This window comes from Phyllobates terribilis, unplaced genomic scaffold (assembly GCF_046119375.1).
Source record: "Phyllobates terribilis strain yellow unplaced genomic scaffold, ASM4611937v1 Scaffold_1__5_contigs__length_1240528914, whole genome shotgun sequence".
NCBI lineage: Eukaryota > Metazoa > Chordata > Amphibia > Anura > Dendrobatidae > Phyllobates > Phyllobates terribilis.
In genome coordinates, this window is record NW_027362761.1 from 69,521,182 (window position 1) to 69,593,270 (window position 72,089).

Sequence of the window (72,089 nt, forward strand, 5' to 3'; positions counted from 1 at the left end):
GGCTGGCATGCAGACAAGCAGGTACTGGCAGGTAGGAACACAGGCAGGATAGGGACCAGTACAGACTGGGACACAGGAACGGAGCCGCAGGTGCGGTAGACAAGCAGAGCAGAGCAAAACACGCAGATGCGGTAGACAAGCAGAGCAGAGCAAAACCCGCAGAGCAAAACCCGCAGGTGCGGTAGACAAGCAGAGCAGAGCAAAACCCACAGAGCAAAACCCGCAGGTGCGGTAGACAAGCAGAGCAGAGCAAAACCCGCAGGTGCGGTAGACAAGAAGAGCAGAGCAAAACCCGCAGGTGCGGTAGACAAGCAGAGCAGAGCAAAGCCCGCAGGTGAAGTAGACAAGCAGAGCAGAGCAAAGCCCGCAGGTGCGGTGGACAAGCAGAGCAGAGCAAAACCCGCAGGTGCAGTAGACAAGCAGAGCAGAGCAAAACCCGCAGGTGTGGTAGACAAGCAGAGCAGAGCAAAACCCGCAGATGCGATAGACAAGCAGAGAAGAGCAAAGCCCGCAGGTGCGGTAAACAAGCAGAGCAGAGCAAAACCCGCAGGTGTGGTAGACAAGCAGAGCAGAGCAAAATCCGCAGGTGCGGTAAACAAGCAGAGCAGAGCAAAACCCGCAGGTGCGGTGAACAAGCTGAGCAGAGCGAAACCACAGGTGCGGTGAACAAGCTGAGCAGAGCGAAACCGCAGGTGCGGTGAACGAGCTGAGCAGAGCGAAACCGCAGGTGCGGTGGACAAGCAGAGCGGAGCGAAACCGCAGGTGCGGTGAAAAAGCAGAACCAGATACACACAAGGTACTTACAATGAAGTAGCGAGTGTACACAAAACTCACAAACAGAAGTTCAGAGACAACGAGTTGGAGTTAGGTGCAGGTTCAGACACTGCAGGAAAAGGGAAGGTTCAGACATAGAGACAAACAGGTAACGGGCTAGGACACAGTTCAGACAGGAACTGAAACAGGAACAAGATACAGGAACAAGCCTGGGAACTCAGCCCCCAGGGTGGCGGAGACAGACTAGAAGTCACAAATACAGGTAACAGGCATGGGTATACAGCCCCCAGGGGCGGAACAGACAAGATACAGGACAGAACCTGCAACTCAGTTGCAAGGAACACACTGAAGAAAAATGTTTCTCAGGCACCGCCTACTGGGTGGAGGGGGTTAAAGTATCCAGTGACTCACATCAATAGGCTGGGGAGGCATTAGGAGTGCGCACACAGTAACTATAAGTATCAGGCAGTAGCCGCAACGCCACCCTAAGCAATCAGACAAGAGACACAGCAGGTACTAGAGCAAAGTGTGCAGCCTGGATTGATAGGTAAGATGGCGGTCTTGCATGGTGGGAGGTGGTAAGCCATGCCAGCAAGCCGCCAGGGATGTTACAGTACCCCCCTCCTTTACGCCCCCTCTTCTTCAAGCTTGCAAGGATTTTCTGCAGAGAATTTGGAGGCCGATCCTTCTCTTCAAGAAGATTACCTCTTCTGTCCACTAGAGGGAACGAAACTGGTCTCACCATCTTGGTGACTAGGATGCTTCCTCCAATCGAGCCATCCTCAGCAACAGATGAAGTGAGTGAAGTACCAGGAACAAGACACAGGAAAGTATCTCTCCATTTGTTAATATCGGATAGCACCCCAAAAGATTCACGGGACAACTGGAGATCCTCCACCGGGTTGAAGGGGTGCAGAGACTCGAGGGTAACCACCGCCTTGACGTACACTTTGCCAAGCTTACTGGATGAAGTGGGCGAAGTACCAGGTACAGGGTGCAGAAAAGTCTCTCTCCATTTGTTATCAGATAGCACCCCGGAGGATTCAGGAGGCAACTGGAGGTCCTCCGCCTGGTTGGAGGGGTGCAGAGACTTGGAGGTAGCCACCGCCTTGATGGACTTATTGCCAGATTTGTTAGAGATGGAGGATCCTTGCTTAGGGACCAACTTCAGTCTGGTTTCTGAGATGACACGTCTGCGAGGCGGGGCGGTGCCTAAAGCCAGATCATTGGTACAATCGTCGAGACTGTGTGGGGACAATGCCTCCGCTTCCCTTCCTTCGGAGACTTCAGCGCACAGCGAGTCAGCGATTAGCAGATCTGGTGAAGAAGAAGAAGACACTGCTGACTGTCCTGAAGATATGGGGACTGGACACCCCTTGTACCTCAGCAGTCCCCCAGGAAATACCATGCAGGATCTCCAGACCTGAGCGGGCACTAGATCTCTTGGCTCTGGACGACCTGTGGGCAAACCAGACAGCACCTGGAATGTGAACTTCTTCATGTGTAATGCTCCAATCTGGAGCTTAATTTGTACAGACATATTTTGACTGTTTCTGAGTAGGGCTTGTCCTTCCTCTGACAATGCCCAAACCGGATTCTGGAGTTGTCGGACGGGAATCAGACACCGACTCTTCAAGGCTTTATGCCCGAAACTTCCGGTTAATCCGAGGCCTTCACTTGCCATGGAGACAGTCACGGTCATCTGTGGAGAGGAAACACGAACGCCAAGGGCAGCCTCTCCTACAGGCCTAATGTCTTGGGATTCTCCAACCTTCGCTGGACAAAGACCGTCAGGGTGTCCCAAAAAACCGCAGCGGGACCGCAATCCGATTTTGTGACTGAGTTCCGGCCTCTGCTTTGCCTGACGAACATGGTCATCTTTCATGGATTCTGTGTGGGTAGCTGCCTCTACAGTACAGGCTGGGGAACAGGAGGTCTTTGGGAGGACAGAACCTGGCGTGACTGTTTACCTCTACGCCTTGCACGTCTGGACTGCCTCTCGAGGTTGGGAAGAGAAGTATTCTGTGGAGCATTGTCATCCTGTGTGGATTCTGTGTGGGCAGCAGCCTCTTCTGGCTGGGGAACTGGTGGGCTACCTACACGCATCACTCATCGGGACTGCTCCAGGATATTGGGAAGGGAAGCTTTAGCAGAAGCTTCAGGGTTAGGGTCATCAAAGACCATTAGAAAGGCCATCAGGAAGGCCTGCAGGTCATAGACGATAAGATCCCATGCTTCCCATAGGGGGGTGATCCAATTCAAGGCATCACCTGCTAAGTAGGACATCATGAATGCTACTTTAACCCGATCAGTGGGAAAATAGTGAGCATAGAATTTGAAATGCAGCATACATTGCTCCTCAAACGCACGGCTTTGTTTTGGATCCCCATAGTACCGTGGTGGATCCGCAGGAACGAGTGCTGATAGTTCCATTTGGGCTGGTGCGTAAATAGCCTGGACCTCAGCTTGAAAAAAATTTTTTCCTTGGTGCACGTATTCGCCAGACAAGAATTCAAATGTCTCTGAGAGCGAAGGGCCGTGGGGCTCAACGGGGACCATGGCCTGAGCAAACTGTTACGCACACGCCCGGACAGACTAGCGTGAGCATGATTAGTGATCCCACTGGACCATGAACCGAGGAGTGCCTGGAGGGGCGTAACTAAGTATCAACTCGGTCCGATCAAGGTCACACGAACCAGGGAGGAACCGAGCAGAGGGACCAGGTGCTACTCCAGGTCAGACCCCGGTCACAGCTGTTGACCCACACCGGGGACTGCAGGAACAGGCAGGTTAGGCTGGCATACAGACAGGTGGGTACTGGCAGGCACGGCTGGTATGCAGACAGGTGGGTATTGGCAGGCACGGCTGGTATGCAGACAGGTGGACACTGGCAGGCACGGCTGGCATGCAGACAGGTGGACACTGGCAGGCACGGCTGGCATGCAGACAGGCCGGTACTGGCAGGTAGGAACACAGGCAGGATAGGGACCAGTACAGACTGGGACACAGGAATGGAGCCGCAGGTGCGGTAGACAAGCAGAGCAGAGCAAAACTCAAAGAAGCGGTAGACAAGCAGAGCAGAGCGAAACCGCAGGTGCGGTGAACAAGCTGAGCAGAGCGAAACCACAGGTGCGGTGAACAAGCAGAGCAGAGCGCAACCGCCGGTGCGGTGAACAAGCAGAGCGGAGCAGAGCGAAACCGCCAGTGCGGTGGACAAGCAGAGCAGAGCGAAACCGCAGGTGCGGTGGACAAGCAGAGCGGAGCGAAACCGCAGGTGCGGTGAACAAGCAGAACCAGATACACACAAGGTACTTACAATGAAGTAGCGAGTGTACACAAAACTCACAAACAGAAGTTCAGAGACAACGAGTTGGAGTTAGGTGCAGGTTCAGACACTGCAGGAAAAGGGAAGGTTCAGACATAAGAGACAAACAGGTAACGGGCTAGGACACAGTTCAGACAGGAACTGAAACAGGAACAAAATACAGGAACGAGCCTGGGAACTCAGCCCCCGGGGTGGCGGAGACAGACTAGAAGTCACAGATACAGGTAACTGGCCTGGGTATACAGCCCCCAGGGGCGGAACAGACAAGATACAGGACAGGACCTGGCAACTCAGTTGCAAGGAATACACTGAAGAAAAGTGTTGCTCAGGCACCCCCTACTGGGTGGAGGGGGTTTAAGTATTCAGTGACTCACAGCAATAGGCTGGGGAGACATTAGGAGTTCGCACACAGTAACTATAAGAATCAGGCAGTAGCCACGCTGCCGCCCTAAGCAATCAGACAAGAGACACAGCAGGTACTAGAGCAAAGTGTGCAGCCTGGATTGATAGGTAAGATGGCGATCTTGCATGGTGGGAGGTGGTAAGCCATGCCAGCACGCCGCCAGGGATGTTACATTCCCGCTCTGCTACCCTTTCGAATACAGACAAAAATGCCTCAACATCATCACCTGGGGTCATCTTTTATATAGCTCGCCTTACCACCTTCCAGACATATTAGACATCACCTGGACTTTGGGGAGGGGCAGTTTCTCTGCTGCAGATCTCCCCTGCTAGGAGTTCCATCTGCTGTTGCTGCTGTTGGATCTGCTGCATCAGGAGTTTATTTGTCTCCTGCTGCTGCTCTCGGTGCTGCTGCTGCATGTGCTGCTGGCTATGCAGGCGCTTGCTGGTGCTGCTGCTGTTGGCTTTGGACCAGGTGCTTGATGAGCTCCTCCATGTTGCCAGACATCTGTGGCTGGCTGGCGGCCTTTACCCAGGACATCCACCATTCTCTGTGGCAGGTACATGTGTTCCTGGAATCTTGCACGCACTCTCGCACTAACTCTCGGCTGCTTCCAGAAGTAGACACAGGAACGGTTTCGTCTGCAGGTTTTTTTAAATTGGCATAAAGCACTGCAGGTTCCATGGCCTTGCTGGCATAATGGCAAAACAAAAGATAAACGATAGTTCAGTTCATATGTATGCTGGGTTCGCCCGCTTAAGTTGTAGTACACTTCAGCTCCTCCTGAGCTGAGGTTCCACAGTCTGGACACTTCCTTCTCCAAACTCAGAAAAAAAAAACTTCAATGCTGGAGATTTAACTCCTCCAGCCACACCTTTGAGGTGGAGATATGGTGAGTATGCGTCCCACCCATCTCACACCTACTCACAAAGGACCCTTCCCAAAATGGCTAATTAACCGCTTCAGCACCTAACATGGAGATGAAACTTGTAGGTTCAGTTCACTGAAGCTAATAGCCGCAGTGAAACATATCTCCCCTCACATATATCACCAGTGACTCTGTCACACAGTATACAGGTAACACACTGACACTGATATAGTGTCAGTGTACAGGAAATACAGTGATCACCCGTGACATTATACACAGGAGCTCTGTAAATAGTGTCAGTTATCACCAGTGACATTATACATAAGAGCTCTGTATATACTATATAGTGTATATTGTTAGTCTCCAGGTAACACAGTGACTCACCAGTTGCTTTTCTTCATCCAGCGCAAAATGTCATCACTTTTTCCAGCCGGGACTTGTCTCTGCAAAAAATAACACACAGTTATCTAAAGCACCACTTCCAGAGCACATTCCTCACTTTTTCCCCTGACTTCTACACTATGTCAGATGAAGAAAAAAGGTACATAGTGCCACCCTGCACAGTAACAGGACCCCCCTCAATTCATCATTTGCTCTCCCATACCCTCAATTAATCATCATTTGCTGTTCCCCACCCCTCAGTCTCAATGTATCACCATTTTCTGTACCACATCCCCCAGTCTCAATTACCATAATCATTATTTGCTGTCCCCGATTCCCCAGTCTCAATTACCATAATCATTATTTGCTGTCCCCGATCCCCCAGTCTCAATTCATAATCATTTGCTGTACCCCGTCTCCCAGTCTCAATGAATCATTATTTGCTGTACCCCATCCCCCAGTCTCAATGAGTCATTATTTGCTGTACCCCATCCCCCAGTCTCAATGAGTCATTATTTGCTGTACTCCAACCCCCAGTCTCAATTCATCACCATTTGCTATACCCACCCCCCAGTCTCAATTCATAATCATTCACTGTACCCCATCCCCCAGTCTCAATTCATGATCGTTCGCAGCATACTTGGGCACTTTAATTCATTTTATAAAAAAAAAATAGTTTTTCATACTTACCTCTCAGACAATCCCCTGCCGGCACAGCTCCATTTCTGCTGTCCTCCTGGTGAGTGGTGCACGTACATTCTGGGCATATGCGCCATCACCAGTGTGTCGCAGAAGAGGCAGAAGGAGCACAGGAGCTGCATGGCTGTTATAAACGGCTGCGCAGCAGCAGGCAGGAAAGCTGCCAGCGCCAAGATGTGCGCTCTGGGGCACAGCTTATTATACACAGCTGATAGTCCTACTGAATAGACTGTTAGAATTTGTATTATGGCAAGAAAAAAGCAGCTAAGTAAAGAAAAACGAGTGGCCATCATTACTGTAAGAAATGAAGGTCAGTCAGTCCGAAAAATTGGAAAAACTTTGAAAGTGTCCCCAAGTGCAGTTGCAAAAACCATCAAGCGCTACAAAGAAACTGGCTCACATGAGGACCGCCCCAGGAAAGGAAGACCAGGAGTCACCTCTGGTTCTGAGGATAAGTTTATCTGAGTCACCAGCCACAGAAATCTCAGGTTAACAGCAGCTCAGATTAGAGACCAGGTCAATGCCACACAGAGTTCTAGCAGCAGACACGTCTCTTCAACAACTGTTAAGAGGAGACTTTGAGCAGCAGGCCTTCATGGTAAAATAGCTGATAGGAAACCACTGCTAAGGACAGGCAACAAGCAGAAGAGACTCGTTTGTGCTAAAGAACACAAGGAATGGACATTAGACCAGTGGAAATCTGTGCTTTGGTCTGATGAGTCCAAATTTGAGATCTTTGGTTCCAACCACCGTGTCTTTGTGCGACGCAGAAAAGGTGAACGGATGGACTCTACATGCCTGGTTCCCACCGTGAAGCATGGAGGAGGAGGTGTGATGTTGTGGGGGTGCTTTGCTGGTTACACTGTTGGGAATTTATTCAAAATTGAAGGCATACTGAACCAGCATGGCTACCACAGCATCTTGCAGCGGCATGCTATTCCATCCGGTTTGCGTTTAGTTGGACCATCATTTATTTTTCAACAGGACAAAGACCCCAAACACACCTCCAGGGTGTGTAAGGGCTATTTGACCAAGAATGAGAGTGACGGGGTGCTACGCCAGATGACCAGGCCTCCACAGTCACCAGACCTGAACCCAATCGAGATGGTTTGGGGTGAGCTGGACCGCAGAGTGAAGGCAAAAGGGCCAACAAGTGCTAAGCATCTCTGGGAACTCCTTCAAGATTGTTGGAAGACCATTTCCGGTGACTACCTCTTGAAGCTCATCAAGAGAATGCCAAGAGTGTGCAAAGTAGTCATCAAAGCAAAAGGTGGCTACTTTGAAGAACCAAGAATATAAGACATATTTTCAGTTGTTTCACACTTTTTTGTTTAGTATATAATTCCACATGTGTTAATTCATAGTTTTGATGCCTTCAGTGTGAATGTACAATTTTCATAGTCATGAAAATACAGAAAAATCTTTAAATGAGAAGGTGTGTCCAAACTTTTGGTCTGTACTGTACATGAAAGAATGAATGGGGCCATGTATCATGAGATTTTGAGTGCAAATCTCCTTCCATGAGCAAGGGCATTGAAGATGAAACGTGGCTGATTCTTTCAGCATGACAATGATCCCAAGCACACCGCCAGGGCAACGAAGGAGTGGCTTCATAAGAAGCATTTGAAGGCCCTGGAGTGGCCTAGCCAGTCTCCAGATCTAAACCCAATAGAAAACCTTTGGAGGGAGTTGAAAGTCCGTGTTGCGCAGCAACAGCCCCAAAACATCACTGCTCTAGAGGAGATCTGCATGGAGGAATGGGCCAACATACCAGCAACAGTGTGTGCCAACCTTGTGAAGACTTACAGAAAACGTTTGACCTCTGTCATTGCCAACAAAGGATATATAACAAAGTACTGAGATGAACTTTTGTAATTGACCAAATACTTATTTTCCACCAAAATTTGAAACAAATTTCTTTCCAAATCAGATACAGTCATATGAAAAAGTTTGGGCACCCCTATTAATCTTAAGCTTAATGTTTTATAAAAATTGGTGTTTTTGCAACAGCTATTTCAGTTTGATATATGTAATAACTGTTGGACACAGTAATGTTTCTGCCTTGAAATGAGGTTTATTGTACTAACAGAAAATGTGCAATCTGCATTCAAACAAAATTTGAAAGGTGCATAAGTATGGGCACCCTTATCATTTTCTTGTTTTAAATACTCCTACCTACTTTTTACTGACTTACTAAAGCACTTTTTTTGGTTTTGTAACCTCATGGAGCTTTGAACTTTATAGCCAGGTGTATGCAATCATGAGAAAAGCTACTTAAAGTGGCCACTTGCAAGTTGTTCTCCTGTTTGAATCTCCTCTGAAGAGTGGCATCATGTGCTCCTCAAAACAACTGTCAAATGATCTGAAAACAAAGATTATTCAACATAGTTGTTCAGGGGAAGCATACAAAAAGCTGTCTCAGAGATTTAACCTGTCAGTTTCCACTGTGAGGAACATAGTAAGGAAATGGAAGAACACAGGGACAGTTCTTGTTAAGGCCAGAAGTGGCAGGCCAAGAAAAACATCAGAAAGGCAGAGAAGAAGAATGGTGAGATCAGTCAAGGACAATCCTCAGACCACCTCCAGAGAGCTGCAGCATCAACTTGCTGCAGATGGTGTCACTGTGCATCGGTCAACTATACAAGGCACTTTGCACAAGGAGAAGCTGTATGGGAGAGTGATGCGAAAGAAGCCGTTTCTGCAAGCACGCCACAAACAGAGTTGGCTGAGGTATGCAAAAGCACATTTGGAGAAGCCAATTTCTTTTTGGAAGAAGGTCCTGTGGACTGATGAAATCAAGATTGAGTTATTTGGTCATACAAAAAGGCGTTATGCATGGTGGCAAAAAAACACAGCATTCCAAGAAAAACACTTGCTACCCACAGTAAAATTTGGTGGAGGTTCCATCATGCTTTGGGGCTGTGTGGTCAATGCTGGCACTGGGAATCTTGTTAAAGTTGAGGGACGCATGGATTCCACTCAGTATCAGCAGATTCTTGACAATAGTGTTCAAGAATCAGTGATAAATATGAAGTTACAAAGTGGATGGATCTTTCAGCAAGACAATGATCCAAAACACCGCTCCAAATCTACTCAGGCATTCATGCAGAGGAACAACTACAATGTTCTGGAATGGCCATCCCAGTCCCCAGACCTGAATATCATTGAACATCTGTGGGATCATTTGAAGAGGGCTGTCCATGCTCGGCGACCATCAAACTTAACTGAACTGGAATTGTTTTGTAAAGAGGAATGGTCAAAAATACCTTCATCCAGGATCCAGGAACTCATTAAAAGCTACAGGAAGCGACTAGAGGCTGTTATTTTTGCAAAAGGAGGATCTACTAACTATTAATGTCACTTTTCTGGTGAGGTGCCCATACTTATGCACCTGTCAAATTTTGTTTGAATGCAGATTGCACATTTTCTATTAGTACAATGAACCTCATTTCAAGGCAGAAACATTACTGTATCCAACAGTTATTACATATATCAAACTGAAATAGCTGTTGCAAAAACACCAATTTTTATAGAACATTAAGCTTAAGATTAATAGGGGTGCCCAAACTTTTTCATATGACTGTAATGTCATTTTCAGGATTTGTTTTCTCATTTTACCTCTCATAGTTGAGGTCTACCTATGATGTCAATTACAGGCCTCTCTCATCTTTTTAAGTGGGAGAACTTGCATAATTGGTGGCTGACTAAATACTTTTTTTCCCCACTGTATCTATATTGTATCCATAAATAAATATTATTATGAAAAAAAAAATAAACAATAAAAGTACATATATTTGGTATCATGACCTGACCTATAAAACTATCCCACTAGTTAACCCCTTTAGTGAACACCGTAAAAAAAAATAAAAAAACGAAGCAAAAAACGGTGCTTTATCATCATACCGCCGAACAAAAAGTGGAATAAAACACAATCAAAAAGATGGATGTAAATAAAAATGGTACCGCTGAAAATGTCATCTTGTTCCGCAAAAAACAAGCGCCATACAGCTCCATCAACTGAAATAAAAAAGTTATAGCTCTCAGAATAAAGTGATGCAAAATAAATTCTTTGTTCTATAAAATAGTATTGTGTAAAAGCGCCACAACATAAGAAAACTATATGAATGTAGTATCGCTGTAAACATACTGACCTGAAGAATAAAGCTGCCTTATCAATTTTACTACACGCGGAACGGCATAAAAGAAAACCAAAAAAAAATTCCTGAAGTGTTGTTTTTTGTTTATGCTGCCTCTCAAAAATCTGAATTTTTGGTACCCGAAAATGGTACGAATAAAAACGTCAACTTGTCCCCCAAAAAACAAGCCCTTACATGACTCTGTCGGCCGATATATGGAAAAATTATAGCTCTCAAAATAAGGCGATACAAAAACTAGTCTTTGCAAAAAAAAAATAAAAAGTTTTTTAGTGTGACAGCAGCCAAACATAAAAACCCGATATAAATCTGGTATTGCTGTAATCGCACCGACCTGAAGAATAAAGTCGTCTAATCACTTATACTGCATGAGGAATGGCGTAAAAAATAAATAAAACCTATTATTCATCTGCTGCTGATTTGTTCATTCTGCCTCCCAATGATTGCAGTATGGCTCGGCTCACATTTATCCTGCGCTGTGCACTGAGCGCCTACACCGGGGTTTCCGTATCTGAAATATGTGATTCAGACGGAACCCCCAGCAGAAGATTCCCTGTAATGAGGCAGATGGAGGCACTGTGGACGCCGTCTGGCCTGAGATCCCACAGTGTCCATCTTTTTACTAGGCGTGCATAAAAGTGCCATCGGCCACAGTTTTGTGAACCTATGAAAAAAGGACACCGCTAAACAGAGGCCAGACGGAGTCCAGAGTATGGCTAGTTTCACACGTCCTGATATTTCCAGTACCGGAAAAAACAGTACCAGAGATATCCGTGTCCATGTGCACCTGTGTGGCAACCGTGTGCCGCATCAGGAGCACAAGTATCGGCGCCTGGGAATCGGCGGTACAGTTAGTGCTATTCCCAAGCTCCGTGTGCTGAATGCTGCCCTCATCATTGTCCCCTGCCGGCACAATCAGCGCAAACAAGGGAAAATGTTGAGAGTAGTATTCTGCTCCCGCTGTGTCCAGGTGTAAAAATAAGAATAAAATAAAAAAATCCTTATAATCACCTGTCTGAAGATGTGCCCCGCTGTAACCCATCTGACCGTTCACGCCAAGCTGCCTCAGCGAGTGGTGTCCTGTGTAGCATCGGCGTCTCTGCCCCCTGCTAGGCAGAGACGCCGTCCCTCTCACCTTCCTGCTCCGGACGCGGCGTCCTCCAGCGCTCCTTCCCTCGCTGCTGCCGGCGCGTGCTCCTTCTCGGGCACTGTGCATAGGGCGCGCGCGCTCCCCCTCTCTTAAAGGGACCGTGCGCACCGTCCTAAGGAGTCCCCGGCCAATTGCCGGAGGACCTCCCATATTTAAGGCACCTCCTCCAAAATGGAGGTGCCCGAGCAAAGTTGTTGCAAAGCATACTCACCTCTGCTTCAGCACTCAGGTCCCGTTGCCAGCCTGACTTCCAGTCCTGTCTGCCTGCTTGTTTTCTCTTCAGCCCGACAGTCTGTCTCCTGCATCCGCCAGTCTGTCTATGGGCAAGTCCACCTGCGGACCAGGATGCACCTGCCAGTTACCTGCCTGCTACCTGCCGTACCTGCTAGCCCGCTCACCTGGGAGCGCTCACCTGCTACCCGCCTGCTAGCCTACCTGGAGGCTCCGCCGTCACTTGCCGTGACCACCTGCCTGCCAGCCAAGAGACTCTTACCTGCTCTGCCGTCACTTGCCGTGACCACCTGCCTGCCAGTCAAGAGACTCTTACCTGCTCTTCCGTAACTTCCCGTGACCACCCGCCTGCTCACCCAGAGACTGCTACCTACCTGTTGTGTCCACCCGCTACTCCGGTCAGTCCCAGCTATCTGACCCGTGGGAGCCACCTGTTCTATTACAAGGTCGTCCCCGGAATAACACCTGCCCTCGGGGTCCCTCCTAGTTCCAAGGCACAGAGGTTCCACCACCCGGTCCCGTTACAGTTTGCTCGGGCCATGGAACCCGGTGGCACCCAAGCTCCCTCGCTCTCTGACTTATTCCATGAAGTCTCCCGTCAGAGATCCCAACAGGAATCCATCCTGAATCACCTGCGTAATGTCAACTCCCGCCTGGACACACTGACTGCTCCTTCGGGACCTGCCTCCAGTCGCACGACCCACGCCTCGGCAGCGCCACTGCCCATCAATACCATGGTACCCGGTTCTGGTCCCCGGCTTTCTGCACCGCCCCGTTTTGGTGGAGATCCCGCCTTGTCTCGAGGCTTCATTAACCAGTGCACCCTGCACTTTGAACTCTTGGCACATCATTTTACCTCCGACCAGGCCAAAGTGGCCTTCATCATGTCCCATCTCACTGGGGAAGCACTGGCCTGGCTAAATCCCCTGTGGGAGAGAGGGGATCCCCTGGTATCCAACTTGCCGGCTTTCCTCACTGCTTTCCGGAAAGTCTTTGATGAACCGGGACGAAATCATCAGCCTCCTCTCTGCTACGTCTCCGCCAAGGGAGTCTCACCGTGGGCCAATATGCCATACGGTTCCTTACCCTCGCTTCTGAGCTTGCCTGGGATAACGAGGCCCTGGTGTCCGTCTTCTGGGAGGGCCTTTCCGGTCGGATTAAAGACGAACTTGCCGGTCGGGACGTTCCAACCACCCTGGATGACTTGGTGACTCTAGCTACCCGGATTGATATCCGGTTCCAGGAACGTACGAAAGAGACCACCCGTGAGAGGAGGTTTCCCCACCTTGCTCCTACTTTCCAGAGACCTGTCTCCTCATCTGTCACTCCCCGGGCGCACTCACCCGAGCCCATGCAGATCGACCAGACCAAGATGGTCAAGACTCGCCAAGAGTCACGCCGAGCCGAGCCAAGGGGAGCTGTTTCTACTGTGGCAGTAAGGAGCACCTGATCCGTTCCAGCCCGGAGAAGCCGGGAAACTCCAGTGTCTAGGACCGCTCGGAGAGGTCCTCCTAGACAAAAGTAAACCCTCTCCATCTCTAACCTTGTCTGTCTCTATCTCCTGGGGAGAGAATCGGCACTTTGAAATTGCCCACCTGGACTCTGGAGCTGCTGGAAACCTCATCTCCCAGTCTCTGGTAGAGAAATACCGTATTCCCACCAAGCCCCTGGCTGAACCATTGTCTGTTGCCTCCGTGGATGGAAGACTCCTTCCGGTGACCATCCTGCTCGTCACTGAACCCTTAACCTTGCAGGTGGGAATGCTGCACTCTGAGAAAATCTCTTTCCATGTGCTGTCCGGACTCTCTCAATCCCTGTTGCTAGGTCTACCCTGGCTCCAGACACATGAACCCGTATTGAACTGGCGATCCGGTGAAGTACTCCGGTGGGGTCCAGACTGCCATAAGACCTGTCTGGTTCCGGTCCGCCCAGCTCGCCCTCCGCCTACTCCAGCTAATCTACCCAGTCTTCCGGCTCCTTACTGGCCCTATGCGGACGTCATCGGTAAATAGGAAGCAGACACGTTGCCACCCCACAGGCCATATGAATGCCCGATCGACCTGGTACCTGGCGCCACTCCACCCCGTGGGCGTATTTACCCGTTGTCAGCGGCCGAAACCCGGGCCATGTCTGAGTACATTGAAGAGAATCTGGCTAAGGGGTTTATCCAAAAATCTACCTCCCCGGCTGGGGCCGGATTCTTCTTTGTCAAAAAGAAAGATGGCTCGCTTCGTCCCTGTATTGATTATAGAGGACTTAATCAGATTACGGTAAAAAACAAATCCCCCCTGCCGCTCATCTCTGAGTTGTTTGATCGCCTCAAAGGCGCCAGAATCTTCTCCAAACTAGATCTACGTGGTGCATATAACCTGGTCCGTATCCGTCAAGGAGACGAGTGGAAGACAGCATTCAATACCCGGGACGGTCACTATGAGTACCGTGTGATGCCTTTCGGTCTCTGCAATGCTCCCGCCGTCTTCCAAGAACTGGTTAACGACATCTTCCGTGACCTCCTTTACTCCTGCGTGGTGGTATACCTGGACGATATCTTGGTCTTCTCTCCGGATTTGCCCACACACCAGAGGGATGTTCGTCAGGTCCTGCTTAGGCTCAATCAGATCCACCTTTATGCCAAATACGAGAAGTGCCTCTTCGAACAGACCTCCCTACCATTCTTGGGCTATGTTATCTCCCAGACAGGCCTGCGAATGGATCCCGAGAAGCTCTCTGCTGTCCTAAAGTGGCCCCGTCCAGAGGGGTTGAAGGCGATACAGCGATTTCTGGGCTTCGCCAATTACTATCGTCTCTTCATCCCACACTTCTCGTCCCGGACTGCTCCCATATCTTCGCTCACCCGTAAGGGGGCAAATCCCAAGGTATGGCCGCCCGAAGCCAAGTAAGCCTTTCTTTCCTTAAAGCAAGCCTTCGCCTCTGCCCCAGTCCTGCACCGTCCGGACTGCAATAAACAATTCTACCTGGAGGTTGATGCCTCCTCCTCCGGAGTGGTACTCACCCAAAAATCTTCCGGGAGAATGGTAACCTGTGGCTTCTTCTCCAAAATCTTCTCCTCTTCTGAGCGCAACTACTCCATAGGAGACCGCGAATTGCTAGCCGTCAAATTGGCACTGGAGGAGTGGCGCTATCTTCTTGAAGGGGCTCTATGCCCGGTGATCATCTACACGGATCACAAAAATCTGGCATATCTCCAAAATGCCCAGAGACTTAATCCGCGTCAGGCCCGATGGTCCTTGTTTTTTGCCCACTTCGACTTCATCCTACATTTCCGCCCGGCGGACAAGAATGTCAAAGCTGATGCCTTGTCCCGATCCTTCCTGTCCTCCGATCAAGAGGAGGAGCCTATGCACATCATCGACCCCTCCAAGGTGATGAATGTGGCCCCCTTGGATCTGACTCATCTTCCACCCGGAAAAACGTTTGTAGTAGTTCCTGATCGTGAGAAGGTTCTTCACTGGGGTCATTCTTCTAAACTAGCTGGCTATGCTGGCCAAAATAAGACCTTCCTGCTCATTACCCGGCATTACTGGTGGCCTACCCTGTGTAAGGATGTTGTAGACTTCGACACGGCCTGTTCATCTTGTGCCCGCAACAAAGTTCCCAGACATCTACCAGCCGGCCATCTCCTGCCCCTTCCCGTACCTGCTGCTCCATGGCAGCACATAGCAATGGACTTTATCACCGATCTTCCTGTTTCTGCCGGGTGTACGGTCATTTGGGTGGTCGCTGACCGCTTTTCTAAGATGGCCCACTTTATTCCCCTGCCTGGTCTCCCATCTGCACCCGAGCTGGCTAAAGACTTTATCCGCCACATCTTCCGTCTCCATGGCCTACCCTTCCACATCATGTCGGATCGTGGGGTTCAGTTCACCTCACGCTTCTGGAGAGCCACATGTAAGCTGCTAGATGTCACCCTGGATTTTTCCTCCGCTTACCACCCACAGTCCAATGGTCAAGTGGAGCGGATCAATCAGATTCTTACTAGCTACCTCCGGCACTTCGTTAATGCCCACCATTCCGATTGGATGGATCTCCTACCATGGGCCGAGTTCTCTTACAATAACCATGAGAGAGAATCCTCTTCCAAATCCCCGTTCTTTATAGTCTGTGTCCAACATCCCCGGATTCCGGTTCCCGTCTCCGCTTCTGTGGATGACCCAGCCGCGGAGTCTCTTGTCAGCGAATTTTCTACCATTTGGGAGAGTACTTGGTTCGCTCTTCTTCAGTCCTCAGAGCGGATGAAGAGATATGCTGATAAGAGACGTCTGGATCCGCCTCAATTCCGTCCAGGAGACAAGGTTTGGCTCTCCTCCAAACATGGGCGGCTCAAAGTACCCTCCTACAAGTTGGGCCCTCGATTCATCGGACCCTTCGAAGTCCTCAGGCAAATTAACCCAGCAGCCTACAAATTAAAACTCCCGGCCACCCTACGCATTCCCAACTCCTTCCACGTATCCCTCCTCAAACCCGTTGTCCTTAACATTTTTTCCAACAATCCAGGTACTCCCCCTGCTCCGGTTTCTGCTGAGGACGTCTTTGAGGTAAAGAGTATTCTGGCCACCAAGAGGGTAAGAGGGAGAACCTTTTTTCTGGTGGATTGGAAGGGGAGGAAAGAACTTGGGAACCCAGGGAGAACATCAACGCCCCACTTCTCCTTGAGAAATTTCTCTCTGGCCTAAAAAAGGGGGCGCCTAAAGGGGGGGGTACTGTAGCATCGGCATTTCTGCCCCCTGCTAGGCAGAGACGCCGTCCCTCTCACCTTCCTGCTCCGAGCGCGGCGTCCTCCAGTGCTCCTTCCCTCGCTGCTGCCGGCGCGCGCTCCTTCCCGGGCACTGTACTTAGGGCGCTCCCCCTCTCTTAAAGGGACCGCGCGCGCCGTCCTAAGGAGTCCCCGGCCAATTGCCGGAGGACCTCCCATATTTAAGGCACCTCCTCCAAAATGGAGGTGCCCGAGCAAAATTGTTGCAAAGCATACTCACCTCTGCTTCAGCCCTCAGGTCCCGTTGCCAGCCTGACTTCCAGTCCTGTCTGCCTGCTTGTTTTCTCTTCAGCCCGACAGTCTGTCTCCTGCATCCGCCAGTCTGTCTATGGGCAAGTCCACCTGCGGACCAGGAAGCACCTGCCAGTTACCTGCCTGCTACCTGTCGTACCTGCTAGCCCGCTCACCTGGGAGCGCTCACCTGCTACCCGCCTGCTAGCCTACCTGGAGGCTCCGCCGTCACTTGCCGTGACCACCTGCCTGCCAGCCAAGAGACTCTTACCTGCTCTGCCGTCACTTCCCGTGACCGCCTGCCTGCCTGCCAAGAGACTCTTACCCGCTCAGCCGTCACTTGCCGTGACCACCTGCCTGCCTGCCAAGAGACTCTTACCCGCTCAGCCGTCACTTGCCGTGACCACCTGCCTGCCAGTCAAGAGACTCTTACCTGCTCAGCCGTCACTTGCCGTGACCACCTGCCTGCCTGCCAAGAGACTCTTACCCGTTCTGCCGTCACTTGCCGTGACCACCTGCCTGCCTGCCTGCCAAGAGACTCTTACCCGCTCAGCCGTCACTTGCCGTGACCACCTGCCTGCCAGCCAAGAGACTCTTACCTGCTCTTCCGTCACTTCCCGTGACCACCCGCCTGCTCACCCAGAGACTGCTACCTACCTGTTGTGTCCACCCGCTACTCCGGTCAGTCCCAGCTATCTGACCCGTGGGAGCCACCTGCTCTATTACAAGGTCGTCCCCAGAATAACACCTGCCCTCGGGGTCCCTCCTTGTTCCAAGGCACAGAGGTTCCACCACCCGGCCCCGTTACATCCTGTCACTCACTAAGCTCAGCGCAGTTGAGAAAGAGCCCGAACTCTGCTGCCTCATTATAGTGAATGGATACATCGGATCGGATATATATATCAGTAAATCAGTGAGGGTCTGGGTTCTGAGACCACCACTGATAGCTTAGAGCTTTTTCTTGATTGTGCATTGAGAACGGCTCTGTGTACGCTCAAGCGGGAGCGATTGGTGGGCTTCTCTTCCACTCTGCTCTGTTGACAGAGCATAACTGCTGATGTCATGCTGATTGATTGGCTCTCCACTGCGGGGAGTCGGCTGTCAAGCAGCATGACGACAGCAGTCGCGCCCCATCACCAGAGCAGGCCGGAAGTAGAAGAGCTGCTCTGTTGATGTGTAAAATTCTGTGAGGCACATGTGGTGTCAACATGCTCACTGCACTCCTAGATAAATTCATTGAGAGGTGTAGTTTGTAAAATGGGGTCTCTTATGGGGCGGTTTTGCTGTTCTGGCACCTTAGGGGCTCTGCCAATGTGACATGGCACCGTCAAACCAGCCCAGCAAAATATGAACTCCAATATGGAGCTTCTTCCCTTCTGAGCTTTGCACTGTGCCTCAAAAGTAGTTTTTGACCACATATGGGGTATCTGTGTGCTCAGGAGAAATTGCACAACAAATTTTGGGGTCCAATTTCTCATGTTACCCTTGTAAAAATAAAAAAATGGGGCTAAAAGATCATTTTGTTGAAAAAAAGTGATTTTTTATTTTCACGGCTCTATGGTATAAACTTTTGTGAAAACTTAGGCATTCAAGGAGCTCACCACACATCTAGATAAATTCATTTTGGTGTAGTTTCCAAAAAGGAGGCACTTATTGGGAATTTCCACAGTTTAGGCACATCAGAGGCTCTGCAAACGCAACATGACACCCGCAGACCATTCTATCAAAGTCTGCATTCCAAAGCCTCACTCCTTCCCTTCCGAGCCCTGCCGTGCGCTCAAACAGTAGTTTTCTCCCACATATGACGTATCAGCATACCCAGGAGAAATTGCACAACAGCTTTTGGGGTCCAATTTCTCCTGTTACCCTTGTGAAAATAAAAAAATGGGGCTAAAAGATCATTTTGTTGAAAAAAAAGTGATTTTTTTTATTTTCACAGCTCTACGTTATAAACTTTTGTGAAAACTTGGGGGTTCAAAGTGCTTACCACACATTTAGATAAGTTCCCTGAGGGTTTCCACTGTTTAGGCACACCATAGGTTCCCCAAACGCAACATGGCGTCCGCTAATTATTCAAGCAAATTTTACATTCAAAAAGTCAAATGGCGCTCCTTCCATTCCGAGCCCTGCCGTGCGCCCAAACAGTGGCTTTCCCCCAACATATGGGGTATTGGCGTGCTCAGTAGAAATTGCACAACTAATTTTGGGCTCCATTTTTTCCTGTTACCCTTGCGAAAATAAAAAAAAATTGGGTGTAAATTAACATTTTTGTGAAAAAGTTAAATGTTCATTATTTTCTTCCACATTCCAAAAATTCCTGTGAAGCACCTGTAAGGTTAATAAACTTCTTGAATGTGGTTTTGAGCACCTTGAGGGGTGCCGTTTTTAGAATGATGTCACTTTTGGGTAGTTTCCGTCATAAAAGTCATTCAAAGTCACTTCAAGTGTGATGTGGTCCCTAAAGAAATGGTTTTGTAAATTTTGTTGGAAAAATTAGAAATCGCTGGTCAACTTTTAACCCTTAGGTTATGTTCACACATCATTGTTTTTTCGGCATTCATTTTCTGCAGCAAAACCTGATCTCTTGCCAGGAGGTTGTTCAGGATTTTTGTTGCTGTTTTCTTGCTTTTTTGTGGTGCGTTTTTTTCACTGTCCTTTTGTCTCTGTTATGCATGTACATTTTTCACCACCCATATTTTCACACATCATTCCAGAAATCTCATGCACACATCATGTTTTTGTTTTTTTTCAGGATTTTGTGCTTTGCATGGTTTTTTGAAAGATAAATCATGTCACTACTTTCAGCGTTTTTTCACCCATTGGGTGGTGAAAAAAAAAGCAGAAAAAAATCACCAAAAACACAAGTTCTCACCGTTTTTTCAGCGTTTTTGTGCATAAACCAGAAAAAGTTTTTTTTTTTTCACTGAACTTTATACATGCATACCAGAGACAAAAGGACAGTGAAAAAAACGTTGAAAAAACGCACCACAAAAAAAATCAAAAAAGCAAGAAAACAGCAACAAAAATCCTGAACAACCTCCTGGCAAGAGATCAGGATTGCTGCAGAAAATGAACGCTGAAAAAAACATGATGTGTGAACATAGCCTTACTTCCAATGGGTGAAAAAACGCTGAACGTGACACGCTCTATCTTTCAAAAAACCATGCAAAGTACAAAATCCTGAACAGAAGAAAACCATGATGTGTGCATGAGATTTCTGGAATCTCATAGACATTGCTGGTTCTGCAAAACGCAGCTGAAAATTTGCATAAAAAATGCACCAAAAAGCGCTGAAAAAACCATGATGTGTGAATATAGCCTTAGAACTTCCTAACAAAAAATAATGTTGGTTCCAAAATTGTGCTGATGTAAAGTAGACATGTGGGAAATGTTATTTAGTAACTATTTCGTGTGACATATCTCTCTGATTTAAGGGCATGAAAATTCAAAGTTTGAAAATTGTGACATTTTCTAAATTTTCGTCAAATTTCCTATTTTTTCACAAATAAATGCCAGTCATATCAAATAAATTTTACCACTATAATGAAGTACAATATGTCACGAAAAAACAATCTCAGAATCATGGGGATCCGTTGAAGCGTTCCAGAGTAATTACTTCATAAAGTGACACTGGTCAGAATTGAAAAAATTGGCCCGGTCATTAAAGAAGTTGTCCAGTACTTTTGATAAATGCCCCAGTGTCCCCCAATGTATTTACCTTGGGCCCATAAGTGTTTTTGTAATTACCTTGCTGTGTCTTTATGACCTGTGAGCGGCGCTATCGCTGGCCGCTCAAAGGCATCACATGACCCCCTGCTGATGTCACAAGTGAGGCGTGACATCAGTGACACGGTCCCCGCGGTGGCCGCTGGGTTGTGGACGGGGTTACCCGCGCGTCACACCCAGCATCCACCGTGCGCTTTCCCAGTGAATGAGGAGAGGGAGAGCGCGTGGTGGATACTGGCTGTGACGCGCGGGGTAACACAGCCCATCACTCAGCACTGAGTCACCCCCGGCTGCAGCTGGAACTTGACGTGACATCAGCGGATGTCAGAGCTGGGGGTCATGTGATGCCTGTGAGCGGCCAGCGATAGCGCCGCTCACAGGCCATAAAGACACAGCAAGGTAATTACAAAAACACTTATGGGCCCTGGGGGAATACATTGGGGCATTTGTCAAAAGTACTGGACAACTCCTTTAACATGCAAACAGCCTTGGGGGTAAAGGGATTAAAGAGGATAATGTTTGACCTTTTTTTCTGCAGTAAGCACCGCCCTTGCAGATTATCAGTGTGGGCTGGCGGCATGGTCGTGATTCTGCTCCAGAGCGTTCGCACAGGCTGCTAACACAGGTAGCAGTATCTTGTCAGCATGGAAGAAGTACAGGGGCACTAAGGCTCTGTTCACACATTCGTTGGTCCTGTCGGGGCTTACGTCCAGAATACCCTTCCCCACACACACAAGTAAAACGGGATTTGGGTGTATGGCACGGGTAGACTATAATGGATGGTGCCAACAGTCACCATGTGCTCGGTTGTGCATCTTTTCCGGCATATACGCCTTCTGGAGGCTGACACTCAGATGGAGTCTACTGCGTCTGGTGGTGTCCGTCTCCTGCTGGTGTATACACCCAAAAATTATGCAGGACAGTGTTGAGAGGATGATGGGAGTTGTACTTCACGCAAGACTACGATGTAAGACACAGATGAAGTTATTCTTCCCTTATCTGGACATTTGGACTGACGCCCAGAAACTAGATTGTAACTTGTTTTAGCTGTCTCAGCAACCTTCTACTAATTATCACTTTTCTGTTTATGAAACTTTCTTATCAACATTCCACTGTTATGAATCATCATTTCGCTGCCTGTGAAACAAAGGCATTTTACTGCGCATGTATGACAACAAACTATGATTATTAATATAAATAAAGGGACTGCACCTATAGAGGCAGACGCGCTCAGGGGCTTCCCAGTACTTGATTATACACTACGTGTCTGTGTATTTCTTGTTACGGGGATACCCCGACTCCAACAAGGACCCTCCATGGCTGAATGATCCTAACAATTCCTGGCGCCCGAAACAGGGACCCGAGGTCTGCGTATTCCTTCAAGTTCATCGACCGGCACGAGTAACCGCTGAGATTGGGACATCGGAACAGCAGATGACAAACCTGGCCAGGTAAGAGACACTGTTAGTTCTCTTACATCTGCTCTGCGATAGTCCGTAAATTTCATGCATATCTTGTGTTGGGATTGAGGAACTAGTAGAGAAGGATACCTATAGCTCGGGTCATTCATGTATATACTGTAGGATCTGCCGAAGGAGAGGTCAGAGAAGGTTATGGAACGGATGGTATGAAAGAGATGTGGATGTCGGGAATAGCCTCATAAGCCGCACTAAGGTAGATGACATAAGTATTACGGAGATTGCCTAACTGAGTCATAAGGTTGTGTCCTTTCGGGGAAACCTTCGCTCACGCTTAACTCCCGAACCTTTGTCCTCCTTTTTGACGGATAAGAGATTGACAGAATGAGCCCATGGAAGTAATGATAATACTCCAGGGACACGATATATAATGGAGACTGTATGGTTCATTTTATGTATTGTTGGTCTTGCCCTTGTTGCCATATATATGTGTGTTAGAATTACTCTACACTTCAGACAAAACGGTCCAGAGAAACCGTTTCAGATACTGGCTCCTTAGGACAGAATAGGTAACGAGGAAAGGTAGAATATAGAATATATTTTATCTAACCCAAAAAGCCTCCTAAGGTAAGAATAGTCAGGAAAAATGGGCAACAAACAGACTAAGACCACAAATGATGAACAAGATGTCTATACAATCGTGAAAGAAAGGTGTGGTGTAGAAGCAACTAAGAATTTAGGGAAAGTTTGCAAAACTTTTCAGGTAGCAAGGCATGACAGGTTTAACAGGAAACTATGGGAGGACATTCAGGCTAGAAAAGCAGGAGTGGTAAGAGACAAAGGATGGTAGAGTCCAAATTTTGGTGCCTGATGACCAAGAGTCTCTAGAAAACAATGTAAAAGTCCAAGCCTTAGAGGATGAGAAAGATCCTGCCCCTACCCAAATTATTTTAGATCTTTCTGAGGTACCAGAAAAATTATGGGCACAACATGACACCGATGTAGGACTAATGCCAATAGCTCCAGTAAAAGTCACTCCTGTTCCAGGTGTGACACTACCCCAATTGAGACAGTATCCTATTAGTGCCCAACAAGAACACGCCATAGGAGAACAGATAAAAGATTATCTAAAAACTGGAGTACTGATAGAAGTAAAGTCACCAGCCAATACACCGTTGTACCCCGTAAAAAAGAAATCTACTGAGGGGTCAGCTGCTAGATACCGGATGGTACATGATTTAAGAGAGATAAATAAAATTTTGGAACCTATTACTCCTGTTGTGCCAAATCCACACACGTTGCTATCACAGATCCCAGCAACAGCACGAGTATTTTCTGTCATAGACTTATCAAATGCATTTTTTTCAGTACCATTACACCCAGACTGTTACAAACTGTTTGCATTTACATTTAAGAATAGACAATTAGCATGGACAAGATTACCACAGGGTATGATACATTCACCTACCTTGTACTCAGAAGCTATGAGATCAGTTCTTCAAAATTTCAAACCTACGGATGAGGTTGTAATTCTCCAATATGTTGATGACCTATTGTTATGTGCCCCTGCTCAAGAGTCCGCAAACAGCAACACAATAAGGTTGTTAATATTTCTAGTAGACATGGGCTGTAAAGTTAACAAGAAAAAAGTACAACTTTGTATGACTACGGTAGTATTTCTAGGACACTGCATTTCACAAGGTATTCGGCACCTCACCGCCGACAGACTAAAAATCATTAGAGATCTTGTTCCTCCCAAGAACTACAAAACATTAAGAGCATTTTTGGGAATAGTATCACACTGCAGACAATGGGTTATACATGCTAGTCAGCTTATGCAACCTCTATATGATTGTTTAAAAATCGAGCCTTTTCAGTTAACTGAATCAGCGCTCATAGCCTTTCAAGACCTCAAGAAAGGTCTCATGTCAGCCCCGGCCTTGGGAATCCCAGACTACGCCAAACCATTCCAATTAATGGCTGCGGAAATGTCTAATCATGCTACAGGAGTACTAACACAGATACATGAAAATAAACAAAGACCTGTCGCATACTATTCTGCTCAATTAGATAATGTTACCAAAGCTGCACCATCATGTGTCAGAGTAGTAGCAGCTGTCTCTCTTTTGGTAGAAAAAGCCTCAGAAATAGTACTAGACCATGCCCTAATAGTACAAACTACACATGATGTACATGGCATACTGAATCAGGTATTGCCAAAACACATTTCAATGGCTAGACATCTTAGATTACAATGCTCCTTACTAATGCCACCAAACCTCACTTTTCGCCGCATATTGTCTCTAAATTTAGCCACTCTGTTACCACTAGAGACAAAGGGGGGAGTGGAAGGAGGTCAGGAAGACGAAGATGAAAATTTTTTACAATACCACGAACAAGACAATATAATACATGATTGCTTACAGTGTATAGAACAAGAAACACAAGGGCTACCTAATGTACAGGACACCCCTCTTGACAATCCAGACCTACATATGTATATAGATGGTAGTAGGTATGCAGATGAAACTGGTAACTTTCACACAGGTTATGCCATTGTATCAGATCATGATGTTATTGAAGCTGAGCCAATGCAGGCCAGCTGTTCAGCCCAGGAAGCTGAACTATTAGCTCTAATAGGAGCATTACAGTTAGCAAAAGAAAAAACCGCTAATATTTTTACTGATATGCATATGGTATTGTACATGATTTTGGATGTATATGGAGAGCTAGAGGTTACATGACAGCTTCAGGTCAACCAGTAAAACATGGACAAATGATTAGACAAATCCTAGAATCAGCTGCCTCAACCAAACAAGTAGCAGTAATAAAAGTACCTGCACATGTAAGACTCGACACCGAGATAGCTAGGGGTAATGACCGAGCCGACAAGGCTGCTAAGCGAGCTGCAGTAAAACCTCTGACAACTGACCACACTATTAGTGCAGTATCAGAATTTGACTTAATTACACGGCTCAAAGAAGCCCACCAGCAGGTGAGTAGAGAAGAAAAAGAAGAGTGGCAGAAACAGGGGGCAGAAGAAAAAGAAGGACTATGGAGAAAAGGAGATGAGCTTTGTCTCCCCCGAGCGTGGTACCCTGTTGTGGTCAGTGAAGCCCACGGACCTACACATGTGTCTGCAAACGGTATGATACAGAGGGTCAGACAGAAGTGGCTAGCCCCAGGGTTCGGCCAGGTAGCTCGAGCAAAATGTGGTTCTTGTGAAATCTGTTTAGCCCACAATCCAGGACAGACTGTTAAGACCCCCCAGAAGCACCATGTAAGACCACTATATCCGTTCCAGAGACTTCAGATCGATTACATCCAGATGCCTAAGCATGGACACTATGAGTATGTACTGGTATGTGTGGACATGTTTTCGGGGTGGCCAGAGGCTTATCCAGTTCATACAGCCACGGCTAAAGTCACTGCAGTAAAAATAGCACATGAACTGGTACCCCGTTATGGTATCCCAGAAGTGATCGAGTCGGATAGAGGTACACATTTTACTGGAGAGATCTTTCAGAATGTAATGAAAATGTTGTGTATAAAAAGTGAACTACACACCCCTTACCACCCACAGAGTTCTGGTAAGGTTGAGAGAATGAATGGAACACTTAAGTTAAAAATACAGAAAGCCATGGCAGAAACACAGAAACCATGGACTGAGTGTCTCCCAATAGCATTGTATTCAGTCAGAAACACCCCCCAGGGAAAGAGCAAACTCACCCCCCATGAAATATTGTTTGGTAGAGTTGCCAATACAGGATTGTATTTCCCACAGACTTTAATGTTAGAAACTGAAAGCTTAACTGCTTATGTACAAAATTTATGTAAGCATGTGTCTAAAATACACTCTTTAGTGTTCTCTTCCATTCCAGATCCTGATTCCATTGAGGGAACGCACAAGCTGCAACCAGGAGACGAAGTTTACGTAAAAAGACATAACAGAAGAACGCTAGAACCCAGATTTGAGGGTCCATATCAGGTGTTATTGACAACTCCAACTGCAGTAAAATTGGAAGGAAAATCAGCATGGGTACATGCAAGCCATTGCAAAAAGAAATAGTGGTGATTGTACTTGTGTTAGCTATAACGATAGATCAGGGAGACTTGTGGGATAAACTAAGTTCCCCAAAACCTACAGATAATAAATTTATAAAACATCATGAGATATTGGTAAACGGGCTGCTCGATGGCGGACAGAAAATAGCAGACTGTTGGATTTGTACGCATTCTCCAATATCAGCCACGAGCATACCCTTCCTGGCCGTACCCATGACCCCTGAGGAAGTGTTTACATGGACTAATTGCTCAGACAAATTAGCAAATAACCAAACCGTTAATTCTAGATTATGGAACACCACTGTTGCCATCCCAGTTGTGGGGTGGGTGGGATTTCCCTGGTGGCAAGGTAATATGACCGGAAAAATAAACAACTTACAATATTTAGCGTTTAAAGGAGGTGTATGGGTTCCTAGAAATAAGACGGGACTAACAGACTTAGGGTTAATTCCTACAGAAAATATACAACTCAGTTTTAGTAGCACAGTATCTTTTTCTCAACCTTTTAAACCTGATATAGTAGAAAAATACATACACAATAATGGTTGGAAATATTCACAATTATTCCCCGATGGAAACAATGATACATGTTCAAAAATACCAGGTAATATATTATGTAATGAGTCAAGTGCATATGACCCAGGTACACCGACTTGTGAAAATCCAGATGCAGGATACTGTAGTCCATTAGGTCAAAAACCCCCTTGGTGTATACTTCAGAATGTATCTAAATTTTTAGATTTGGTACATAGGTTGGTGCTCCAACACTCTGCAATATGGGATCTGCCTGAAGGAACCTTCTGGATTTGTGGAAATGGAGCATACAAATGGCTCCCAGTAGGAATAAAAGGTGCATGTACTCTAGGACGCTTAACACCGGCCACATTTATAGTTCAGAATCAGCAGGTAGATATGCAAGCAGTACCTAAACACACACTATACAAAAGAGCAGCCGACAACTCGCCTAGACCTTCAGGTAGGCCACATGTGGTCCAAATGGGAATTCCTAATAAAATATTCAGCACTTTCTTTGTGTATCCAATGTTGATGCAGATGTGGGATGAATATGACAGACACAATGACCAAAATAAAGATAGCTGGTGGTCAGACACCTTCTCCTTTCTCAACCCAAAGAACTGGTTTAAGGGTATTGGAGGTTGGGTGGCTGGAATTCTGCAAGGTATATTACAGATTGTGCTAATTATAGTAGTCATATATGTAGTGTTTAAAATAGGATTAAAAATTATTTTAATATGCATAAATAAGCTTTGTAACACGGACTCAAGAATATGAAAGAAAAGAACTCCCGGACCAGGTCTTCTACCAAAAGTCCATAAGGAAGAATCAAAGGGGGGACTGAGAGGATGATGGGAGTTGTACTTCACGCAAGACTACGATGTAAGACACAGATGAAGTTATTCTTCCCTTATCTGGACATTTGGACTGACGCCCAGAAACTAGATTGTAACTTGTTTTAGCTGTCTCAGCAACCTTCTACTAATTATCACTTTTCTGTTTATGAAACTTTCTTATCAACATTCCACTGTTATGAATCATCATTTCGCTGCCTGTGAAACAAAGGCATTTTACTGCGCATGTGTGACAACAAACTATGATTATTAATATAAATAAAGGGACTGCACCTATAGAGGCAGACGCGCTCAGGGGCTTCCCAGTACTTGATTATACACTACGTGTCTGTGTATTTCTTGTTACGGGGATACCCCGACTCCAACAAGGACCCTCCATGGCTGAATGATCCTAACAGTGTACAGTGACTGTCGGCACACAGGCCAGAATCCTGTTATGTGGGGGCCATTGTGGACATTAGCCCTGTCAGGACCAACGAATGTGGGCAAGAACACAATGTGACAGGAGCATAAGGCTGGTTGGATGCCGCCAGCTTCAGAGTGACAGGCAGGCTGTAATGCTGTACACTATGGAGGCAAATAGCCCACCCTTCTTGAGAAATGGCAAAATACTTGTTTTTATAAGGACTTTGCATTAACTATTTTCATGAACTTGAGACAACCCCTCTAAGGGATTCTCCACTAGAGAACATTTCCACAGGCTATGTTCACACCTTCAGTATTTGGTGATTTTTTTACCTCAGTATTTAGAAGCCAAAACCAGGAGTGGGTGAATAATCCAGAAGTGGTGACGTGTTTCTATTATACTTTTCCTCTGTTCCTCTCCTGGTTTTGGCTTACAGACGCTGAGGTAAAATACTGACCGAATACTGAGCGTGTGACCGCGGCCTAAGCAGTCTTGCAGGGGTGAAGTTGTTCCCGCCTGTTACTCTTGTCCAGCTTCGTGTGTGTTAATAAAGTTATTGCAGTGAGCGGCTGCTCCTCCCCGGTGTCACGTTGCAGCTGGCGGCTGCTGACATGGCGGTCCCGGGGAAGGCGGAGGGGGAAGCGGTAGTCCCTCTCCTCCTTCCCGGGTCCTCCATGTTTCTTCGGGTGGTCGTCCTGTTCCTGAGCTTGGCATGTCTCGCCGGGCAGTCGGCGGCGCTCACAGAAGGGCTGTACTGCGGCCAGCAGGTGTGCTACGACGTTCTGGGGGTGAGCAGAGATGCCAGCAAGGCGGACATCGCACGGGCATACCGGCAGCTGGCCAGGAAGTATCACCCGGACCGGTACCGGACGCCTGAAGACAAGGAGACCGCGCACCATCACTTTCTGCAAGTGGCCACAGCTTATGAGACCCTGAAGGTAACACGTCAGCGGAGCACTGCCCTGCCCAGACTATAGGGGGCGGTAGAGCCATTGTGGACAGCCGTTGTCAATCACTTCTGCGCTGTGATGAAGATGTTCTGCAGGTCCTGGCCTTTCTCTGTTAGGTGGCAGCAATTAGCTCTGGCTTCGTGTCCCCATTACGTGTAATCGCTGCCATGACAGCTGTATGTGTTGGCTTCTTCTCATTGGTCAGTGATTACGAACTTTGGCTGCAAGCTGCACACATAGAAGAGAGAACACATGCTGCAGTTATAGGGTCTCCTTACTATGAAGCCCACCATGCTCTGACCATGTGTGTGTGTTCTGGCTTACTACTGACTGCACAGGGGCAGAGAACATTCTGACCTAATGTTACCCAATATAGAATCCAGAACTGCACATCTATCTTTAAACAGTAGCTAAACCACTATAACTTTAAAATATATATATTTAACTGTAATATATATATATATATATATATATATATATATCTATATATAGATATATATATCAGTAAATCAGTGAGGGTCTGGGTTCTGAGACCACCACTGATAGCTTAGAGCTTTTTCTTGATTGTGCATTGAGAACGGCTCTGTGTACGCTCAAGCGGGAGCGATTGGTGGGCTTCTCTTCCACTCTGCTCTGTTGACAGAGCATAACTGCTGATGTCATGCTGATTGATTGGCTCTCCACTGCGGGGAGTCGGCTGTCAAGCAGCATGACGACAGCAGTCGCGCCCCATCACCAGAGCAGGCCGGAAGTAGAAGAGCTGCTCTGTTGATGTGGAGCAGCTGAATCGCTCTGATCCGGTGTCAAATAGAACAGGCAGGTAGTTTCTAACTAGTAAGCAACTAACTGCCTGTTAGTTTTTGGCTCATAGTAAGTAAAAAAAAAAAATAAAAAAAAATAATAATAATAATAATTTAGTCCTGGATAACACCATTTAAGTGTTTTTAAAGGCTATATCCGGGACTTATGAAAAACGTGCCTAAGTACAGTCATATGAAAAAGTTTGGGCACCCCTATTAATCTTAAGCTTAATGTTTTATAAAAATTGGTGTTTTTGCAACAGCTATTTCAGTTTGATATATGTAATAACTGTTGGACACAGTAATGTTTCTGCCTTGAAATGAGGTTTATTGTACTAACAGAAAATGTGCAATCTGCATTCAAACAAAATTTGAAAGGTGCATAAGTATGGGCACCCTTATCATTTTCTTGTTTTAAATACGCCTACCTACTTTTTACTGACTTACTAAAGCACTTTTTTTGGTTTTGTAACCTCATGGAGCTTTGAACTTTATAGCCAGGTGTATGCAATCATGAGAAAAGCTACTTAAAGTGGCCACTTGCAAGTTGTTCTCCTGTTTGAATCTCCTCTGAAGAGTGGCATCATGTGCTCCTCAAAACAACTGTCAAATGATCTGAAAACAAAGATTATTCAACATAGTTGTTCAGGGGAAGCATACAAAAAGCTGTCTCAGAGATTTAACCTGTCAGTTTCCACTGTGAGGAACATAGTAAGGAAATGGAAGAACACAGGGACAGTTCTTGTTAAGGCCAGAAGTGGCAGGCCAAGAAAAACATCAGAAAGGCAGAGAAGAAGAATGGTGAGATCAGTCAAGGACAATCCTCAGACCACCTCCAGAGAGCTGCAGCATCAACTTGCTGCAGATGGTGTCACTGTGCATCGGTCAACTATACAAGGCACTTTGCACAAGGAGAAGCTGTATGGGAGAGTGATGCGAAAGAAGCCGTTTCTGCAAGCACGCCACAAACAGAGTTGGCTGAGGTATGCAAAAGCACATTTGGAGAAGCCAATTTCTTTTTGGAAGAAGGTCCTGTGGACTGATGAAATCAAGATTGAGTTATTTGGTCATACAAAAAGGCGTTATGCATGGTGGCAAAAAAACACAGCATTCCAAGAAAAACACTTGCTACCCACAGTAAAATTTGGTGGAGGTTCCATCATGCTTTGGGGCTGTATGGTCAATGCTGGCACTGGGAATCTTGTTAAAGTTGAGGGACGCATGGATTCCACTCAGTATCAGCAGATTCTTGACAATAGTGTTCAAGAATCAGTGATAAATATGAAGTTACAAAGTGGATGGATCTTTCAGCTAGACAATGATCCAAAACACCGCTCCAAATCTACTCAGGCATTCATGCAGAGGAACAACTACAATGTTCTGGAATGGCCATCCCAGTCCCCAGACCTGAATATCATTGAACATCTGTGGGATCATTTGAAGAGGGCTGTCCATGCTCGGCGACCATCAAACTTAACTGAACTGGAATTGTTTTGTAAAGAGGAATGGTCAAAAATACCTTCATCCAGGATCCAGGAACTCATTAAAAGCTACAGGAAGCGACTAGAGGCTGTTATTTTTGCAAAAGGAGGATCTACTAACTATTAATGTCACTTTTCTGGTGAGGTGCCCATACTTATGCACCTGTCAAATTTTGTTTGAATGCAGATTGCACATTTTCTATTAGTACAATGAACCTCATTTCAAGGCAGAAACATTACTGTATCCAACAGTTATTACATATATCAAACTGAAATAGCTGTTGCAAAAACACCAATTTTTATAGAACATTAAGCTTAAGATTAATAGGGGTGCCCAAACTTTTTCATATGACTGTACTAACAGGCAGTTAGTTGCTACCTACCTGCCTGTTGTGCACTGCACCGTTCTTCCCCAGCACAGAGACCGCTTCTGCCAGCGATTCAGCTGCCTCTGCTGACGTGACAGGGCATGACTTTCTACGTCATTTTGATTGACAGCCGGATTCCCACTGCCTATCAGAATGAGGTCAGAAATCCTGACCTGTCAACAGAGCGGAGCGAAAAAGAAGCTTTCTCTCTGTTGACCTGACGTCAGTAGAGGCAGCTGATTTCCTGGCAGGAGCGGTCTGTGACTGCTCTGTGTAGGGTAAGAACGGCGCCAGGCACAACAGGTAGGTCGGTAGGTAGTAACGATCTGCCTGTTAGTGCTTAGACACATTTTTTGTTTTTCATAAAGTCCCAGATATATACCCTTTAACCTTGAGCTCTTTTTATTACAGCACAAGATTAGTCACATTAGTCATTAGGATGAGAACAGACGTGCAAATATACCCATCTTTAAACCATCTGCATCCTGCCGATGGCATGTTCCCTGGGTGTAGCCACTTACTGTGCTTGTGCCCTTGAAAATGCTGTTTATATGTCGAACAAAACGAATGACACACCATTTTATAAATTGGAGTTTGTAAGAAATAATCTACAGCTGCATGTTTAGTGGTAGGACTACCTCCAAAAAAAGGGATTAGTTCACCACAACTCCAGTGTATACGCTAACGTAGGCAGATGGATGTCATAGAGTGGGTTGCATTAAGAGTGTCATACATTTTGGCAGACCCCATGGATTACATGGATGACCTTTCTTCTGAATAACTGGCATGTAATGCTGAGTGTCTCCTTGCAGCTGCTGCAAGGGAAATTTTTGGCCAAGCGTGACTTCCTGCAGTGAGAGCTGACTGCTGGGGTTAGAGAAGCTGGACCAGCAGGACTACAAATGCCATGGCTTCTTTTTTATAAAAGGTTGTCTTCAGGAGCCAACCACTTTAAACATAAGGACAGTTAACCTTTTCTGACCAGCATATCCTTGATCACCTCTCTACGGGATAGACGGTTACTTCTAGATCGGTGGGGGTTACTCCTGGCACCGTCGCCGATCAGCAGAATGGGTTACGTCTATCTACCTTAGAATCTAGCAGCAATGCGCCTAGTCTACTGCTGCTCCATTCATCCTCTTATGGAGCTGCTGAGCGCTGCACTTGGCTTTCTACAGCAGTTCCCATAGAGAATGGATAGCGCAGCAGTATAGCATGTGCATTGTTGCTCTATTCTAAGTGCCCTGTTTTGTTGATCTAGAAAGTTATTACCTATCCTGTGGAAGGGGGATATCATCTTCCAACTGGAATACCTCACTAAATAACAATAAAATCAAGAGCAGTAAAGTTGCTTCATACTTCAGGTTTTGTTTAAAGCTCTACTGAAAACTACTATAATGCTAATAAGACTGATATAGATGTGTTCTATAGAATGGAGAAATCAGAGTATATGGTTGCAGGGCTGTGGAGTCGGTATAAAATGGACCAACTCAGACTCCTTATAAAATATATAATAAATTGGGTACAGTAGTTCAATGCAGTTTGTGGGGAATATTTTTTCAGAAGAATTTGGGAAAGTTAGGAAATGTCCTATTCCTGATCTAAGGGTCTAGACTTTTAGCTGAGGTGAATCTTTGCTACAGTAAATTTATCACTTAAACATGAGCCATGTATGAGGGAGTCGGAGTTGGTGTCATGGAAATTGAGGCTTTGGAGTCAGGTTTGGCTTACCGGCTTACCGACTCCACAGCCCTGTATGGTTGGCCTACTCTTTGCTTGCTTTTTTGGTTATTACTCAAAAAAAGCATATGCAAGGTATAATAAGAAAGACAAAAGTCGATTAATTTTCAAAATTTTCTGCTATTTTCTGGTAAGCATGGATAGTAACAAGATAATATAACTACAAAAAATACTTCCCAGATATTTGCATGGATAGAAGAAAAATGCTTGCTGCATAGAATAGCCTTCAGAGCTGGCATCACCAGTAAGCAGCGTCAGACTGGGGTGCCAATGGCCCACCAGTTACCAACTCCAGGGCCCCACATTTTCCCCTCCCCCATGACAGCACACCTTGAGAGAGAGGATCCGCCCCACCAAGGACAGGAAACCGTCTAAAATAAAAGGGCGGCACCTCTCCCTCGCTTCAGTTGGTTTCCTGTCCTTGATGGGGAACCTGTCTGGAAAGAAGACTTACCTGGGGCTGTCCCGGTGTGGAAGAGCGGGCACTGGCCTGTGCACCGGGTTCAGTATCCCAGAAGCGCCGTCCGCAGCTTCCCCTGGGGTCTCTGCGCCGAGCGGGGCGCACGCGGTGAGGCAGGCTCTGTCCTCCCGGAGACCGCGGCGCCATCCTCCCCCCTGCAGTGTGGAACGCTTCCGGGTGTGACGCGCCTGACGTCACGGCGCAGGGCACGCTGGGAGCGGCGGGCTGGGTGACGTCAGGAGGCGGCGCCGATCCAAGATGGCGGCGCCCATCGGAGCGTCCCAGGCCGGTGTTTTTCAACGGAGCTCCGGCCTGAAGAAGGGGGAGGGCCCACAGACCGGAGGAGGCTGGATGGCCCTATATTTAAGGGGGGGGAGCTATCCTGGAAGCGTGGTGCGCTTCTGAGACATGGCTGATCCAGATAGCCAGGAGCAGCAGCTTACCCCCCCACCTCAGCAACAGAAGCAGAGGGATGCATCGTATACAGACAGCCGCTCGAGTAATCGTGGCAGCCGCAGGAGTAAGGCTTCGAGCGCCTCGGGACCATCCAGAATGGAATCATCAGTTCCGCGACAGGCTCCGAATCCGGTACCCGTTTGTGACCTCCGAGGGTGAGTGAGCTTCGTGAATGTCACTGGTTAGTAACGGGAAGTCTCTTATGTGCTTCCTTTTTTTAGGAGCCTAAGAAGAGTAGTGCCAAGCAAAAGCATAGGATGTGTGACCTTTGCCAAGCTTCTCTCTCAGTAGAGTGGCAGAAACCACTTTGCCAGGGCTGTGTGACCAAAACCATAGCTGAGAATTCCCAGGATTTTGCTGCAAATTTAAAGTCCATAGTACATGCAGAAGTTCAGGGGTCCCTGAAGGGGTTCCTTAGAGGGAAGAAAAGGCCACGTAGAGAGGTTTCCTCCGTCTCTGATTCCTCCCAGTCCGAGGAGCAGTGGGATTCATCGTCCTCTTCCTCATCGGGGGGCGGTAGACCCTGCTTCCCCATTGAGAATACAGACAGACTGGTTAGGGCAGTAAGATCAACCATGGGTCTGGAGGAAGAGAGAGCATCTAAATCCCGGGAGGACATCATGTTTGCGGGCTTGGGAGAGAAGAAGAGACGCTCATTTCCGGTGAACAGTAAGATTCAGGGCCTCATTGACCGGGAGTGGAGGAGACCTGAGAGATCAGGGGCTTTACCCTCCTTCTCCAAAAGAAGGTACCCCTTCGAAGAGAAGGATGCGGAACCTTGGGATAAGATCCCCAAGGTGGACGGGACTGTGGCAAGGTCATCAAAGAGATCTTCCCTGCCCTTGGAGGACTCTGGCGTCCTAAAAGATGCCCTGGATAAAAGAGCTGACTCCTTCCTGCGCCACACGTGGGAGGCGGCAGCAGGTGGCCTAAAACCAGCGGTGGCTAGCACCTGTGTGGCGAGGTCCTTGATGGTGTGGCTCCAACAGCTGGAAGACCAGCTTAAAGATAAAAAGGTCTCCAGACAGGCAATACTTGCAGAGATACCTTTAATTCAAACAGCATCGGCCTTCCTGGCCGACTCTTCAGCTGACTCGGTCAGACTGTCAGCTAGGGCAGCGGGACTATCCAACGCAGCCAGGCGGGCCTTGTGGCTCAAGGGTTGCCCAGGCGACCTACCTTCGAAACAGAAACTGTGCTCCCTCCCGTGTGACGGTAGACTCCTGTTTGGCCAAAAGTTAGAGGACCTGTTAGAAAAAGCAGGCGATAAAACCAAAGGGTTCCCGGGATTTTCGGGGGAACCAAGAAGATTTAGTTTTCGGAGGAGAAAATTTAACCGGGGTCGTCCTCCGGGAGACAAAAAGAAATGGGAAGCCAAGTCCAAAAAAGAATCGGGCTACATGTTTGGAGGACCATCCTCGAGTTCGAAGAGATCCTCCCAATGACGCCAGGCTGGAAGTGGGTGGAAGGCTTTCCCACTTTTTTCCAGCTTGGGACGCGATAACAACAAACCCATGGATTCTGAAAATTATCAGTGGGGGCCTGAAGATCCGGTTCAGCCAGACCCCCTGGCGGACCTTTGTGGTTACCCCCCTACGAAAGGTCCAGGAAGAACAATTAGCCCTGGAAACAGAAGTGTTAGAGTTAGTAGGAAAGCAGGTCCTTCTCGAAGTACCAGCAACACAGAGAGGGAGGGGGTTCTATTCCACACTATTCATGATAAAAAAAAAAAAAAAAAAACGGGTCCTTAAGGACCATCATCAACCTCAGGAGTCTGAACCAAGTAGTAGAAAACCAGACTTTCAAGATGGAGTCAGTAAGCTCGGCAGTGAAGCTCTTACATCGCAACTGCTTTATGGCTGTAATAGACTTGAAGGACGCATATTATCACGTCCCAATCCATCCGGAGTATCAGAAGTATCTGAGAGTAGCCCTGTTTATTCAGGGGAAGCTGAGGTATTTTCAGTTTGCTGCCCTACCCTTTGGCCTCTCCATTGCCCCGAGAATATTTACGAAACTAATAGCAGAAGTGACAGCCTTCCTACGGATCAAGAATGTAGTGATCGTGCCATATTTAGACGACTTCTTGATAATAGGGAAAACAGAAGCCCACTGCTCCAGTCAGCTCCTAGTGGTCACGGAAGTGTTGCATCAGCTGGGGTGGTTAGTAAATTTCCAAAAATCAAGACTAACCCCCTCCAGGACTCAGACCTTTCTGGGTCTAATCCTAGACTCTCGTCGCCAAACCTGCTTCCTCCCAGAGGACAAAATCTGCAGGTTAATTGCATTAGTCTCGAAGGCCATTCAAGCTCCAGAGATGTCTCTGAGAGAGGCAATGTCCCTCCTGGGTTCTATGACGGCCTGTCTCCCAGCAGTAATGTGGGCCCAGGGGCATATGAGGCGGCTTCAGTGGGAGGTCCTGTCAGCACAGAGGTCCTGCAACGGGCGTTTAGAAGGCAGGCTCTCTCTCTCCCCAGAAGTAGTAGATTCTCTTTCGTGGTGGACAGTCAGGGGAAATCTGACCACAGGCGTTCAATGGTCCAGATCGATAGATCGGGTAGTTACGACCGACGCAAGCAGTTCCGGATGGGGGGGTCATCTGGCAGAACTCTCAATACAGGGTCACTGGGCTTACCACGAGAGGGGATCATCCTCAAACTTAAAGGAGCTTTGGGCAGTAGAAAGATCCCTCAGGGGCTTCCTCCCTCACATCCAAAATCACCATGTCCAGGTCAGGTCCGACAACCGGACCGCAGTAGCCTATGTGAATCACCAAGGAGGGACAAGGTCACGCCCTCTGATGGTGGTGGCAGACAGGATCCTTGGTCTAGCAGAGCGAAACCTCCTATCCCTCAGCGCCCTTCACATAAAGGGGATAGAAAACGTGAAGGCAGATTTTCTAAGCCGCCATACCCTAAGACAGGGGGAGTGGGGGTTGAACCCGGAGGTCTTCCATCAGATTGTCCAGTTATGGGGGCAGCCAGACATAGACCTGTTCGCCACAAGGGCAAACAGAAAGGTGCAGAAAATCCCCATGCCATAGATGCCCTCCAGATTCCTTGGGGGTTCAGGAAGGCCTATGCCTTTCCGCCATTAGTGATGATTCCAGTAGTGGTGAGGAAGATCCGGGAGGAAGGCGCCAGGGTGATTTTGATAGCCCCTTTTTGGCCCAAGAGGCCTTGGTTCTCTCTGCTTCGGCTAATGTCTGTGTCAGATCCCTGGATTCTACCAGAGAGGCCGGACCTTCTCATGCAGGGACCAGTATTCCATGCCCAGGCCAGGGGGTTCCATCTTTCGGCATGGAATTTGAGAGGTCGCTATTGAGTAGCAAGGGGTTTTCACCAGGCTTAGTTTCTACTTTATTGGGGAGCAGAAAACCGATTACAACTAAGATTTATAGCAGGGTTTGGGGTAAATTCCTAGAGTTTATAGATATTCCGCTATCGAGCAAACCTCCGATCAGAGGGATCCTGGAATTTCTGCAAAAGGGGTGGGACCTGGGTCTAGCTACAGGGACCCTTAAGGTTCAAGTTTCAGCTTTGGGAGCACTCTACAATTGTAATCTGACTGGGAATAGGTGGATCTCGAGGTTTATCAAGTCCTGTGCCAGAGCTGGACCGGTTAGGTCCATGGGTGTTCCTCCTTGGGACCTGAATTTAGTCTTGAACGCTCTTACTAGTGAACCATTCGAACCCCTACACAAGGTTTCTCCAAAAATTCTCACCCTTAAGACCATTCTTCTAGTGGCCTTAACGTCAGCCCGTAGGGTGGGTGATCTGCAGGCCCTCTCGGTTAATCCTCCTTACACACAAATCTTTGAGGATAGGGTCACCTTGCGGCCTGATCCAGCATACCTTCCCAAGGTGGTATCTAGATTTCACCGTAGTCAGGAGATTGTGCTACCCTCGTTCTGCAGCAATCCCAAGAACCCAGGGGAAGTCAGGTTCCATAGCCTAGATGTTAGGAGGTCCCTGCTACAGTACATTCACATGACTAGTCTGTGGAGGAAAGACTGTTCTCTGTTCCTGGCCTTTCAAGGGTGTAGGAAAGGTCATGGGGTGTCCAAGGGTACCATCTCTAGGTGGCTCAGGGAGGCCATTTGCTTAGCCTATACGTCCACAGGGGTTCCAGCCCCGGACAATGTGAGGGCTCATTCCACCAGAGCCGTTGCAACCTCCTGGGCAGAGAGAGCAGACGTCTCGATCGAGCAGATATGTAGGGCTGTTCCTTGGTCTACACCATCCACCTTCTTTAAGCACTATCGGTTGGATCTATCCTCTTCTGATCTCACCTTTGGGAGAAGGGTACTTCAGGCGGTGGTCCCTCCCTAGGGTGCTCATAAATTCTCCAAAATTCTCTCAAGGTGTGCTATCATGGGGGAGGGGAAAACACCAAGGTTACTTACCGGTAGCCGGTTTTTCCTGAGCCCATGACAGCACCCGTAGTTTCCCCCCCCTTATTTTTTCTATGTTTCTCACACCCTGGTGTGCACTGTTTGGGGTGGTGTGTATATGTATATTGTGGTGTTGGTTATGTGCCTAACCTGTTTAGGGAGGTCCTCTCAATGCTCTGTAAACAACTGAAGCGAGGGAGAGGTGCCGCCCTTTTATTTCAGACTGTTTCCTGTCCTTGGTGGGGCGGATCCTCTCTCTCAAGGTGTGCTGTCATGGGCTCAGGAAAAACCGGCTACCGGTAAGTAACCTTGGTGTTTCAGCTACATGCAAATGAGACATTATCATCCATCATAAAAAAAGAGAGCAAATGGGTTGTTCTGCGCTGCCGTGAAGCCAGCACAATTTGTGCATTTCTGTTAATATTGCTACACAGATAAAACCCTATTTTGCGCTTTGTCTCCTTCTAGTTTTTTCCTTCTATTATCCTCAAACACAAATTTATAGAACAATGAACTTTGTAGATTGTTAAATGAATAAGATGATGCATTTGTCTCCGCATAGCAATTCAAGTATATTGTGCCAAGTACTGCTAATATAAGAGGGTGGTGGCCCACTCTTGCACAGGGGCCGACAAGAGGATTCTCCTGTTCCGTGGGCCAGTCCAAGCCTGCTAGTAAGTCCTGTGAGACGATCCAAAGCAAATTCATGGAATAAGGTGCATCAGCTGTATATACAACCAGCCTTTCATGGATAGGGAATGGGCGTGCTATCTCACACCTGTTGTGACGTTTTTGATGCAGGCCCCGTTTTTGTCAGTGTATGGTCTGTTTCTTGGAAGCCATTTTGCTGCACAGTTATTTCATCACTTTTCTTTTGCGTGTTCAGTTATTGCATTTTTGGTTGCCATCATGGACACCCACGCATCGGATAAACAGAAGCCCCATAACCACCTGTTGTGGCCAACAGAAGCCAAAAACTGGAAGAGAGAGCAAGTTAGCATGCTAGCTCTGTCTCTTGCTATTTATGGTTACAGGAACAGCACACCACATTCATAAAGTATTCTGTAGATACTGTACATTAGGCATCTATGACAATATCCCTCTAATGAAGAAAAAAACTATTTCTATTCACCCCAGTGATTCTGATGGTGGTTCATGTGCCCATTGGTTTCAGTGGAATCTTATACCTGGCTATGCCTGTGAGGCATGATGTAAATCTTTTAGCATGGTATACAATAGCTGGCATGTATAGCCGATGCAAGTTTTCTACGCTTTATTTTTATTTTATATATAAACACATTGGTCTTTCAGTTGCAAATACATTTTGCAATTATTTTATGTTCTCATAAGAATGTCAACCATATGCATATTGGTGCTAAGTTGTTGAGACTGCTATTTTGTTGTTAATAAATATATCTGCACATGTGTAAGATAGACAGTAATACAATCTTTTTTTGTATCTGGCTAGGATGAGGAAACTCGAAAAGATTATGATTATATGCTGGATCACCCTGAGGAGTACTACAGGCACTACTATCATTACTACAGCAGGCGTCTAGCTCCGAAAGTGGATGTGAGGATAGTCATCCTTGTTACAGTGTGCGTCATCTCACTCTTTCAGGTAAACATTGTCTTTAACTACTTCCAGACCCACCCATAAACTATAAATGTCCAGGCAGTCTGAATTATATGTCATTGCATTCCCGATCTCTGTGTACACAGCGCTGTACAGGTAGTCCCCAACTTAAGAGTATCAGAGTGACATACAACTCATAGTTCCGAACGTAAGATATAGGAAAATAATAATACCTCATTACTCGCCTCTCTGCCCGCTGTATGGTCCTTTTTTTCTGCTGTTGTGTGCCGTATCTCTGGACTTTTTACTATAGGTCAGGACTTCTGGCCTCATCCAGGCCTCGGATGTCACTGTATGTTGTAAGGTCGCAACATGAAGACATGCTTCTTATTAAGCACAGTGACCTTCAAAATAAGATTGTGATTGCTTGACTGTGTGTCCCTTTGAGCCTGTTTGGCATTGTGCTGACAGCGAAGAAAGGGAAAAGCAGCTGAGCAGTTATCACTCCAAAGTTATTGCCTATATCATAATGCTGTGTTAAAGGGGTTGAACAGCGCCTCTCTTTTACACCAGATCTGAGGCCCCCTTCACATGTCAGTGTCTCTGGTACGTATGGTGTCCTTTTTCACACGTACCAGGGACACTTACACGCTCACACCCATTATAATCTATGGGGGTGTGCACATGTCCCTGTCCCACACGTAGACATGTCCTTTTTTTTCCGGCAGCATGGATGACAATACGTCACGCACGGGTGACATCCGTGTGACACATCCGGAATAAAATGCAACATAGAAATGTCAGATGTTTAGGTCTGAAAGATGTGCAGAGATACTGTAGATAGATATATACTACAAAAAAATTGGAACAGCACCAATTTTGAATAAGATGGGTGTGAGGCCTCCCAAACAACTATCCCGTTATATATATTGTAGAAAGAAGCAGGCAGCACTCCAAAAAATAGATGAAATAAGGGACTTTATTAGCCCATCTGGTGTGACATGGCGATGCCACACCAGATGGGCTAATAAAGTTCCTTATTTTTTCATCTATTGGAGTGCTGCATGCTTCTTTCTACAATAGATAGATAGAGATGGGGTAGATAGATATCTGTGACACTTCTAGGGCGGCTGAGATCTGGTATTTTTAGGCTGGGTAGGGCCCAATAAAAAGCAAAGCACTAATTCAATGTATCACGTGTATCTATCTAGCTATCTATCTACCCCATATCCATCATCTATTTACCTCATATCTAACTATCTATCTCTACCTTTGCACATCTTTAACACCTAAAAATCTCTCATTCTATTCTGATACGTGTCACACAGATGGGGCATACGGACAACACATGTACACACGGGTGACACACACAGACACTGATAACACCAGTACTGTTTTTTCCGGTACCGGAAATAAATATAAGGACGTGTGAAGGAGGCCTAAAATTGGATGGGGTTCTACCAGATTTAACATTAGGTCGGGTGGGACATCTGCAGAGGCAACTATCCAATACCCAGAACAAATTAAACTAACAAATCCTGTGTAGTGTAATCCAGCAGGCATACTTTTTTCTATTTGTATCCCCTACTTTATGCTGTCAACAATTTTATAGGATAAGAATACGTGGATGACAGAGATTACAACTGCAGAATCTGGCTACTCAGACTGTTGGTTGTCTGAGACATGGTTTACATATTCTCTGTAGAAGCAGAACTGTAAAAAAGATGTAAGATGTATTGCTAAATTAATTTGTCATTGTAAATACATGGAGAGAATAAAACATGGCTGCAAAAGTGTATGTAGACTTCCAACATAGAAAGAAACTATAGAAAAGCACTTACAAATATTAGTTGTCAGATGCAGTCATTTTTGAAGGTATTTACTGACAGTCTGGTTGTACATGAACATTAGATTGCCTTTGGATTTTACCAAAATTGGCTGTATCTGACAGTCTGTCTCTTGCCTAAGGTCCCAGTTAGTAGAAAACTTGTGAAATCCTGTATGCAATGTAGTGTTGGTGACTTTGTGAACTTTTTCTGTACTGGAGACCACATAAAAAGTACTTTTATGATCAATGTTGAGTTAACGTTTTAAAAAATGTGGCACAATTCACATAATTATAGTGAATATTCTTCAGTTTTACAGCTGGAGGAGCAGCTATAATGAAGCCATTAAATACTTAGCAACAGTGCCAAAATACCGAATCCAGGCCACTGAAATTGCAAAGCAGCAAGGTCTACTGAATCGTGGAAAAGAAAAGGGGAAAAACAAGCGATCAAAAGAAGAAATTAAAGAGGAAGATGAGGAAATAATTAGAGACATTATCAAGAACAAAATAGACATTAAAGGAGGTTATCAAAAACCCCAATTCTATGACATCCTCCTGTTCCAAATCATCATATTCCCCTATTATTTCTTCCAGTACATGAGTTGGTATATTCGATGGGTGTATACATTTAATATCAAAGGAGAGGAGTATGGTGAAACAGAAAAACTCTACCTCATTCGTAAACACATGAAAATGTCACAGTCTCAGTTTGATAGTTTAGAAGATGAACGGAAGAAATTATTTCTTGAGGAGGAGCTGTGGATCCGAGAGAATTATGAAGTAAGTAGATTTTTAACTGTTAAAATTCTTTCAGCAGTGAAAAGATTAAATGGGTTGTCTAAGAGTTTAAAAAATATATACAGTGCATTGTGAAAGTATTTTGCCCCCTTGAACTTTTCTACCTTTTGCCACATTTCTGGCTTCAAACATAAAGATATAAAATTCTAATTTTTTGGGGAAGAATCAACAAGTGGGACACAATCGTGAAGTGGAAAGAAATTTATTGGATATTTTAAACTTTTTTAACAAATTAAAAACTGAAAAGTGGGGCATGCAATATTATTTGGCCCCTTTACTTTCAGTGCAGCAAACTCACTCCAGAAGTTCAGTGAGGATCTCTGAATGATCCAATGTTGTCCTAAATGACTGGTAATGATAAATAGAATCCACCTGTGTGTAATCAAGTCTCTGTATAAATGCACCTGCTCTGTGATAGTCTCAGGGTTCTGTTTCAAGTGCAGAGAGCATCATGAAGACCAAGGAACACGCCAGGCAGGTCCGAGATACTGTTGTTGCGAAGTTTAAAGCCGAATTTGGATACAAAAAGATTTCCCAAGTTTTAAACATCTCAAGGAGCACTGTGCAAGCGATCATATTGAAATGGAAGGAGTATCAGACCACTGCAAATCTACCAAGACCCGGCCGTCCCTCTATACTTTCATCTCGAACAAGGAGAAGACTGATCAGAGATGCAGCCAAAAGGCCCATGATCACTCTGGATGAACTGCAGAGATCTACAGCTGAGGTGGGAGAGTCTGTCCATAGGACAACAATCAGTCGTTCACTGCACAAATCTGGCCTTTATGGAAGAGTGGCAAGAAGAAAGCCATTTCTCAAAGATATCCATAAAAAGTCTCGTTTGAAGTTTGCCACAAGCCACCTGGGGGAGACACCAAACATGTGGAATAAGGTGCTCTGGTCAGATGAAACCAAAATCGAACTTTTTGGCCACAATGCAAAACGATAGGTTTGGCGTAAAAGCAACACAGCTCATCACCCTCAAAACACCATCCCCACTGTCAAACATGGTGGTGGCAGCATCATGGTTTGGGCCTGCTTTTCTTCAGCAGGGACAGGGAAGATGGTTAAAATTGATGGGAAGATGGACGGAGCCAAATACAGGACCATTCTGGAACAAAACCTGTTGGAGTCTGCAAAAGACCTGAGACTGGGACTGAGATTTATCTTACAACAAGACAATGATCCCAAACATAAAGCAAAATCTACAATGGAATGGTTCAAAAATAAACGTATCCTGGTGGTAGATTGGCCAAGTCAAAGTCCAGACCTGAATCCAATCGAGAATCTGTGGAAAGAGCTGAAAACTGCTGTTCACAAACGCCCTCCATCCAACCTCAATGAGCTCGAGCTGTTTTGCAAGCAAGAATGGGCAAGAATTTCAGCCTCTCGATGTGCAAAACTGATAGAGACATACCCCAAGCGACTTGCAGCTGTAATCGCAGCAAAAGGTGGCGCTACAAAGTATTAACTCAAGGGGTCCTAATAATATTGCATGCCCCACTTTTCAGTTTTTAATTTGTTAAAAAAGTTTAAAATATACAATAAATTTCGTTCCACGTCACAATTGTATCCCACTTGTTGTTGATTCTTCCAAAAAAAAAATTAGAATTTTATATCTTTGTTTGAAGCCAGAAATGTGGCAAAAGGTAGAAAAGTTCAAGGGGGGCAAATACTTTCACAATGCACTGTAAATTCTGGCAGCCTCAGTGTTGTCTTGTGTTCGCCATGCTAGTATTAGCACTGAGGCCAATGGATGACTGCTGTGATTTCATGCCTGTATGGCACATCATAGCTCCAGGCAAATAAGTTGGCCAGAGACCACCAGAGCATCAGTGGCAGGGAATTTATCCAGTGAGTATTGTGCTGAGTCTTTCATTTTTATCTTTTTAAATATAATTTTCTGCTGTCAAATTAGTGATTTAAGGTTATTTCCAAAATCATAATGTAGTCTTACAATCTAGTAATGTGCACATATATACACTGTGATCAGAATTATTAGGCAAATGAGTATTTTGATCACATGATACTTTTTATACATGTTGTCCTACTCCAAGCTGCATAGTCTTGAGAGCCAACTACCAATTAAGTAAATCTGGTGATGTGCATCTCTGTAATGAGGAGCGGTGTTGACTAATGACATCAACACCCTATATAAGGTGTGCTTAATTATTAGGCAACTTCCTTTCCTTTGGCAAAATGGGTCAGAAGAGAGATTTGACTTGCTCTGAAAAGTCCAAAATTGTGAGATGTCTTGCAGAGAGATGCAGCAGTCTTGAAATTTCCAAACTTTGAAGCGTGATCACCGGACAATCAAGCATTTCATGGCAAATAGCCAATAGGGTCGCAAGAAGCGTGTTGGCCAAAAAAGGCGCAAAATAACTGCCCATGAATTGAGGAAAATCAAGCTTGAAGATGCCATTCGCCACCAGTTTTGCCATATTTCAGAGCTGCAACGTTACTGGAGTATCAAAAAGCACAAGGTGTGTGATACTCAGGGACATGGCCAAGGTAAGGAAGGCTGAAAAACGACCACCTTTGAACAAAAAACAGAAGATAAAACGTCAAGAATGGGCCAAGAAATATCTTAAGACTGATTTTTCAAAGGTTTTATGGACTGATGAAATGAGAGTGACTCTTGATGGGCCAGATGGATGGGCCAGAGGCTGGACCAGTTAAGGGCAGAGAGCTCCACTCCGACTCAGATGCCAGCAAGGTGGAGTTGGGGTACTGGTATGGGCTGGTATCATCAAAGATGAACTTGTGGGACCTTTTCGGGTTGAGGATGGAGTGAAGCTGAACTCCCAGACCTACTGCCAGTTTCTGGAAGACAACTTCTTCAAGCCATGGTACAGGAAGAAGTCGGTATCGTTCAAGAAAAACATGATTTTCATGCAGGACAATGCTCCATCACATGCATCCAACTACTCCACAGCGTGGCTGGCCAGTAAAGATCTAAAAGAAGAAAAAATAATGACATGGCCCCCTTGTTCACCTGATCTGAACCCCATAGAGAACCTGTGGTCCATCATAAAATGTGAGATCTACAGGGAGGGAAAACAGTACACCTCTCGGAACAGTGTCTGGGGGGCTGTGGTGACTGCTGCATGCAATGTTGGTCGAAAACCGATCAAGCAACTGACAGAATCTATGGATGGAAGGCTGTTGAGTGTCATCATAAAGAAAGGTGGCTATATTGATCACTAATTTTTTCGGTTTTTGTTTTTGCATGTCAGAAATGTTTATTTCTAAATTTTGTGCACTGATATTGGTTTACCTGGTGAAAATAAACAAGTGAGATGGGATTATATTTGGTTTTTATTAAGTTGCCTAATAATTCTGCACAGTAATGGTTACCTGCACAAACAGATATTCTCCTAAGATGGCCAAATCTAAAAAAAAAAAACACTCCAACTTCCAAAAATATTAAGCTTGGATATTTATGAGTCTTTTGGGTTGATTGAGAACATAGTTGTTGATCAATAATAAAAATAATCCTCTAAAATACAACTTGCCTAATAATTCTGCACACAGTGTAGTTATTAATTTGTGGCAATATAATTTATTAAATCTGCCTAGTTTTGCACTTATTGTCCATTCATACTCTACATACCATCCAATTGCCATTGAATCCATCCTGCTTTAGTCTAGTGCTCTTATTCAAGCATGCGCAGTGAGTGCAGTACAGCTCTGCCCTGATTCCCTCAACACATTCTAATCTTCTGTACACTGCATGGTCCGGTACACAACTCCTCAACATATCTGCATGTGTGTTTTTATATAATTGACCTGTTAGCTGGTTTTGAGTAGAGATCAACTGTGTTGCACACTGCTCTGCCTGTACAATGGAGCTTGTAGCTATGTTTGTAGCTGACAGATCAGTGATGTGAAACGGCAAATACTGCTCTGTTGATGCATATGGCAGAGGATTTATCTTTTGTTATGTGCATCTGTTGAGCTGCATTTGAAGTCTGGCATCATTGATCTGTCAGCAGCAGGCATTCATCAGAACTCGGCCCTGCTTGTGTATGCTCTGTGTCTAGTTATTACAAGTTCCATTGTGCGGGGGAATAGGACTGTAGATGTCTTCTCAAAACCAACTAACCAATCAATGATGTAAAACACCCATGCTGCTATTTCGTGTGGATGGCAGAAGATAAAATCAGCTGACTGATTACTGTACAGGGCCATAAACTGCACAGAAGAATAGTCTATTCTAAACATAGATTAACTTGATGTGCCAAATATCTGTGATGGATACAGTTGAGCTGAGCACAGTAAAGCAGAGCTGTACTGGAAGCCTGTTCTATTTGACACATTAATCCGCTTCCTGCATACCAATTCAGAGAGGTGGGGATAGCTAGGAGTACACAAGAGGCAGGAAGTGGTCTGCAGAACTGAGGAGATGCAGGGTGCTGCTGGGAAAGGTGGTTTTAGCAGTGTAAGAATAGGGTTACCCAGTCGGCTATGTGATCTGGAAGCACAGAGGCGCTGATGGAGAAGAAGAAAGGACATAAAGGTACAAGAAAAATGTTTATTGGGTTTAGTCTGTTTATTAACAATAAGTTTGTGCTTTGTGAAAAATAATGGCAATAACCCTTAAAGACCATGTGATATATTTTTTTTCCATTTTCTCACTTTCGTTTTTCCCTCCTTTTCCAAGAGTCATAATTTTTTTTTTTCTGTCGATATAACCATGAGAACTTTTTTTTTTGTTTGTCGCTGGAGGAGTTGTAGTTTTGAGTGACAATTTTTTTTATTTTTTTTTTAGATTCAATATTCTAGAAAGCTGTGCTCATTCTATAGTAAAAATGTTTCTGAATTAAGATTATCCATACATATGACGTTTTGATCTATTTTTACTGCATTTTTTTTAGGTAGATGAGGTGACCTTAAATACTGCAATTCTGTTTTTTTTTTTTTTTCTCATTATGGCGTTTACTGATTGTAGAAAATTAACTATGACAGATCAGACTTTTTGGACACAGCAATGCCAAATATGATTTTTTTTTCTTCTTTTCCTCCATTTTGAGATATTATAAAACTTCAGTATATACAGTAAATCTCAGGCTATTATGGAACTCTGCCTGAAGCTGAGCTTCACTGGAGTACCCAGATGGCAGCGACGAGGGCCTGCAATGGTAACCCATTGGTGCCCCACAATAGCGTTGCAGTGTGCTGATGGAAGCCTGTGAATGCGAGCAGTGGCAAACATTACATTAAAATGTCGCTGTCTGATATTGACAGTGGTATTTAAATAGCTAATTGCCGCTGCTTGAGCTCATCCGGCGTCTACTGAAAGAGCTTACCTCCTGAGCCCTCTCCACACATGGGTATCCCCACAATCATGTACATGTATGTGATTTTGCATTAAGGAGTTAAAGAACTAACTAGATATCCACTTCAACTCTAATGCCTGTTAACCACTTCTATTAAAGGGAACCTGTCAGGTCGTGTCTGCATATGTAAATTCCCTGTATTACATTACACACACAAACAGATCTTTAGAAAAAGCATTTCTACAGTTTGATATGTAAATGAGGCCTTTGACTAGTCGTGGGGGGCGTTAGTGACCCCAGACTAATCGGCTTACATGTGTAGTGCTCCTCTCTGAAGCCGTCACACCTACACCTGGCTTCAGAGGATTAATGCAGTGAGGGAAAGAACCCGTGCGCATGCGTTAGGTATGTATTGCGCTGGTGATGACACCGGCGTTTGTAAGCCATATTATCATGGCCCACTAGTCTGGGGACACTAACACCCCCACGACTAGTCAAATGCCTCATTTACATATCATAAAGATCTGTTTGTGTGTAATGTAATACAGGCACTGTTAGGCAGGGAATTTTCATATGCAGACACAACAGCTGGGGGTACCTGACAGGTTCCCTTTAAGACGAAGACTATTTTATATTTTTCTTTCCTTTTATAGCATGTACTGTATGGAGGCCTTTATTGTGTAAAATGGTTGCAGAGAACCTGCTAAATACCAGATTTGTTTCTGCCTTTCTTGCTTTCTTTGAGTACTTCACTGGAGACTATAGTAGAGAATTGCAGTCAGTGCACTTTCTTAATATATCATACTCTGTACTTTACTGTACACTGTTATTGTCATTTTTAATAGATGTACAAAAAAGAACAAGAGGAAGAAATGAAGAAAAAGATGGCTTCAGACCCACGATGGAAGAGATATAGAAGGTGGATGAAGAATGAGGGACCAGGAAGACTCACGTTTGTAGATGACTGACAATGCTGTCTTTCTTGGTCCTATAGATATTTTGATAAAATAAAATTATAGTTTTTTGTTTTTTCAGCACACAACATTGATCCTGATCTCTGAAGCAAATATTGGACACATATCTTGTCCTTTGTATTTAGGTACTCTTGGGCATGTTCAGGGCAAATGTTCACCAAGGCGACACTCTGCTTTCCCTGTGTCTAAATTATCTTACATGAAATGTTTTCTAATTATGGGGTGGCACGAGTTATTGGCTATGCTTTTGGCATCAAATGTGCATGGCTTTGCCTTACTGACATTCACATTTGTAAAGTTTACAGTGATACCCCTAACCAGCCTATTTGACTTGGTGCTTTACATGTAGGAGCCACAGTCATGAACGAACACCCTGGCTGAAGAAGTGGACCAAAAATTAATATTGATAATTTTTAACAGATTGTATTACAATTAAAGGCTACTTTTAATGAATATTTTCCCAACATGCTTATAGCTTACTGAGATTTTATGATTGTTTACCCCCATGCAGAATTAATGGCATATTTGGAAAATAAGCATGAAAAAATGAATTCTGGTACTGCATGTAAAAACTGCACCGTGAAATGTTGTGGAAAAAACTGATGATTTGCAGAGAAGCTGAAATGTTACAAAAATGCTGTTTGTGAACAAACAAAATTGTTACAAAGTTGGTGAAATGCAACGGATTCCAACTATTAAGTTGTTGCCATTGTGATCAGCGACTTGATTTATGCTGCCCTAGGCCAGGATCCAATCCTCCATGGCAATCAGTCTTTATGTCTTTGCCCGGTATGTAAGGAGCCACTGGAGCTTACTAGGCCCCAAGATACACAGTGTGACATTGCACGAGGCCTTGTATGCGTCTGTGTTTAAAACGTATGTGCAACATTTGATCTTACAAGTTTTTACTTTAAAAAGAAACAAGCACAGCGACTACAGAAGGCAAAAAAAGGGCATGTTTGAATTTGTGTAAAATTCTTTAACCCATGTGTGCCTTTTTGAAGAATTTGGCACAAAAACTACAAAACTACACAGAGTTCCCCAAGACACAAAAGAAAAGTCTGTATAAAAGATGTAACTGATGAATAGGGTCCTTTAGGTATAAAACCAACAAAGTGACATTAAATGCTAATGAAATATGAAACGCCAACCTAGTAGGCTTGTACATTTTGCTTGCACTACTTTTAAGGGGAAAAATGCACTTGTTAACTTTTTATTACCTTTGTTGGTTCTATATCTATGTTTTATGCATTTAGCTAATGTGCAATTCATTATATATCACTGATTTACAGCGCTAACATTCCTCTGTGCCATATGTACGGTTTCTCCTACAACCTGACCCCCAGCCCTCTGCTTCTTGTCTGTAGCCATTCCATTCTTAATTTTTATAGATTTTTTATGATTTGTATATCTTGTAAAATTGCTGTTTTATTCTGTTTTAGCCATATACAGTTATATGAAAAAGTTTGGGCACCCCTATTAATCTTAAGCTTGATGTTTTATAAAAATTGGTGTTTTTGCAACAGCTATTTTAGTTTGATATATGTAATAACTGTTGGACACAGTAATGTTTCTGCCTTGAAATGAGGTTTAGTGTACTAACAGAAAATGTGCAATCTGCATTCAAACAAAATTTGACAGGTGCATAAGTATGGGCACCTCACCAGAAAAGTGACATTAATATTTAGTAAATCCTCCTTTTGCAAAAATAACAGCCTCTAGTCGCTTCCTGTAGCTTTTAATGATTTCCTGGATCCTGGATGAAGGTATGTTTGACCATTCCTCTTTACAAAACAATTCCAGTTCAGTTAAGTTTGATGGTTGCCGAGCATGGACAGCCCTCTTCAAATGATCCCACAGATGTTCAATGATATTCAGGTCTGGGGACTGGGATGGCCATTCTAGAACATTGTAATTGTTCCTCTGCACGAATGCCTGAGTAGATTTGGAGCGGTGTTTTGGATCATTGTCTTGCTGAAAGATCCATCCCCTGCGTAACTTCAACTTTATCACTGATTCTTGAACATTATTGTCAAGAATCTGCTGATACTGAGTGGAATCCATGCGTCCCTCAACTTTAACAAGATTCCTGGTGCCGGCATTGGCCACACAGCCCCAAAGCATGATGTAACCTCCACCAAATTTTACTGTGGGTAGCAAGTGTTTTCCTTGGAATGCTGTGTTTTTTTGCCGCCATGCATAACGCCTTTTTGCATGACCAAACAGCTCAATCTTGGTTTCATCAGTCCACAGGACCTTCTTCCAAAAAGAAATTGGCTTCTCCAAATGTGCTTTTGCATACCTCAGGCGACTCTGTTTGTGGCGTGCTTGCAGAAACGGCTTCTTTCGCATCACTCTCCCATACAGCTTCTCCTTGTGCAAAGTGCGTTGTATAGTTGACCGATGCACAGTGACACCATCTGCAGCAAGTTGATGCTGCAGCTCTCTGGAGGTGGTCTGAGGATTGTCCTTGACTGATCTCACCATTCTTCTCTTCCTTTCTGATGTTTTTCTTGGCCTGCCACTTCTGGCCTTAACAAGAACTGTCCCTGTGCTCTTCCATTTCCTTACTATGTTCCTCACAGTGGAAACTGACAGGTTAAATCTCTGAGACAGCTTTTTGTATCCTTCCCCTGAACAACTATGTTGAATAATTTTTGTTTTCAGATCATTTGACAGTTGTTTTGAGGAGCCCATGATGCCACTCTTCAGAGGAAATTCAAACAGGAGAACAACTTGCAAGTGGCTACTTTAAGTAGCTTTTCTCATGATTGCATACACCTGGCTATGAAGTTCAAAGCTCAATGAGGTTACAAAACCAAAAAAAGTGCTTTAGTAAGTCAGTAAAAAGTAGGTAGGAGTATTTAAAACAAGAAAATGATAAGGGTGCCCATACTTATGCACCTGTCAAATTTTGTTTGAATGCAGATTGCACATTTTCTGTTAGTACAATAAACCTCATTTCAAGGCAGAAACATTACTGTGTCCAACAGTTATTACATATATCAAACTGAAATAGCTGTTGCAAAAACAACAATTTTTATAAAACATTAAGCTTAAGATTAATAGGGGTGCCCAAACTTTTTCATATAACTGTAGTATAAAAGGGCTTTTAATTGCCAAAGCCAGAGAGAAGCTTCTAGGGCTACATTTATATGAACACATTTTAGTAAGACAATACACTAGTGTGACCCCCTCTTTGGGGGGAAAAAATTGCATCATGCCATTTGTCTTATACATTTGGGGACAAGACAGCGCTACTTTTAATGGTACATAGCCCCTAAACATAGATGCACTCATGTCTGTAATTTGCGGACTTGACTGACGCAAAAAAATGTAATGTACATCCACACTTATAATGTGGAACAACAGTGTGGCTTAAAACAAAACTTAGCTCAAGCTGCTATCCAGTGTGTTCTGTACACTTCTTTTTATCTATCATCACTGTTTACATTGGATTGTCACATCTCTTACTATTTATACGTTTTACTAATGTAGTAAAGCAGCACCAACTTTGAAGTTAAAACCAGAAAATGAGACCATAGCAAAATTGTATAATTTTTCAGGATCGAAAAAAAATGACTGTGTTGAACGTGTAATAGCCCTTTTACAAACCCCTTAAGAATTTCTACATCCTTTTCGAGGCAACCCATCAGGCGATTCATGCTGCGGGCATGATTGAAACCCTCAGTTGCTATTGTGCCCGCCGCTTGGGAAGCACAAATCACCTGACAGGTTCCCTTTATATATAGACAATGCAATTACTTTATAACCACCCACGGTCAGTTCTCTGAGAAGATAGACTAAACAGCAGATATACACTCCCTGACAGAAGTTATGTCGCTTATCCATGTTATGTAAATAAAAGCTTATAAATTATTCTTTTGAAAGCTGAAACCCTCCCAAATTTGTTTTAGGTTAAGAAAATAAATTGGCATCAATGCTGAAATATTGATCATTTAATGAACACAGAATGGTCAGATTTTGGCAAGACAAAAGTTTTGTCGCCCACAGAAAGTAATGTGATATTCAAACAAATAATTATCTTAAAATACAAATATATGTTGCATAACATTGGTGAATGAAGTTCTGGTGCTATTAGTCATATTTAATATTTTGTGGACTTCCATGAGCTTGAAGGACTGCATCCATGCGGTTCAACAATGATTCATACAATTTATTAATGAAGTCATCAGGAATAGCAAAGACTGCAGTCTTACATGCCTCCCGGAGTTCATCTAGATTCTTTGGTTTTGTCTTCCAAGCTTCCTCTTTCATCCTACCCCAAACATGCTCAATGATGTTCATGTCTGGTGACTGGGCTGGCCAGTCCTTGAGCACCTTGATTTTTTTTGCCTGAAGGAACTTTGTTGTAGAGATGGATGTATGAGATGGAGCACCATCATGCTGCAGAATTTGACCCCTTTTATGATTTGGAATGTAAGAGGTAGCTAATACTTCTTGATATTTTAGGCTATTGATATTGCCTTCCACCTTGCAAATGTTTTGCACACCCCCATACTGAATGTAACCCCAGACTATGATCTATCCACCACCAAATTTAACTATTTTCTGGTATTTTGGATCCATTCGGGCTCCAGTAGGACTCCTGCAGTATTTGCGAGAACTGTGGTGTAATTCTACTGAAGATTCATCAAAGAAATCCACCTTCTGCCACTTTTCCAGCGTCCATCTGTTTAGCAGGCTGTGGAACTTTGCAAATGCCACACGGTTTTTTATTTGCCTTTTGTTTATTGCTGGCTTCTGGGCACTGATTCAACCATGGAGGCCATTTCGAGACCGAATCCTACAAACTGTTCTAGTTGACACAGGGACTTGAGGTGACCAGGCCTATTGGAGCTCTGCTGCAGTGGAAGAGGGGCTTGCTTTGGATTATCTAACCAACAAACGTTCCTCCTGAGCAGTTGTCTTGCGGGGTCTGCCGGACCTGGACTTGTCAAACACATCTCCAGTCTCTTCAAATCTTTTTTTTAATTCTTTGCACTTGACGCTGAATCACATTAAAGGTGCCAGCCACCTCTGCAGTGTATCTAGTCTTCAGCCTCTTGATAATCAAGGCTTTGGTCGCAGGGTGGATTTTTGGCAGTTCAAGTGAAGGTCTGGGGTGCTGGGTTTCTTTTTATGCACACCCACTAATTAATCGATCATTTACTGAGCACTGGTTAGGATGTAAACTAGGATTGGGTGCATTATATGACCAGGCGACAAAGCTTTTGACTTGCCAAAATCTGACCATTCTGTGTTCATTAAATGATCAATATTTCAGCATTGATGCCAATTTATTTTCTTAACCGAAACCAAATTTGGGAGGGTTTCAGCTTTCAAAAGAGTAATTTATAAAACCAATGGATGAATTTAACGTCAGGTTATAAGCTTTTATTTACATTACATGGATAACCGACATCACTTCTGTCAGTGCTGTTGGGTTCTATACACTCCCTATGTCATAAGAGTCCATAAATGCTCAGAAGGGCTGTAAAAATAATTGAAGTGAGTACCCAAACTTTGCTTGGATAATATCTGCATGCAGCCAATCAAATTAGACACTGGCACAACGTACGATCCATGACTAACCAAATTAGAAATTATGTATGAAAAATCTACAGATTGTGTACAAATATCTTTTGGATTATTCCCTTTGTCAGAAGTTTCTTAGATCTGAATTATAGTTAGGCTGTGTGCACACGATGCGTTTTTTTACGCGTTTCTGCAGCTGCGGAAACGCATTAAAAACGCATGGTAGAAGGGCAGCAATGTTCCCCAATGGAAATCCGCATATGCTGTGCCCATGCTGCGGATTTTTCCGCAGCGTTTATGCTGCGCTCAAAAATCCGCAGCATGTCCATTAATTTTGCGGAAACGTGGCGTTTTCGCCGCCATTGACTTGCATTAGAACGCGCCAATTCCGCAAGACTGCATTTGTACTTGCGTTATTGGCGCGTTCTAATGTGCGGATGGTACCCGGGTGTGGAGGAGAGTCTCATCCACACCCTGGTACCATTAAAAAATCTGTAAAAAAAAAGGATAAAATAAAAAATAAATGTATACTTACCTTCTGTCGGCCCGCGCACCACTCCTGCTTGGTTCCCGGCACTTTGCAGTGAGTTGAAGGACCTGCGCTGACGTCAGAGTCATGTGACGGGTCACGTGACGCTGACGTCGGCAGGTCTTTCAATTCAATGTTGCCGGCAAGGTAGAACGGAGTGAGCAGGACACCGGGGGCCATCGGAGGGTAAAGTATACATTTATTTTTACCATTCTTTCGGTCACACTATATAAATCCATGCTGTTTGCATGGATTTATATAGTGTGACCTAGTTGTCAAGCACTTTCCAGGTGATGCTAAAATCGCCTGGAAAGCGCTTGTCAATCCGCATGTGGAAACACATATGGAAACGCATGTGAATCCGCATGTATTCCGCAGGAAAAACGCATGTACAATCCGTTTTTCTGGGGAGATGCAGAAATGATGCAGAAATTTTCTGCATCGTGTGCACATAGCCTAAGGGTATGTGCCCACGATGCAGAAATGAAGCAGAAAATTTCTGCAGCATTACTGCATCTCCCTGGCAGAAAAAACGCATGCAGATTGTGCATGCATTTTTCCTGCAGAATACATGCGGATTCACATGCGTTTCCGCATGCAGATTGACAAGCGCTTTCCAGGCGATAGCATCACTTGGAAAGTGCTTGACAACTAGGTCACACTATATAAATCCATGCAAACAGCATGGATTTATATAGTGTGACCGTAAAAATAAAAAAAAATAAAGCTATATTCACCCCCGATGCTCCGACGTGTGCTGCAGCGCTCCTTCCTGTCTGGCTGCCGGCATATCGCGAGACACAGCGGTGAAGGGCCTGCGGTCACATGACTGTGATGTCACCGAAGGTCCGTCAACGCTGCCGGCATGCAGAGAGAGCTGTCGGAAAGGTGAATATAACTTTATTATTTTATTCTTTTTTTTACAGGTACAATGGTACCCAGGTCTGGATGAGAGTCTTCTCTCCTCCAGAACTGGGTACCATCCGCACATAAAGACGCATATAATCCGCTTGTACAATTGTACAGACGCGCATTCTATGCGTCTCAATGCAAGTCAATGGCGGCGCTTCCGCAAAATTAATGAACATGCTGCGGATTTCTGAGCGCTGCAGAAACGCTGCGGAAAAATCCGCAGCATGTGCATTGACATTGCGGAATGCCATTGGGGACCATGGGGTGCGGATTACCATGCGTTTTTTATTCGTTTCCGCTGCGGAAATTCCGCAGCATAAACGCATGAAAAACGCATCGTGTGCACGCAGCCTTAGAAGAGAAATTTTCCAACCTCCAGTTTATATCAATTAGATTACTAAGCTAGTGACTGTAGCTTCAGCATCTCTACACACCTACCCTGGCAGGAATGCCGACTCACTCACCGCTGCGACGCCCGTTCCGCACCACATCCTCCTTCCATGGATGCCCGGGGTCTGCGCACTGCTCGCAGATCCCTGGGCACTGTTCTTAAGGCGAGCGCGCTCCCAGGCTCTTAAAGGGACAGCACATGCCGCCCTAAAGTGTTCCCATTCCATGGCGGGGAGACCCTTATTATTTAAGGCGCCTCCACATGTTGGAAGGTGCCTGAGCAACGTGTTATGGCTGTAGTCTGTACACTTGCTAGTTCTCAGGTCCCCTGTACCTGCCAGTCAGTTTACCTGTCTGCCCTTTCTTGCCGTGTTTTCCTGTATTCCAGCCGTGCATATCAGCTGTTCCTGCCAGCACCTGCCTGTATTCCACCTGTGCCCGCATGCACCTGCCTTCCTGTACATAGTCGTGTCCGCCAGTACCTTGCTGTCTGTATATCAGCCCTGTCCACCAGCACATGCCTGCCTGCATATCAGCCGTGTTTGCCAGGACCAGCCTGCATATCAGCCGTACCTACCTGTATACCAGCCGGGTCTGCCAGTACGTGCCTGTGTATCGGCCGTGCCCGTCAGTATACCTGCCGTTCCTGCTCGCTCCCGCTGTGCCTGCCTACACCTGCTGTTACAGCTTCCTGCCCCTTTGAAGGTCAGCTGCCATGTGTCCGAGGTCTGTCCTGGAGTAGCACCTGGCGTCCTTCCGGAGCCAAGTCTAACCCCACCATCAGGGGTCTAGCGAAGAGTCGAGTGTTCGCTTAGTCACGACTCTCCAGGCTCTCCTCAGACCACGGCACAGTGGGTCCACTACCCAGACCGTTACAGTGACAAAATAGTGACGCCTGGGAAGTGAAGACAAAAAACTTGTAGTGTGACTTTTTACATTGCAGATCCAGAACCTTTCTCTCTAATCTACCTGTTCATTATCATGAGCTTGGATAAGAAGACAATGCTGCAGTGAGAATACAAGGATAAGCACTTAGGAAAAGCAGCAACAGCAGCTTACATCTTCAATTTCTCCAACTAGATCAAGCTGCTGTGAGAAAAATTGAAAGATAGGTCTTTTTCATGCATCAGTCCATGTGCTATACGTTTATTTCAGATACCTCACTGACCCATGATAATCAATACGCCACTTCACATTTATTTTTCTTTTGTGTGCAAGCACATTTTTGAAAAACCCTTCAAAATAGACATATCCTACCTATCTTGATCCATTTTGCAGATCAAATTAATAGATCAAAGTCAGATGCCATCTGTGTGACATCCAAGTCCTGTCAGTTTTTCACTGTAGTTAATTGGGAGAAGCTTTAAATTTAATTTTTTTGGATGACAAAAATGGATACCACACTGATTGTAAAAAAAGTGACACATCAAAAAAGGATACAGCACAATACGAAAAATAAAGTCACATTTTCAAGTATGAGCTGTGAAACCAGCCTAAGGACTCATTCAGACAGCCATATTTACAGGCAGTGTGCTGTCTGCTCTGAACCAATAACAACCAGCGAGCCTGTGTACACCAACCAAAAATTACAGTATGTACTAGTCTGGTCTGATTAACGAACCAGATTAGTGCATGTCAATAACTGCTCCTGCATTCATCTGCTATTCAAGTGAGCACAAGAAGCCTGTCGCATCTGCAATTTGTGAACGTGATTGACTTAAGTTTTAATATGGCTGGCTCAACTCGGTCTTAGGCTATGTGCCCACGGTGCAGAATTGAAGCAGAAAATTTCCGCAGCATTTCTGCATGTCCTTGCCAGTAAAAACGCATGCGGATTTTAACACGCGTTTTGAAGCGTTTTGCCATGCGGATTTCAAATGCATTGAGTAGGCAAATCAGCATGCGGAAACGCACAAATAATGGACATGCTGCGGATTTTTTTGCACATCCGCAGCATGGGCACAGAACATGCGGATTGTCATTGAGGACCATGGGGCACGTATTACCAAGCGTTTTAAAACCGTTTCCGCTGCGGAAATTCCGTAGCAAAAACGCATCATGGGCACGCAGCTTTAGGGCTATCGCTGATTGCTCACTAGGTATGTGACCCGGCTGCAGCCTCGGCTGACATCCACTGACGTCAAGTTCTGGATGCAGCCGGGCGTGACCTAGTGACGCGCACCCCCCGATAGATGGGCTGTGGGCGACGTTTCACCGCACGTCACAGCCAAGCATCCACCATGCACTTTCCCAGTGAATGCAGAGGAGAGGGAAAGCACGCGCTGGATGCTGGGCTGTGACGTGCGGTGAAACGCCGCTCACAGCACATCAATCGGGGGTGCGTGTCAATGGGTATGGCTGCAGCCGGAATTGGACGTGACATCAGCGGATGTCAGCCGGGTCGCATGGTGCCACATGTCAGCAATGGCGCCGCTCACAGGCAAGAATGTCAACACAAGGTAATTACAAAAACATTTCTTTCCACTCTTTAAATCAATAAGGGCATTATATATAGTAGTTTACAACCTCTTTAAAGAAGGAGGACAGCAAATGTTGTACCTGCTGGTTTTAGCCCTTGCTCAGTGAGTAAAATGGGTCGTTTCAGACATTGTACCGAAGGAGAAAGAACTTTGATCAAGAAGTTGATTGAAGAAGGGAAAACATAAAGAAGTGCAGAAAATAATTGGCTGCTCAAGAATTCCAGTGTTTTAAAACCAAAACACGTGTTAGGAAAAGAAATAGGAATAGCAAAGAAGCATCGAATGATCAGCTCCAGGGAGATCAAAGATCTCCAGTTACCTGTGAGTACTGTAACCATCAGAAAACACCTACATGAAGCCAAACTATTTGCAAGAAACCCTCGTAAAGTACCATTGTTGAAAAAAAAATGTGTTGAGGAGGTTACAGTTTCTAAAGAACACATTGACTGGCCTAAAGAGAAGTGGCGCAACATTCTATGGACAGATGAGAGAAAGATTGTGCTTATTGGGTCTAAAAGCCGCAGTTTGTGAGACGACCCAAATGTTTCATTTTCACAAGGTTAACAGGAGAAAATGGACTGTACAATTTGTTGTACAATTTTTTCTGAGTACGCCGATACCCCATATGTGGTGGAAAAATTCTTTTTGGGTGCACAGCAGGGCTCAGAAGGGAAGGAGCACCTTTTGACTTTTGGAGAGAAAAATTGGCTGGACTAGATAATGGATGCCTGTACTCAAAGTAAAGAGAAGAAAAAAGTTTAAAAATAAATATTGAAATAAAAATCACAGTTATACTCACCTAACACCAAATACCTGAAGTCCTGGTCCCCTGTAAAAAATAAATAAATAAAAAAACACCATAATACTCACCTAACACTTAATCCCCGAATCTATTGTCACCTGTAAAAGAGAAAAATTAGTAAAACACCATATATCTGACCTATCCGCCGTAATCCATACTGTCCCATGACAATCCGGATCACTTGAAGAGCAGTCACATCAGCTAATGTGACTGTTCTACCCGGCAGCTGGCTACACACTGACAGGAGCATAATCGCTCCTGCAGTGTATAGCACTGAGATGCTGTGAGAGAGTTCACAGGAGTTCATCAGCTGATGAGCTCCAGTGATCTCATGGCAGCTGAGCGCTATACACTGGCTGCGTCAGTGTGTAGCTGGCTGTCATGTAGAGCAGTCACATCAGTGACTGCTGATGTGACTGCTCTACAAGTGATCCAGATCGTCATGGGATACTATGGATTATTTCATCACTTCGGACAGGTGAGGAATATGGTTTTACTTTTGTTTTTTTACAGGGGACAATGGCTTCTGTGATTAGGTGTTAGATGAGTTTAACTGTTTTCTATTTTAAAATAAATGAGTAAAACCGTGTGGGCTTTTATTTCAAATAAAGGAATTTTTTCAGGTTGTGTCTATAGTTACAAACTTTTACTATGGGGTTAGTAGTGGGGGCGTCTTATAGACATCTCTCCATTACTAACCCCTGCATTTCATGTCAGCTGCCAATACAAGGCTGACATGAACCCCGACCCTATTACCCCACTTGCCACCGCACCAGGGCAAGTGGGAAGAGCCGGGGCTAAGCGCCAGATTTGGTGCATCTTACTGATGCGCCATTTCTGGGGAGGTTGAGGGTTGATGTTATTAGCCTCGGAGGGGTCTAATATCCATGGCCCCTTCCCTGGCTATTAATATCAGCCCACAGCTGTCTGGTTAACCTCTGTTGGTTAGATTTAATAGGGATACCCTACGTCAATTTTTTTCTGGCGTCACCCTGTAATCTAGCCAGTAAAGGCTAACCAAACAGATGTGAGCTGTTATTAATAGCCATTGAACATGCTGGCCTAATGGCTAAAAAAATATTCACCCCAGGTCTGACGATAATCCAAGGGTTAAAGCGATGTCTCACGTTGTCACCAGCCTATGTAGGAACATTCACCGAATAAACATAGGCTATAACCAAACAGCAACTGGCAGAACTCGGCACGCACCACGATACCTGGTGGCCGTGACGCCCATGGGGTTATTTGAGTTCATATCAGCAGGCTCCCACTGTCACTCCAAAACAGAGAATGCAAAAGAAGGGATTGAACAAGGAAATTACATCACAAAACTTTTTTTTTCTTTTTCCAAATATCTTTATTTAGCTCCAAAAAGCATTCATTGCTGTACAAAAACGCATAAAAAATACATGCAAAAACGCACAAAACGCATATTTTCCGTCATTTTGTTGCCAACAAATTACTAGAGATGCAGTATGAGATACTCAATGTATGCACATACCTTTACAGTTCCCATCGAACACCATATCACATACAAAGACAACAGCTATTGTTTTGCCCAAAAGAGTTTTTAAGCCTGCCACTATGACAAGGTAGACTCTTTTGACAGGGCCCTACTCCACTATAACCTATTAAAAATTTCTTATACAATACTCTTTTTAGGTATATTTTTATTTATCTTTCTTTAAGGGAATGTATCACATACATTTTTTAAAATGACCAATAATACCACATACAAGGAACAAATACCGCCACACCATGACCAGATCACATATTACCACCACATAGTGACCGAATAATACCACATACAAGGAACAAATACCGCCACACCATGACCAGACCACGTATTACCACCACATAGTGACTGAATACTACAATACTGATAATTGATAAAAAGACAATACTATAATTACAATAAGTGCCATTATACCCAGGAGCTTTGCACATTTTATATAGTGTAAGTGTACAGGAAATACTTGGATTCACCATTGACATTATACTCAGGAGGTCTGTGTATAGTGTAGAGGTAATACAGTGATCACCAGTGACATTATACACAGGAGCTCTGTATATACTATTGTCACAGGTGTGTCAGATACGACAGACAATCACCCTGCAGTTGGTTGCAGGAGATCTCTTTGATTGGCATTACAGACACCTTCTTAGATCTGTCTCACTCTAAGACCCAGCAGCTACCTTCCTCTTGCTAATTAACACCTTGGCCTGGGTGTATAAATACCTTCACTTTGCAATAGGGAGGCGTCAGTGATATTCACATGACCCCTTGTGAAGGCTTGGAGCAAGTGCAGTTCTAACTTAATCTCTGGTGCTAAGAGGACGTGTGTGCAATCTCTCTGAAGTCGACTCAAGCTAAGCTACTTCCCCCGTGTCTGTCTCCCCTTGCTGTCTTTAGTGTTAGTGGGGACTGACTAGCGTTCATCCCTCCGTTTCCTAGCCAGATCTTAGCTTTAGGAAGAGACAGGGTTTTAGGTTCCTGCTCGGCGATTGGTGAGCAACCAATATAGGGAAGGACAGGGTGATATCAGATCAGCCTAGGAGGTCTCCACCCCCTCTGTCCTTAGTGTCTGGGCTCCCTTCCCCTCATCACTTCGTGTTGCACTTTGCCTTTCCTACACTGTTCGTGACAACTATATAGTGTACAGGTAATACAGGGATCACCAGTGACATTATACACAGGAGCTCTGTATATAGTGTATAGGTAAAAGTGATCACCTGTAACATTATGCACCGGCGTCTCTGTCTACTGCCTCCCTCCCCCGGCAGAGACTAGAGTGTACAGTAATACAGGGATCACCAGTGACATTATTCACAAGAGATCTGTATATAGTGTACAGGTAATACAGTGATCACAAGTGACATTATACACAGGAGCTCTGTATATAGTGTATAGGTAAAAGTGATCACCTGTAACATTATGCACCGGCGTCTCTGTCTACTGCCTCCCTCCCCCGGCAGAGATGCCGATCCCCTCACCGCCGCAGTTCCCAGCTGACGTGTCCCGTTCCGCCATCCTCTTTCCACGCTGACACTGCCCAAGTACGCGCACAACACGCAGATCCCCGGTCACTGTGCTTTGGCCGTGCATGCGCGCACCCCACCACTTAAAGGGGCCGCGTGCGTCATCCTAAAGTGTCCCCAATGGCCGGAGGACACTGACTATTTAAGCACCTCCTCCAACATGGAGGTGCCTGTGCAACATTGCAACGTTGTAAGTTTGTTGTTTAACACTCTTGTTAGTTCTCAGGTCCCAGTGCATGTATCTCCATTTACTTGCCTATCCATCAGCCGTGCCCGCCAGCCTGTCTACCAGCCGTGCTCACCAGCCTGTTTATCAGCCGTGCCTACCAGCCGTGCCCGCCTGCCTGTCTACCAGCCGTGCAAGACTGCCTATCCATCAACCATTGCAGCCTGCACCTGCCTCTTGTCCTTTGGGGGTCAGCTGCCATCCACCCGAGGTCAGTCCTAGAGTAGCACCTGGTCCACCTTCCCCATCCCTCCTTGGATCACGGAGTCGTCAAGCCGCCATACATCCGAGGTCGGATTTGGTGATGTCCCTAGTTACACCCCTCCGGGCTCTACTCGTACCACAGTGGTTCCACCACCCATCCCTTTACAGTTTGCACAGGCCATGGACTCCGCTGGCTCTCAGGCTCCTTCCATCTCTGACCTATAAAAGGAGGTCTTCCACCAGAAAACCCAACAGGACACAATCCTCTCCTTTCTGCGGACTGTGCACACCTGCCTGGATGAGCTTCCAACTCCAGCCGCACCCGTGACTACCCCAAGCGGCAACAATTTCTGTGGCACCTCAACGCTCAGGCAGTGCTGTACCCAGCTTCGGACCCTGTCTGCTGCTCCATGCTATGGCGGGGATCCTGCTCTATGGCGGGGGTTCATAAATCAGTGCACACTACACTTCGAGCTCTTGGCCCTTCAGTGTGCTTTAGACAGGCCAAAGTTGCCTTCATCATGTCACATCTCACTGGTGAAGCCCTGGCGTGGCTCAATTTTCTATGGGAGAGAGGTGATCCTCTGGTGTCTAACCTTCAGTCTTTCATAGAGGCCTTCCGGATGGTTTTCGATGTGCCCGGCCGTACGTTCTGAACAGTCTCTTCTCTCCTCCAATTGCGTCAAGGGAACCTAACAGTGGGCCAGTACGCTGTACGCTCCCGCACTCTCTCGTCGCAACTCACCTGGTGGCTACCTTTAGGGAGGGCCTTCCTGGGCGAATCAAAGACGAGCTGCCCGGTCATGACATACCTACCTCATTGGATGAGCTAGTATCTCTGGCCACACGGATTGACATCAGGTTCCAGGAGCGTTCCAAGGAGGTGATGCGTGAAAGAAGACCTTTATGTCTGGCATCTACCTTTCAAAGGCTGGTCTTACAGCAAGTCCCTGTCTCAGTCTCCTCCCCAGAATCTATGCAAGTTGACCATGTGACGATGGTCAAGCATCGCCAGGAAGCCCATCGTGCCGAGGGAAGGTGCATTTACTGTGGCAGTTCTGAGCATGTAATCCACTCCTCCTGTCCGGAGAAACCAGGAAACTCAAGAGCCTAGGGTCTGTTGGAGAGGTCATCCTAGACGAGAATCATTTCTCTCCATCACTGACACCGTCAGCGTCCGCATCCTGCGGCAACACTCATTTTGTCGTGTCTGCCTATCTGGACTCCGGCACCGCAGGTAATCTCATCCAACAAGACGTTGTGGGGCGGTATCAGATATCAAACCAATGTCTCCTGGATCCGTTGGCGGTTTCTTCGGTGGATGGGAAACCCTTTTCGAGACCATCCTGCTCACTACCGAGCCCATGGTACTGCAGGTAGGAATGTTACACTCGGAGAAGATTTCCTTCTATGTGCTGTCCGGTCTCTCTCACCCTTTGCTACTAGGTCTGCCATGGCTGCGGAAACGTGAACCTGTCTTGAACTGCAGTTCTGGAGAGGTACTCCTTTGGGGTCAGGAGTGTCTAAAAACCTACCTGGTTTCCATTCAACCTGCTCGACCTCCAGTTTCTCCATCTAATCTACCTGGCTTGCCGGCACCTTATTGGACATACGCAGACGTCTTTGACAAGAAGGAAGCCGAGACACTACCACCTCGTAGGGCATATGACTGTCCTATTGATCTCATTCCTGGTGCTTCTCCTCCTCGCGGCCGAATATACCTCCTGTAACAGGCCAAGACCCGGGTCATGTCTGAATATGTAAACCAGAATCTTGCTAGGGGATTTATCTAGAAATCTACCTCTCCGGCTGGTGCAGGATTCTTCTTTGTCAAGAAGAAAGACGGCTCTCTACGGCCCTGTATCGAGTATAGGGTGACTAAATCTAATAACCATAAAGAATAAGTACCTTCTGCCTCTCATCTCCGAGCTGTTCGTTCACCGTAAAGGCTCTAGCTTGTTAACAAAACTCAACCTTCGAGGTTCAAGGGGCATACAAGCTGATCTGAATTTGCCAGGGAGATGAATGGAAGACAGCATTTAATACCTGGGATGGCCACTACGAGTATTGTGTAATGCAGTTTGGACTCTGCAACGCACCACCAGTCTTTCAAGAGCATCTTCCGGGACCTTTTCTACACGTGCGTATTAGTATACCTGGACGATATATTTGTGTTCTCTCCCGGCCTGCCCGCACACCGAAGAGATGTTCACCAGGTTCTGCCAAGGCTTAGGAAGAACAGTCTATATGCCAAATTCGAAAAGTGAGTTTTTGAGCAGACTTCCCTTCCATTTCTGGGATACATAATCTCGGAAACCGGTCTGAAAACGGATCCCGAAAAAGTGTCTGCCGTTCTAAAGTGGCCCCGGCCAGACAATCTGAAGGCTATTCAGCGGTTTCTCGGTTTTGAAAATTATTACCGCCTGTTGATTGCCCATTTCTCTTCCCAGACTGCTCCTATCTCAGCCTTGACTCGCAAGTGGGCCAATCCAAAGGTTCTGAGGTCGAAAGTGCTTTTGTGTCCTTAAAACAAGCCTTCTCTTCTGCTTTCTGCTCCTGTGTTGCATTGCCCTGACAGTCATAAGCAGTTCTTCCTGGAGGTGGATGCTCCTTCCTCAGGGGCCGGAGCTGTCCTCACCCAGAAGTCCTCCTCCATTTGCATGGTGACCTGCGGTTTCTTTTCTAAACTCTTCTTTTCTTTAGAGCGCAATTATTCTATTGGAGATCCAGAACTGCTGGCAATAAAACTGGAGGAGTAGCAATACTTATTGGAGGGGGCTTTGCATCTGGTGGTTATCTACACGAACCATAAGTATCTTCCCTACTTGCTGTCCGCCCAACAGCTTAATCCTCGACAGGCTAGATGGTCTCTGTTCTTCGCCCACTTTAACTTCACTCTCTACTTCCGGCCGGCAGATAAGAACATCAAGGCAGACGCACCTTCCAGATTATTTCTTTCGTCCAATCAGGAGGACAAGCCTCAACACATTATTGAGCCCTCCAATAATCCACTTGTTTGTCTCATCTTCCCCCTGGTAAGATGTACGTTATGTTACCAGATAGGAAGTCCTTCTCTGGGGTCACTCGTCTAAACTGGTGGGCCATGCCAGACAAAATAAGAGAGCTCTCCTCATTTCCCAACATTATTGGTGGCTGACCCTCGCAAGGATGTTGCAGATTGCGTCTCTGCCTGCTCCTCTTGTGCTCGAAATAAAACGAAACAATTCCTTTGCCAGTACCTTCCGATCCCTGGCAGCATATTGAGATGTATTTCATCACAGATCTTCCTGTATTGGCTTGTTGTACCGTCATCTGGGTGGTTGTGGATCGCTTCTCCAAGATGGCTCACTTCATTCCTCTGTCCGGCTTTCCATCCGCACCAGTGCTTGCTGAGAAATTAATTCTTCATATTTTCCATCTCCATAGCCTGTCTCTTCATATTGTCTCGAATAGAGGTGTCCAGTTTCATTCATTCTTCTGGAGGGCCACATGCAAGCTTCTGAATGTCACATTGGATTTCTCATCGGCCTATCATCTGCAGTCCTATGGCCAGGTAGACCGAGTCAATCAGATCCTCACTAACTTCCTCCGGCACTTCGTCAATGCCCACCACAGTGACTGGAGTCGGACTACTGCCTGGGGCCGAATTTTCCTACAATAACCATGTGAGCGAATCCTCTGCAAAGTCTCCATTCTTTGTTGTATATGGTCAACATCCCAATATTCCGTTCCCTGTCTCCACTTCCGCCGAGATTCCTGCTGCTGAATCCCTCGTCAAAAACTTCTCTGAAATCTGGGAGGACACCAAGACTACATTACTGAAGTCCTCTGAGTGGATAAAGAGAATTGCAGACAAAAGAGGTCTGGACCAGCCTCTGTTTCATCCTGGGGAAAAGGTCTGGTTGTCATCCAAGTATGTCTTTCTCAAGGTACCCTCATATAAACTGGGCCCGCGCTTCATTGGTCCCTTCAAGATTCTAAAACATATTAATTCGGTGGCTTACAGACTCAAACTCCCTGCCTCTTTATGGACCCCCAATTTCCTTTCATGTGTCTCTCCTTAAGCCTGTCATCCTCAGTCCTTTTCCAAAGACCCAGGTGCCACTCCTGTTCCAGTCAGCACTGAAGACTTTTTTGAGGTAGAGAATATTCTGGATACCAAGAAGGTAAACAGAAAGACCTTTTTTCTTGTAGATTGGAAGGGGTTTGGTCCTGAGGGGAGGTTCTGGGAGCCCAAGGGGAACATCCATGACCCTCTCCTCCTGGAGAGATTTATTGCCGACTTGAAAAAGAGAGGAGGTAAAGGGGTGGGTACTGTCGCATCGGCATCTCTGCCTCTTGCCTCCCTCCCCCGGCAGAGACGCCGACCCCCTCACCACCGCGGCCCCCGGCCGGAGTGTCCTGCTCCTCCGTCCTCCTTCCACTCTGACGCTGCCCGGGGTACGTGCACAGAGCGCAGATCCCCGGGTACTGTGCTTAGGGCATGCACGCACGCTCCCCATCTCTTAAAGTGGCTGCGCACGCCGTCTTAAAGTATCCCTGGCCAATGGCAGCATGAATCTGACTAAGACACCTCCTCCAACATGGAGGTGCAACGCTGTACATTTGTTGTTTCTGTTTCTCTTGTTAGTTCTCAGGTCCCAGTGCATGTACAGTACAGACCAAAAGTTTGGACACACCTTCTCATTTAAAGATTTTTCTGTATTTTCATAACTATGAAAATTGTACATTCACACTGAAGGCATCAAAACCATGAATTAACACATGTGGAATTATATACTTAACAAAAAAGTGTGAAACAACTGATAATATGTCTTATATTCTAGGTTCTTCAAAGTAGCCACCTTTTGCTTTGATGACTGCTTTGTACACTCTTGGCATTCTCTTGATGAGCTTCAAGAGGTAGTCACCGGAAATGGTCTTCCAACAATCTTGAAGGAGTTCCCAGAGATGCTTAGCACTTGTTGCCCCTTTTGCCTTCACTCTGCGGTCCAGCTCACCCAAAACCATCTCGATATGGTTCAGGTCTGGTGACTGTGGAGGCCAGGTCATCTGGCGTAGCACCCTATCACTCTCCTTCTTGGTCAAATAGCCCTTACACAGCCTGGAAGTGTGTTTGCGGTCATTGTCCTGTTGAAAAATAAATGATGGTCCAACAAAACGCAAACCGGATGGAATAGCATGCCGCTGCAAGATGCTGTGGTAGCCATGCTGGTTCAGTATGCCTTCAATTTTGAATAAATACCCAACAGAGTCACCAGCAAAGCACCCCCACACCATCACACCTCCTCCTCCATGCTTCATGGTGGGAACCAGGCATGTAGAGTCCATACGTTCACCTTTTCTGCGTCTCACAAAGACACGGTGGTTGGAACCAAAGATCTCAAATTTGGACTCATCAGACCAAAGCACAGATTTCCACTGGTGTAATGTCCATTCCTTGTGTTCTTTAGCCCAAACAAGTCTCTTCTGCTTGTTGCCTGTCCTTAGCAGTGGTTTCCTAGCAGCTATTTTACCATGAAGGCCTGCTGCACAAAGTCTCCTCTTAACAGTTGTTGTAGAGATGTGTCTGCTGCTAGAACTCTGTGTGGCATTGACCCGGTCTCTAATCTGAGCTGCTGTTAACCTGCGATTTCTGAGGCTGGTGTCACGGGTGTGTCGCCACGAAGATCGTCACGATTACACAGCCTGACTTCTCGCAGCTGACTTTTTGGTGCTTTGTGTTTTCGGCAGTGAGGGAGTTAATTCTCTCTCTCTCTGTGCTAGATGAGGTCCAGCCTCGCCCAGCTGCAATCAATGTTGCTGTAGTGAGACTCCTTCAAATGCCTGCTGGTCTGTTTGGGAAGTGTCGGTGAAAGCATTTCATACAGACTAACAGAGCGGATCGTGGTATTTGGAGTTTCTGAGATAAGTGTATTTGGAGTGTTTTTTCCCTTCCTCGCTTTATCATTTATCTCCTTTCCCGTTGGTGTTCCCTCTGTTGTAGTGGTGTAGTTTTTGTATGCAAGGTGGTTTTGGTTTTTCCCTTGTACTGTCTCGTTCGTCTAAGTACTGTGTGTGGGCATATTATTACTTGTCCTCTTTTGTTGTGATCGGGGTCCTTCTCAGGACTAGATTACTTAGGTGCAGGGATCCTCAGGAGGTAGGGGTTACGCTGGCGGCCTGGACCTCTGTACCTTTAACAGTACCTCCAGGTTGAGGGATTAGTCAGGGCCCCAGCTTAGGGTCAGCTTAGGCCCCCTACCTCCAGTATACAGAGACAGCGTGACATTTTCACCGACCCACTTAGTTTTTCTCCAGCTACCATGGATCCAGTAGCCGGTCTAGCTCGGCAGTTGCAGAGTTTGTCCATGGAGCTGGCGGACGTTAGGTCCAAGGTTTTGCATCCTCAGGAGCAAGCCGGACCAGAACCTAAAGTAGCTCTCCCTGACAGGTTCACTGGGGGGCGGGACAAGTTTTTTGTTTTCCGGGAGGCATGCAAATTGTACTTTCGGCTGCGGCCTCGGTCATCGGGGAGTGAAGAACAAAGGGTGGGAATTGTCATCTCGCTCCTACAAGGGGACCCACAATCTTGGGCGTTCTCTCTTCCCCCGGGCTCCCCGGCTCTCCAGTCAGTGGATAGGTTTTTCGCTGCTCTGGGACTCGTATATGATGACCCAGATCGGATCTCCCTTGCTGAGTCTAAGTTACGTAGGATCCAGCAGGGAGATCGTCCGGCGGAGGAATTCTGTTCGGAGTTCCGTAGGTGGGCCACGGACACCCAGTGGAATGACCCGGCTCTTAGGAGCCAGTTTTGTCAAGGTTTATCCGACAAATTACAGGATGTGTTGGCACAGTATGACTCTCCCGCGTCACTGGAAGCCGCTATGGCCCTGGCTATTCGCGTTGACAGACGGCTTCGGGAGAGGTGCGGGATAACTCGACCCCCTGTGATGACTCCACCTCCTACAAGGTCCCCTCATATGGTGGTTCCCCTGGTCAGTCCAGAGGAGCCTATGCAATTAGGAGGGACATCATTTCGGGGGAGGGGACCGGTGGTGCGCCATAAGACAGGAAGGTGTTTCTTCTGCGGGAGAAAGGGACATTTTATTGGGGGGTGTCCATCCCGTCCCTTGCAGAGTGAAGAGTCGTCGGAAAACTGTTGATCCCAGGTTGTGTGGTGGACGGCAATCTGGGAGTAGGTATTTCGTCCCTAGGTTCGTCTCAGTTTCTCGTACCGGCGGAGGTGGTGGTGGGTACGAGAACTGAGAGGATATCTGTTCTTCTGGATAGTGGGGCCGGGGCTAATCTGGTTGATGCTCGGTTTGCCCGGGTTCAAGGTATGCGATTGAGTGAGTTGGCTAAACCCATCCCCATATTCTCGATCGATGCCAGGCCTCTCGGTCAGGGAAGTTTTTTGCAAGCTGTGCATGACGTAAAACTTCAAGTGGGGGCGATACATAAAGAACTGTTGTCTTGCTACGTGTTGGAGGGTCTTCCCACTCCTATAGTGTTGGGCCTTCCTTGGTTAACTAAGCATAACCCGGTTATTAATTGGCAAACCAGAGAGATAAGCCAATGGAGTAAATTCTGTAATAAAAACTGCATGAACACGGTCATCGGTGCGGTTACTCCTTGGGTCTTACCTCCATTTCTGGCGGACTTTGAGGATGTATTCTCGGAGAAAGGGTGTCAGGAACTACCTCCTCATCGCGAGTATGACTGTTCTGTAAAACTGCTCCCTGAGGCCAAGTTACCTAAAGCTAGGTTGTATAACCTTTCTGGTCCTGAGAGGCAGGCCATGAAGAATTATATTTCAGAAAGTCTGGCTAAGGGGCATATTAGACCTTCATCTTCACCGGTGGCTGCGGGGTTCTTCTTTGTTAAGAAGAAAGATGGAGGCCTACGCCCTTGCCTGGATTTCCGTGAACTTAATCGGATTACGGTCCGAGATCCGTATCCACTCCCACTTATTCCCGATCTCTTTAATCAGATCGTGGGCGCCAAATGGTTCTCTAAGTTGGATCTCAGGGGGGCGTACAATCTGATTAGGGTGAAGGAGGGGGATGAGTGGAAGACGGCGTTTAACACTCCGGAGGGGCATTATGAGAACCTTGTCATGCCATTCGGTCTGACTAATGCCCCGGCGGTGTTCCAACACTTTGTTAATGACATTTTTCGCCGCCTGGTGGGACAGTTTGTTGTCATATATCTGGATGATATCTTAATTTACTCGCCGGATCTGGTGTCTCATCAGGAGCACGTTAGGCAGGTGTTACAGATCTTGCGGGATAATAAACTGTATGCCAAATGGGAAAAGTGTGTGTTCGCCGTACAGGAACTCCAGTTTTTAGGCTTCCTGGTTTCAGCGTCTGGTTTTCGTATGGACCCTGGGAAAGTGCGGGCAGTTCTTGAGTGGGATCGGCCAGAGAATCTTAAGGCACTACAACGTTTCCTGGGGTTTGCTAATTATTACCGGAAGTTCATTCGTAATTTCTCGTCCATGGTTAAGCCTCTCACAGACATGACTAAAAAGGGGACGGATTTTTCTAGGTGGTCTGACAAGGCTTGTCAAGCATTCTCCTCCTTGAAAAAATGTTTTGCCTCGGCACCCATACTCATTCAACCTGATGCGTCACAGCCATTCATTGTAGAGGTAGACGCTTCCGAGGTAGGGGTGGGAGCAGTATTGTCACAGGGTTCGTCCCCTGGTAAGTGGCATCCGTGCGCCTTTTTCTCTAAAAAATTGTCGTCCGCTGAGAGGAATTACGATGTCGGCAATAGGGAACTCTTGGCCATTAAGTTAGCTTTTGAGGAGTGGCGCCATTTTTTGGAGGGGGCAGTCCATCCGGTCACCGTCATCACCGATCACAAGAACCTGCTATATCTGGAGTCCGCGAAACGTCTGAATC

At 45.8% G+C, this 72,089-nt stretch overlaps 1 protein-coding gene across 1 annotated transcript; it reads left to right on the forward strand.

The window, feature by feature from the left end:
* Nucleotides 1-28,518: 28,518 nt before the first annotated feature.
* Nucleotides 28,519-49,146, forward strand: DNAJC25 (DnaJ heat shock protein family (Hsp40) member C25). The gene is made up of 4 exons (XM_073663968.1): nucleotides 28,519-28,913; nucleotides 40,092-40,244; nucleotides 42,337-42,807; nucleotides 48,950-49,146. The coding sequence occupies exons 1-4, from the start codon at nucleotides 28,587-28,589 to the stop codon at nucleotides 49,070-49,072; spliced, it is 1,074 nt and encodes a 357-aa protein (XP_073520069.1). The 5' UTR covers nucleotides 28,519-28,586; the 3' UTR covers nucleotides 49,073-49,146.
* The last annotated feature ends 22,943 nt before the right edge of the window (nucleotides 49,147-72,089 follow it).

What these genes read in the sequence shown, in the direction of transcription:
- DNAJC25 (XM_073663968.1), top strand. Translation starts at nt 28,587, where the DNA reads ATGGCGGTCCCGGGGAAGGCGGAGGGGGAAGCGGTAGTCCCTCTCCTC. An exon ending in CAGCTTATGAGACCCTGAAG is followed by an intron (nt 28,914 to 40,091) that starts GTAACACGTCAG and finishes GTATCTGGCTAG; the next exon opens with GATGAGGAAACTCGAAAAGA. An exon ending in GCGTCATCTCACTCTTTCAG is followed by an intron (nt 40,245 to 42,336) that starts GTAAACATTGTC and finishes AATATTCTTCAG; the next exon opens with TTTTACAGCTGGAGGAGCAG.